Below are 72,089 nucleotides of genomic sequence, written 5' to 3' on the forward strand. Positions count from 1 at the left end.
GGTCGGCTACCGCTTCGAACTCTTAACCTGCACCGATGTCGCCACCACGCTTGCTGCCAACTCAATCAACTCCAGGAACAGTGGGAAATTCAGCATAGTCAGAACCTTTGGCGTCAGCAACACCCCAGGGCACACCACCAATAGCAACTGCAATCTTGGATCCGGGTCAAAATCGCTACTCACTTACAGAATGGAAGACTTCGAAGACGAGGTACTACAGGAGGTTTTCACAACGATGAGAAGGGAGAGATGGAATGCGGTGGGATCCAGGGTTTGTGGAATTACACAAATAGCCACAAACGGTGTACTAACTGCTGTTTAACAGTAAGAATAAAATTAACGGCAAAAACAACATTTTCTGTTAAAACAAGAAATTTCGTTTCCTACACACTTTTTATATATAGAAGATATTAATATATATATTAGTAATACACTAATACTATTAGTCTATAGGTATATAGTAAATTAGTAATAGTTATTAACTTATTTACTATAACTAATAATACACTAGTACTAATACTATAACTAATAACTATATATAATAATAGTATTACTATATCTTTTCAAACCCCACTCATTTATTAATACTCTATGTCATACTATATTAAATAATAGTAAAATACTCTTATTACTAATGCTCTATGTAGTTATATTAAATACTATATTATTAATATTCTATGTAGTTATAGTGATTTAATACTAACAGATTACATTTTTTTTTTTTGATAAGCAATAGCAACTTCATTGATTAATTAGATAATTACAGACATTTATCAAGCCAAAGAGCTTGAGAAAGAAAGTCTGGAATACAATCTCCCCACATCTCAATATTTTCAACCTTCCACACATAACGGGCAAGACAATGTGCTGCCACATTACTCTCCCTATAAACATGAGTATAAGAGCAAGAAGCAAAATAAGTTTGAAGGTGTAGAACTTCAGCAAATAGAGAACCAGAAGCCAAATCCAACATGTCATTCTTCTGCAAGAAATCAATAAGTAAAAGACAATTCGACTCCACAATTAAATTTTGAATTCCCATGCCAAGACAAAGCTGCATGCCCCGAAACACAGCCAACAATTCAATAGTTTCAAGCTGATCGACTTCCTGTGCAGCCAAACTAGCAGCCATAACTACCTTACCTACAACATCTCTTAGAATAGCCCCAATCCCAGCCTTACGAATATCACTGAAGAGAGCACCATCAGTATTAAGCTTTAAATACTCAGTTGGAGGAGGAGACCATTGTAAACACTGTTGCGCCTTTAAACGAGATTGAACCTCCTCAAGATGCCCAAAGCATGCTCAGCAACCTGCGGTGGTGGCAACTCAATTAGCTCAAATTCCTTTTTATTTCGTCTATACCAAAAACTCCAAAGCAGTGAGCAAAATGTGGCCATTTTGTCAAACTCCTTTCTCTAACATAACTGTAGAAGTGCATCAAAGATATAAGCATAAGCATTTATGTTTAACCCAGGCATCAGCTGCTGCCAGCACCCTCGGAGTAGAGCACAATTGAGAATGGCATGATTCAAGTCTTCAACTGGAAAATCACAAAAACTACATTTACTATCCAATAGCACCTGTTTCTGCAAGAGTTTATGCTTTGCAGGTAGAACATCTTTACAAGCTCGCCAAATAAAAATTTTAAGTTTGTTTGGGACATGCAGATTCCATATAGTTTTCCAAACCAGGTTTTGACCACCCATCTCGGAAGCCTATGCTACCACACCCCTCTTTTGCTCTTGAATAAATCTATAGCAGCCTTTAACTGAAAACAGGCCATTTCTTTCAAAATCCCATATCCATTTGTCAGTTGTACCCTCAGGTCCTATCATCACCTTACAAATATCCAAGATCACATTTGGATTGAAGAGAGATCTAAGCATGTCCAGATTCCAACCTCTAAGTGAGTTGTCAAATAACAAGTCAACCCGGGCCTCCCTAGTTGCCTCAGTGACAGCATATCCCTCTATTGCTAGAGATTGATGTTGAGGAATCCACCTATCAGTCCATAAAAGAGCTGTTTTCCCATCCCCAATCCTCCATCGACACCCCTCCTTTAACCACCTTTTAGCTTCCCAGATACCTCTCCACGAGTAGGAAGGGCAGTGGCCCAAACCAGCATCAAAGAAACTAGTAGTTGAGAAATACCTTGCCTTGAGTAATTACATATTACATATTAAGTTAACTATACTAATACTATTATAAATTTATACAAATATGATATATTATAATTTTTACCATAACTCTTATAATATATTAATATATTGATATATACTAATACTATATATTATAGTTAATAGTTATACATTAAAGAATATAATAATACATTGATACTAAATATATATAGTTATATACTTATAATGATTTAGTTATTATAAATTTATGATTAGTATAACTATATAATAGTATTAGTATTAGACTATTAGTAATTTAGTATAACTATATTATATTAGTAATATTAGTTATGTTGAATCAGTCCGTTAGTATAACTATTTTCTACATTATTAGTATTAATAATATTAGTATTAGTAAACTATTTAATGTGTATTATTTAATTAATTCATTAAGAAAGCACTAATTAAAATTATATTGATGATGTTAATTGTTACTTTATTACTAACTTAGAGAGTTAGAGTATATATATCAATTGACATTTTTTTTTTTTTTTTATATCGAAGGGAATATGTTTAATATTTATGTAATTATATTGTGATATTAATTTAATATATATATATATATATAACTAATAGTATACTATTATATAAAAGATGGGTTGCCAACAAAACCTAGTGAGAGAAGCTCCTCCTTCTCTCTAGAAGAAAAAAGGAGTAAACCGTTCGGGGAGGGGGGGGGGGGAGTCGAAGCTTCCCCCTCCCTCCAATCCCTCCAATCCCTTTGTTAGTTTTTTCTGCTTTTTTCTGCTAGTTTCCGTTCATCAATAAGCGTCGGTTGGCGGTGATCATGGTGACCTGAAAGTTCTCAATACATGGTCAAGGATGTTGGAGCCGTCTACCTTTTTTCTCATTCGGACGTGATGAAGGCAGTTTATACGATGAAGCTCCTGGGCTTTGACGTTGTAGGGATACTGGAGCCTTCTATCATTGTTACCTCACTCGGACGTGATGAAGATGTCTTTATACGATGGAGTGGAGGGCTTGGACGTTGTTGTTTGGCTGTGAATGCGTTTTGTTTTCAAAGAGGGACCATCATGGAAATCCACGTAGCTGGGCGTGGTGGTGAAGGGAAGGGTCTCAATGCGAGTAGAGCCAAGGTTTTATCTGCTCAGCAGCTACGGTATGCATGTAGATTTAGGGTGTTTCCCGCGGGGTTTAGTGGCTCTGTTTTATCCATGGAAAACAGAGATGGTTTTCGGGAGGCTCGCTGGATTGCATGGGAGTTTTCAAGGAGCTTTCTGAGGTAAAGCCAGGCGGTACTCATGGAGGAGATCCTTGTGGAAGGTGGTCGGAATGGGGGGTGACGCAGCTGGTTTCGTTTTGCTGTTTTCAGTGTTTCTTTATTTAGTTTTCTGTTTCTGAGTTCTTTTCTGTTTAGTTTTCGTTTTGCTGTTTTCAGTGTTTCTTTTGTATTTGTTTCTTTGTATTAGTTAGTACTGTATTTGCTTTTATTTCATAGTATGGAAAATAAGGTCCTCAACAGCAGTGGGCAGGAGGGAAGAGTGCCACCCACCGCGGCGTTCAGGATGGCCTAGCCTGCTGTAGCAGTGTTTTCAGCGGGAGATGAAAACGTGGTGGGTGCTGCTCAGATGCTTGCTGTTAGTAGCTGCTCAAAGCAGAGCTGCTCAGCAGCTTGCGATTCGATGCTTGCTATACGTAGTTGCTCAGAAGTTTGTTGTGAGTAGCTGCTGTATGTAGCTGCGCAAATGGTTGACAGTGGGGCAAAACGTGTTTTGCTCAGAGTATGCGAAGGTGCGCTGTCGGGGCATACGGGTGTCATGTGCTGTTAGTGCCGTAGTCATACGTACAGTGTAGTGGAAGGATATTGAAAAATTGCTCAGAGTATGCTGTAGTCGTACTTACGTGCCGTACAACACGTGGTGGGTGCTTGCTGTTGTGGGGGCCATTAGTGTTTTTACCCGAGTGAGGTAATGAGCTGCTTGATCGGACATAATCCAGGGTAAGAGTTGATCGAGAGTGGCGGGCGATGTTATGGCTGGTGATCGTATGATCGGTCTCTATAGTAGCGGCTGTTTGTCCATGCGTGAGCTGGGTGCTCGTGCCGTTCTGGGCTCGTGTAGCTGATGCCTGTGGTAGGTGTCCTGTCGGGGTTCAGGCCGGTGCTTGGGGTTTTGTTTTATGTGTTGCTTTACATTGTAGTTTACTTTTTAGTTATTAGTATCGTGGTATTGGGCTATTGGACTTGGTGTCCATAGTAACAGCGTGCTGTACTCCATCTCCCTGGGAGGATGGAGGGGGTCTTTCCTCTTTGTTAATACAGAGCGCTATCTTCTCTCGCTCAGGAGAGATTCAGAAGTTAAGACAATGTCCGTTACTATATGTGCGGGGATGCTTCAGAGCAGATGCGTAGGTTGGCTTATAGTCTGGTTTTCCTGTATTGATAAGTCACACTTGTAACTTCGGTTTATTGATGAATTCAATGATCTATTTTCAAAAAAAAAAAAAATAGTATACTATTATATATATATATTATTAATACACTAATACTAATACTATTAATCTATTAGTATATAGTAAATTAGTAATAGTTATTAACTTATTTATTATAATTAATAATACACTAGTACTAATACTATAACTAATAACTAGATGTAATAACTAATAACTAATAATATGTAACAATACTAGTACTAATAGATAATAACTAATAACTAGTATTACTAATTTACTATATCTCTTCAAATTAAATAAGAGTAATACTCTTAGTCTCTTATAATCTTATTACTAATACTAGCATATTAGATATTAAGTTAACTAATACTAATAGTCTAATACTCTTATAATCCTATTACTAATATAGTAATACTAGCATATTAGACTTTTTTTTTTTTTTTAATCAACAAAAGGAACTTGTTTTATTCATCAAAAACACCAATTACATCAAAGCATCATGCCTAATGACTTGAGAAACAAACTCTAGAAAAGAGTGCCACCAAATTACAAGATCATCTATATGCCATGAATGTTTAGCCAAACAATAAGCCACAGCATTGGTCATCCGACTTTTGGTCCGATTTAGTCCGGTCTTGACCGAAATGGCCGGTCTAGCCTGTTTTGCCGGTCCGGACCGGCCGATACTCCTCCTACGTTCGGTAGTGAAAAACGGTTTGTACGCAAAAGTTAATGTCCTATATATAGACAATATTAACATCGTTTTCCTTTAGCGAGAGGCTGAATTTGATTTATAATGTTTTTACTTTACTAAACTGACCGTACATGTCCAGAAACCCATAAACAGTAGTACTTTTTATATGCCTTTTATCTCTCAATTAGTAAACTAGCTAGCAGTAACCATACCTGATATACAGAGATACATGATCAAAGTACTAGAATTACGTACCCAGATTATTGATGTTTGGGTAGCAAACAAGCTGGAATACTACTCGTGTTCGATCGGTTAAAAGAAAGGGTTTTACTGCATCATACAGCCGCTAGCTTCTAGCTAAATAAAAATACCCAGTCTTTTTCCGGCACCGGGGACTCTGCTTGGGATTCCTCGATTTCTGGTGATCCAATGCAGTTCCTTGTTTAACAACATCAAGCATTCCAGCTTTCTGGCGAATCTTTGTGATCGGAAGTGTCTACATGATGCAGTAATATTGGTGGTACATATATAGTACTACTGGTCGTATTGTTCACCGTACATTAATACGTACATGAGCATCAACTATTTAGTATTTTATCTATAAAAAGTGACTTGTATAAATTTATAGAACATGTAAATTCTATATTATATGCAGTTTCAAGACCAACTTTGCATGCATGGTCCAATAAATATACCAAAAAGTTGTTCAGAGCTAGCTCAGATATATATATACCCAAAGATCTGATCAAGTAGTACTAGTAATTATATATAATATATCGCCCTTTGAAAAAAAAAAAAATATATATATATATATATATGGACCTTAGACAATAACAATTATTTATCATTCCTATAGGACTTAATTTATTGATTAATATACCGTTTGAATGGTAAGTTGAGATAAAAGTTGAAAGTTGAATAAGATATTTTTAGAATGTTATCTTTTAATATTATTATTGTTTTGAAATTTGAAAATATTGGATTATTTATTATATTTTGTATGAAAATTTAAAAAAATTATAATAATCAGAAGAGATGAGATAAAACATTTCTTATATCCCAATTGGACCTAAGCTGTACGTCATGTATGCATTAAAGAAACGCAGCGCATACTATTCAATGTATTCATGTACGTATATACATAAGTACGACATGTAACCAAATTACCAAAAATAGATATGTATTAAACAAAAAATTGTACCATCACAAAAATTAGAATACTCAATAATGCCATCCGGCCATGAATATTAGAATTAAACGCGTACATGCATGATATACTAACAAAACATGAGTGCTAAAAACAAACGGACATGACAAAAATAAGATACCAACAAACATATATGCTACACCAAACACAAAAGAGCTAGCTAGCTAGATCTCTTTGGTCGTTGGTCTTCTGCCAAAAAAAATTAAAGAGCATATACGGGTACTTACAATTGTATTTAAAACCTTGTATTAAAACATATATAAAACCTTGTATATAAATATATATATCATGAGGGTATACAACTTTCATCGATTTCAAATTAAACATTAGATTATACCATATGCATGATTAACCACTTTCAGTACTATATATACATATATCATGCTTTAACTTCCCCAGTAATTACGACTATATATATTTATATAATACACTCTCATTCTACTTGTACCACATACATTATGTTGATGCGATATTATTTATCAACTATTATATCAATCTTTTTTAAAATTTTGAAGTAAAAAAATTAATAATTTAATAGATAATGTCATTGTAGAGGTAAAAATTGACTAGAACTAGATGACTAAATGATAAGATTTATCTTATCATTATTTGATTAAATTTGGATGAATATAAAATAAGAGATAACTTTATCTTCAACAAATTGAGTTTATCTAAGAAGTTTATAAGGTGATTTAGATACATCAGTTACATGAATTTCGAATCCATAAGAGTCTGCAATTATCAAGACCCGAAACTGAACACAGATAAGAAATTACAGTGAAGAGTTATCGCGAAATGTGAGCAACCTGTCAGGAAACGTTCTGGCAACTATCCCTACCCATCAGCAAAATCCTAGTTGAACTCTTTCCAGACTTTCTATTTGACGGGATTCGGTTTTGTATTTCAGTGAGGAGTTTGAGCCACGAATTTTAGAAAATATATTCTGAGCATTTATGAGAGAAAATTCACTTGAGAATTTTCTTTTCATCTCTTCTTGAGTGTGATCATGCTTTGAGTGTGAATGAAAATTGATTGGATTTCAGCATCTGGAGTTTCAGAAGGGAAGTCAATATTTAAAGATCCCTAGAAGTTCTGGCTGCAATTGCGGTAGAAAACAAACGAGTCATTTGTCTAGGCAAGTAAGAGAGTCGAATTGCAAAGATTTTATAATTGATGATTGCTTATAATTGTTCTTCAAATAATAAGGTTGACTTTCTTGAGTTTGGTTGCCTCGTAGGGTTTTACCTTTTAAAAATTCTTTAAAAGGTTTCTCTTTGTAACCAATCATTAGATTTTACAAAGTTGATTATTTATTCTAAGGACGCTGCTATGTCTACAGAAAAATGCCACTGAAGGTGGCCACCGAAAAGGCAAAATAATTTTTTTTTCATTTTTTATATTTATTTTTTAATATATTTCAATATTTTTTAAAAATAAATAAAAATCACAACATCATTTAAAAATACTTTCTTAATCACTAATTAAAAAAAATATATTAAAAAAATTAAAAAGTACAATCAGTGGTATGGCCACCTTCTATGGATAAAATATTATTTTTATTTTAAAACATTTAATTCATTTCATAATTTTAAATTAAATTAATTGTTTCATAATATAAACAACAAATATAAATGTAAATAATTATACAAAATAAATCTAGAATACCTGATATTCTGGAGAGGTAAAAAGATCACAACACTTTCTCCAGTCGTCTAATTTCATCTGCTGAAAAGGGGACTGTGCAGCCTCTTCAAACGTCTCAAATTTCTTGAAATGGTCGTGACATCGTCCCTTGTGACGTCGGAATAGTGTAGCAATTAATTCGTTCACAGTTCTCAAATCCTCGCTACAACCAAAGTTGAGGTCAAATTCATCCTAATTATAAATTAATTACATTAAAAATATGATAAACTAATGTAGGTGAAAAAAATGATATAATAAGTAAACTCACCAGCACACGACTCCGAATGTATTCCTTAATCTCATTTGGCACATCTCTCCAGGAGCGCACATAAAATGGAGCGTAAACTCGAACTATTGTTCCAATATAGGAGGAAAGCGCTGCTGCACTATCATTCACTCCTCCAGTGGAATTATCAGGAATTGTAATTTTCAGTTTACCATGTCTTCGATTTTTCTCAAGTGAGATGCCGCGTGTATAGCCACGACTGCGACGAGTTAATTGTTCATCAACTAATAGATGATAGTATAATTTATAATTACTATTTTAAATTACTGATAATACTTATATTTTATATGTTATTATATAGCATAAAATAACAATTTGTAAACTTATTTATTTCCTATTTAATATAATATATAGTAAATTAGATTATAATTATTAGTTATACTATATATTCATAACATTTAATTGTTATCAGCTATTATATAATTATTACTATTATTGCCAAAATTCTTATAATTATTATTTTAACTTCATAAGTAATTATTATTATAATTACTTATCTATTTCTTATTATTCCTTCTTTAATACTATTTATAATTACTTGATAATTATTATTAGGGATTGATACTAATAACTCTATACAATATATTATTAGATAAAATATTTGTTATTATTGAGCTATTAGATTTTTAGGAATTATTATTTTATAATTATAATTTTTAATAATTGTTAATATATAATATAGATACTTATATGTTATTGATAATTTTACTAATACGAATTTTAATTCTTACTATATAATTATGCCTTATAATTGACACTTAGTAATATAAAATATTTATTATATTAGTTATTTAACTAATTATATAGATAATAGTTGTAAATAATATTATAACTTATAATTATGGTAACTATTCAAATATACTATATATATTGCATATAGTCCTCCAATTAGTGAATAATATCTACTATGCACAACAAATAATCACACTATTTATTTATTTCGAAATTTTTATATATATTCTTTAATTACAACATATTACTAAAACATACACTAAAACATACACAAAAATTCACAAATAATTATTATTCAACACTATACAATATACTAAAACATTAATATCTACTATGCACAACAAATAATCACACTATTTATTTATTTCAAAATTGTTATATATATTCTTTAATTACAACATATTACTAAAACTACAACTAAAACATACACAAAAATTCACAAATAATTATTATTCAACACCATACAATATACTAAAACATTATCACATTAAGAATAAACATATAAAAAGTTTACAATTTTTCTTTTTAATTCATCCAAACCACACAATCCGTATCACAAATTAAATCCACAATAAAAATGTAACTAAATAGAGTTTAGTATATACCTTGTGCTCAAAATAAATTCCTCTTCAAAAATAAAAAATTCTCAACAATTCACAACAAATGATCCTTCAAAAAATACACAATATTAGTTAGTTAAATATATATTAAAAAAAAACATTGACAACTATTATGTAAATTACAAACAAAATAGAGAAAAAAATAATTTACCTTAATACTTATAATTCCTTTGCAAACTCTGTCTCACACTAACTCTCTCTCACTCTCTCATTCTCTCCCTCTCTCTAAAACTCTCTCTCCAAATTCACGCACGGCAAAAAGCAGAAATGACTCTGTTTTCCCTTGCGTGAAACTTTTATATTCTGCTTCTTGTACAGTTAACGTTCGGACGCTCATTAATGAACGTTCGAACGTTAATTTACCCACCGAACATTCACTTTGTAACGTTCGAACTTATAATTATCCCGCCTACCATTTATATAGTACGTTCGAACTTAACTTGATAATGTTCGAACGTTATACTTAAGGTTCGAACTTACTGTTAATTTTTGGTTTAAGCGGAAAAATTCCCTCCGAATTTATTATTACGTCCGAACGTTATTAAAGAAAGTTCGAACGTAAATTTGATTATTTTATTTTTACATAAATGAAGTTAGTATAATATATAAATAATTTAAATATTAAATTATAATATTAGTTAATATTATATTAACTAATAATATAAAATATATTATTATATTATAACTATATTTTATATTATAGTTATAATAAGTATATATGTAATATACTATATAGTACTAATTGTATATTATACTAGTATAATAGTAGATATTATACTATATCTAATAACTATATTAAAGTAACAAAGTTATTAGATAATATAGTATAAGTATTATATAGTATATAAATCTATATATAATAACTATATAATATAGTTAACGTTTAAATTATAGTATATATTATAGATATAATATGCTACTAGTATATTATATAGTATAACTACAACTCGTATAATAATATAGTATATATACTACAAATATATACTATATTTGTGTATACAATTAGTGTATATATATATATATCCAACAATATATATATGGACTATAGTAGTATATTAAAGTCATATACTACTATAGTCTATATGTAACTATGATATATATATTATACTAACCTATTATATATATAATTATATTAAGACATATATATTATTTAGAAAATTAATATTTATAATAACTTTATGTTAATATATAAAGTTACTATATATATTATAGTTAATAGTATAAAGTTATTATACTATTGTTAATATTAGACTATATTATATACTATATTATATAATAACTATATTATATAATATACTTATTATATAGATACAATAGTATATTAACTATAGTGTAATATATAGTATACTATACTATATACTTGATATATATAGTATACTATATATATATTATTCACTATAATAATATAGTTTAACATAAATAAGATAAAAATTATAATTATATATAATTATATATACTACTTTATATTAATAACAGTATATAGTATACACTATATACACTATTAACACTATATATTATATAATATACATATATTATACGTAAATAATATTATATAGTAATATATAGATAATATAATTATATAATATATATAATATAATATATAGTGTAAAAACATTTGAATGTTATAATTAAAAAGTTCGGACGTTCTGATTAACGTCCAAACTTATACGTTATACATTCGCATGTTAACATAATGTCCGAACGTACAAGTTATATGTTCGCACGTATGATTCTAAGTCTGAACGTAATCTATATAACGTTCACATGTAGATGAAACGTCCGAACGTTAATTAATTAACGTTCGGACGTTAACTGTATATAAAGCCAGGCCCGACGGTTTCCAAGCCATAACTTATACGAAAACTCAAACTCTCTCTTCCTCTTCGCCACGCACGCCGCCGCAACCGTCGCCATCCGCCACCGCAACCTTCACTAAAAGGTAATGTGCCCTCTCCCTCTTCTATTTCCTTGCTTTTAATCGGTGGGTTTCAAAAATTCGAAACCCACCGTAGGCCAGTTATAACACTTGCATTTCCGGCCACCATTCGCAGTAAATTGATAAAATAGGAATGTAGAAACATTTCCCTCTCTAAGTAGATGCTTATTTTGGTTGTTTGTGGCTTCGAAACATGCGTTTCGAAGCTTTCGGTAATGGCTGAGTCGACTCAGCGATTCCGTGTCGTAACGTTCGAACGTCACGACACAACATGTGACCTTTATTATTCTTTACATTCGCACGTTATATTGTAACGTGCGAACGTATTATTTTTACGTGCGAATATATTTATCCAACGCTTTAACAGAACGTTGGATAAAACGTTCGAACGTAAACCGTCGGTCTTCTTCGGCTAGTAAGAACGTCCGAACGTATGACGGTTCAAATTCATTACGTCTGAACGTTTATATAATACGTTCGGACGTAATGAACTCATTCGGAAGTTTTTATCGAACGTTAAAACTTCCGAACGTATCATCTTTGTAAATTTGCACGTGACAGTTTTAATTTTAACGTGCAAACATACTTTCAATAACGTTCGAATGTTTCCTATTAAAATATTTTTATATTGTTTCTTTTTATTATTATTATTATTTTAGATATTGAAAAAGTGAAATTATTTAAAAATTTTACTGGCAAAATTATGTAAATTTATAAGGATGATATTTTAATTTTCTGTATAATCCATATATGTCATAATACGTATGTATATGTGATTCTAATCATTTTTTTTTAAATATTATAACTTATATATTTTTTTTAATTTTCAGGATATGGCTCAGTATATGATGACAAGGAAGTGAGGGAGGGATGGAGGCAATCCAGACATTGCTTAACTGGGGGCACGAACTGTTATGGGGGAACGAGAAATCCTCATTAATGAGTTTGATGAGCTCAGCTGGGAGCAGAAGACGCTGAGAGACGTCTTCGTCACCAGAGGCTGGGGCCCCATATGCACATTGAGGGGAAAGATTTACCCCACAATGGTTCGAGAGTTTTACATTGGAATGACCACCATGTCTAACGATGCATCATCCCATACTCTCAATGTACGGGGTGTACAGTTTCAGTTCTCGGGATGTTCTCGCCGACTTACTTCAGATTCCGCGTATACTACCTAAGTCGACAGCTCCTCAGGCTGGTGACATAGCAGCTGCATTTTCCCCGGGCATATTCGAGGCAGATCCAGCCGCTTCTGCTTCATCTTTGGGCCTTGTTGAGTTTATGCCCAGTCATGAAGAAGATCGACCCGAGGGCGATCCTACTGCCGCTGAGGTTGGTGACGATGAGCGGGACCAGGATTTCTACATCCTCACTGGCACGGACCGCACGAAGCTCGATAGGCTGAACTCCTTCAGCCAGAATCAGCTGCTGCCTTTCTTTCACATGTTGCACATTTTTGTTACGACAAATGTAGACACGGTGGCACATAAGAGCACATTCAGTCGGGCTCGTGCACAGTTCCTGATTTGCTTGGCACGTGGTGAGCCCATTGACTTACCCCTTGTTATATTTGAGCGGATCCGTTACGAGGCCAGCATCGTTACCACGGATAATCTCCTGTACGGAATCATCATTAGCTGCTCATTACTAGCCCGGGGAGTGCCACTCCAGGCGGAGGAGATGGTGATAAACCAGATGAGCCCCATCGACATAACCACACACCGCCGGAGCATTGGATAGGGGAGAGGCTCAGCTCGGCGTCAGTTTGGTCCTACGCCAGATCTTGTTCCCCCGACTGAGTCTGGGGCCGATGTTGCTCGCCCGTTGGCGAGTACTAGTCAGCAGCCGGGAGTTACATCTGCTGGAGATGTGCGACCTGCTTGGGTTGATGCAATGATGACAGATATGAAGGCGCATATAGACCGACAGATCGATAGGATTGCACATATAGATCAGGCTATCGCATATCATGCACATCATGTAAATGTGCTAAACAATAAGGTTGAGACATTGACTGAGGAGTTTCGATCTTTTATAAACCAGCAGTTCTGAAAGTGATTTGTAAAAATTTATTATATTTTATTTTTTATTTTCAACATATGTAATGGACACAAATATTTAATGTATGTATTGTGTAGCTTAATTTCTACTCTTATTTTTTTTTAATATAATGTTACTCAACCTTACTATTAAAAAAATATATATTATGGTTAATTTATGTAATTTAACATATAACGTTCGAACTTTATCACATTAACGTTCGAACATTGGCGCTAATATATTAACGTTCGCACGTAATTAGTTAAAACGTTCGAACGTTTGCGCCAAATTTTTTACATTCGCACGTAAATATACATAACATTCAAACGTTACTGTGACATGCGAACGTATTATGTGAAACGTCCGAACGTTTTGAAATTCTTACCCAACATTTAGTGACAGTTCTCACAAATCGTCACAGTAAATACATTTTAGTCACAGTTTGGAAACCGTCACTATTTATAATCTGTCACTAAAAGCCATATTTGTTGTAATGTATAATTAACTTCATACATCGAATAAATTAAAGCTTTAATGCTTTATTTGTTTTTTTTAAAAAAAAAATCTACCGATGATTGTATTAGGATTTACCACGTGATTAATTTAATTTCGAGTGCTGTTGAATTTTCCAATTTATAATTACTAGCTGCAGATGGCCCTCACGATGCGTGAAAGTAGTTTATGATATTTAATGAAAACAATACATACAATTTCTTTAAAATTAATTAATTTGTCTTAAATATGCTTTTAATTATTTAAAGATATATACCACGATCAATATCGCCAAAACTCAAGAAAAATTAATTAGATTGAGAAACCCATGATCTTTGTGAAATATTCCTTTTTTTTTTTGTAATAAATATATATATATATATATATATATATAGATAGTACTAAAGTGATGAGATTATAATTCATATTTCTAATTCTATACTATTTCTCAAGTCCATTTTACTCTTTAAAAGACATGATGTGTTGTGAAAATTAAGAAACTATATTATTATTTGACGTTGTTCAATAATTTTCATTTTAAATAAAAAGTAGAAATTTAATTAGATATATTTGATTTAAAGTACTATTTATATATATATAAATTTTTTAAAGTTTGATTTAATTATAAAGCAATGGAAATATTTTTCATTTAATGAAGTCATAACAAAATAGCGGATAACATGATGATAAAATTACTTGATGCTTGAAATTTATTACAACGGATATCATGTTGATACTTGATGTTAGGGCTGTAAATTTAAATTGCTTAACCGACCCGGCCTGAAAATTCCGAAGCAACAGACCCGGAATGAAACGGGTAAGAAACGGAAGCCTTCTATTTGAGTTCTGAAATTATTCGGCTAATTCGGTTAATACCCGATAACCGAATTTAAAGACCAACATTTTAGTCATTTACTGGACTCTCTTCCTTCCAGCAGACACCCAGTCCTCTCCCTCATGATTCTACTCTCTCGATTCTCAGTCTATACTCAGCCCCCTCACTCAATTTTGGCCATACATGGACCCTAACCTGTTTGCTATGGAAAAGGAAGTGTATCTCTGTTCTCTTTGCAAGGTGCAGAATTCGTCAAATCCATGGCATTTATGGATGATTATGCTCAAGAATGTCAGTAAAATCATAATTCGCAAAAATTTTCCATGTTTTGGTGAAGGATGTATTAATCAGCCACTTGTATACCATAAGTACTCAAGATTGGTTTCATCTAGGGACCAAATAGCGTCTTTAATGGGAGGATTTTATGGAATGTTTGACCTTGATCTTGATCTGGGTGAAAGTATAGGGAAGAACTCCTACTTCATTGGATTTTCCCGCAAATATTAACATCTTCAAAGTATCCTTGGCTTATGTTGTATCTACGTGCAGATGCAACTGAAGGATTTAATGGTGGTTATCACTATGGTAGTCGTGGAATCATAAGAAAGGTTTCTTCCTTCGCTTTACTTCTTCCTCGCAAGCAATAAAAATTTGTAGCGAATATAGTATATAAGATTTTGTATACATAGTCGGGTAATCGGGTAATTTCCGAAGAAAATCGGCTTTCGGTTAATAAGTTAATTTGACCGGTTCGGAAATGTCTAGTTCGGAAGTCTATGTGTTCGGGTCGGGTCGGAAGTCCACTTTTCGGTCCGAGTCGGGTCGGGTGAACAATCCTACTTGATGTTGATCATTAGAGAGTGTCGATGATCTACATCTTAAGCACACTTCAGAAAATTGCAAAGAAAAGAATAGTATTATATCTATACGTTCACTTGCACACCTCTCATATTTAGAATCAATCAATGCATGCGCACATGTCGCATCCCATCATTCATTCTTTTTAAAATTTATACACAACACAGAAATATCCAAAAGATGCACAGATCATCAGGATGTACTCCAAATAACATATTTTAAAGAGAAGAATGAACTTTTCTTTCCAAGAAATCGAAACTCGCTTTCAATGAATGTTAATTAACAATGCACTAAAGGGCAGCATTATTTATCTGCAACTTGACCCTATTTTTTTCCTTGTTTTGACTTCGCCTGAACCTCACTCCCCCGGACCCCATACATGCTTTTAGAGAGCACAATACTCCTTTTTTTTTTTTTTATGGGTATTAGAGCTTACTTTGAATAAACTAATGTAAAAGTCATCTTTATCCCAGCCTCGATTACTCAAGAATAGAGGGGAAGCAATATGCATATTTGACTAATATATATATTGTAAACTCGGCAAAGAAATCTACCAAAGCTTGCCCCTTTACTGTACTTCTAGGTACGTACTCAACGTCGAACTCGCTGAGTTATACTAACCATGCAACCAATCTACTTGAGAGTTGTCTAGTTTCTATAGTATTCTCCCGAGGGGGTGTTCTGTTAACACCTTTATGGGATGAGCTTGAAAATATGGTCATAATCTCCTGGCGATTGTAACAAATGCAAATGCTAGCAATTCCATTTGCGGATATCTAGTTTCAGTGCCTTTCAATGCACGACTTGTGTGCTATACTGGTGCTTGCATTACTTTTTCTTCTTTAACTAGGATAGCGGAAATAGTGTTGGGGAATTCCACCAAGTATACGTACAAGTTGTCTCCCTGATTAGACTACTTCAATAGTGGTGGGTTAGACAAATACTGTTTCAATTCTTGGAAACCTAGATCACATTCCCCGTTCCACGGATATACCTTGCATAGGATCCTAAAGAAGGGAAGGCATTTATCCATAAACCTTGAAACGAACCTGTTCAAAGCTGTTATTCTAACTACCAATTGTTGAGGGGTCATTGATGTTCTAGGTTTGCTTCATATTCAAGACAGCGTCAATCTTCTCTGGGTTCACCTATTCACCTAGATAACCCTCTTGGAGATGATAAAGCCCACAAATTTTTCAGAATCCACACCAAAAATACACGTTGCCGAATTTAGTTTCATTTTATACTTGCAATGCACATTAAAAGATTCTCGTAGGTCAACCAAGTGATGGGTGGGTTCTTTTGCTTTTTACCAGCAAGTCATTGACGTATATCTCTATAGTCTTTCTGATATGTTGTTTAAACATTCGATCGACTAACCTTTGGTAAGTTGCCTTAGCATTTTTCAACCCGAAGGGCATTACTCGATAGCAGTAATGACCTCTGTCAGTAATAAATGCCGTCTTTTCTTCATCCGATTTGTTCATGCGGATCTGATTATATCCTGAATAAACATACATAAAACTCAACACTAGGTGTCCCACCATGGCGTCTGCGATTTCTATTCATGGCAACGGGAAGCTATCCTGGAGAGGCTTTATTTAAGTCTATAAAATCGACACACATTCTCCACTTTTCATTTACTTTTTTCATCAACATCACGTTGGAAAGCCACTCTAGATAGTATGTTTCCCTTATAAATCTTGCTGCTAAAAGGTGATCAATCCCCTCGGCTGTGGATGTGCACTTCTCTATGATGAAAGTTATTCTCTTTTGGCATATCTTATTTGCTGTTGGACCAACACATAGCCTATGTTCCAGGACGACATTGTCAATTCCTGGCATATCTTCGTGATTCCAAGCGAACACATCTATGTAATCAATCAGTAGTTGTTTTAATGCCTCTCTATATTCAGGTGGGAGTCTTGTTCCCACACGAGTGGTGGCGCTTGGATGATCTGGGCGTAGTGTCACCAACTCCAGAGGCTCATTTGATTCTTCTTGCATTAGATTGTTCTCATCCCTAGCCTCCATGTCTTGGCCAGCTACAACTAATGGTGGAGGTGGCAGCTTAAAACTCGAGTTTTTCATGATACATACTCTCGACACCCCTGCCATGAGTTCTTGCACATAGCACCTCTCAGACCTCGCCGACGCAACCTCTATTGGAAACTTCATTTACAAGTGGTAGTTAGAAGTGACAACTTTCAAATTATCCAAAGTTGGGTGTCCCAATATGGCATTGTAGGATGACAAGGCTTTAACCACCAAGAAGTCTGTCATTGTTGTAACCATGTTGGCCCCCTGACCGACCATGACTAGTAATGCGATGGCACCCATTAGTTGAACAACCTCACCGAAAAATCCCTTTAGAGGGGTTGGTGATGGGCATAGCCTATTAGGGCTAATGCCCATTTTGGCAAAGGCATTCCAGAATAAGATGTCAGTTGAGCTCCCATTGTCAATTAAGATCCCCCTTGTGGTTCATCATGTAGTTTCTTCTTTTCTAGCTCTTCGGCATTGATTCCTCAGGCACTTTGTGCATCTTCTCCTGTCTGTTCATTGTTGACTAGTAGTGTAGCAACATTCTGTCGCTTTAGTTCTTCATTCTCCTTCCACAGCTGTTCCACCAGAGTCATTGCCTTTTTTAGCTTTTCTTCAACATCCGTTAGCCTTGCTTCCATCTCTGTCATGTTCATCTCTTAGTCTCAAGTTACCTATGATATCGTGGTAGTTGGCATGTGAAAGTCACATTGAAATTTGTAAATATCCCACAAACAACACCACTGTTAAGGACATGTTTCACACTACAAATAGTACGGATAACCTGTAATGAAATGAGAGGGTGGCACGGGGTACCCAGTGGAATTTTGATGTTTAAGTTAGAGAAAGTGGTCTCTATATAAATATATAAAACAATATAGTAAATGTGTTACCTTCAGGTGTTATTTACGAAAACGTGGTAAAGATCATAACGACTAATTTCAAAAATTTATCTTGAAAACTCTCCATATAAATTAGAGTGATAACCTTCCTGATCAGTCAGAGATGTTTACTATTCTCATGATCTATAACACCTATTAATAAAAGCAATCATTTGGCTCATAGTTAAGCACCTGACGCCTCAAACTTGGCCCCTTTGATACATGGGATTATTCCTTCAAGGCCCTTTATATCCCTTCGAGGCCAAATATATACGATACAAATAAACTTTGCAGTTCATTGAAAAAGTCATGAAATTTGCATGGACATTGTCAAGCTGCTTATATAATTTTCCCGATATTCAAATTGAAACTCAACAACAATATATAATAGTACTATAATTAATATATATTTTCACAAGTTGGTGATTACTTAAATCTTTGTAGTATATATTAATGTTCTTAATTTGTTTTCTTCATCCTTTTCGTCATGATTGGTCTTTCAATATTACATGCAGCAATAAGTGATAAACATGTCTGTTCAAGGTGCATGACATGTTTGTACTCACAGCCAAGGATCAAGATCACTAACCATATGTAATACATGAATATTCATGCATGCATGTGGCTACGCCATATATAAATGGATTTCATATATTAATCGTGGAGAACAATACTAACCTCGCCTCTAAAATTAGAAAATTCTTTTCTAGAGAGTTTAGTTTATATAGTAATTAGTTTTGTGAATTAAATTGTTATTGCAATGAAAATTTGATGAAATTTATAGCATATTATATATACAATTCTAGAAAACTTATAGCCATGCATACAATTATTTTTACAACTCTATTTTAAATGGAGGACATTTTGTAGAATAATGATGCTTTTGTAACTATTTTATACAATATTTTAAAAAATACCCTCACTAAAATCACGTTTTAAAATTTAAAAAAAAAAATAGTAATCTATCTTCATTGATCATCTCATAAATTTGATTATCACATCATAATAGATAAGTAAAAATAAAGAAGATTGGTATAGGAAATCAAAAACTGAATACTGTTTAAAAAAAAAAGTAAAACTTATTATTAAAAAATTATTATTTTATATGAATCTAAGATTTATCTATTTTAAAAAAAAAAAATATACGAAACTTACACATCTTTAAATTATAAATATTATTTTTTAAAAAATTATTACTTTTAATAAAATCTACTTTTTAAAAATAAAATAAAAATTACCTAAACAAAACTCGACTATCTCGAGTAGTTAGCGTTACTTTGTCATAAAAATATGCAGCAAATTAATACCGAGTCCAAACCTACCAATCCCGGCCCCCAGCATGCAGTACAAGAAGTCAACAGCATTAATGCTTACTTCATCTATGAAAGAATAAAACGCCCGCATGCTGGACGTACGTACAGAAGAAAACAAACTCCAGATTACAAACTGAATTCAAGGCAAAAACGACTCAGATCATCATGATGAAGAGTGAAATCATTTCCAGAACCTGCATCAAACCCTCTTCACCCACTCCTCCCGATCTCAGAACCTTCAAACTCTCTCTTCTTGACCAGCTCTCTCCCGCCATCCACGGCAACATGACCTTCTTCTTCCCTTCGGCCGTCTTCGACGTCGCCGTCGCTGACCCAGATTCTGAATTCGCACGTAAATCCCAACTCCTCCAGAAATCCATTTCCGAAACACTCACCCGTTTTTACCCTCTCGCTGGGAGCCTCGTAGACGCTGCAACCATCGACTGCAACGACGATGGCGGTTTCTTCGTCGAGGCACGATGCAGTAGCCCGCTTTCGGACTTCCTTAGCAAACCCAACTGGGAGACGCTAGACCTTTTACTCCCCACTATGGATCCCGAAACCATGGAATTGTACGTCCAAGGGTTCCATGTGGCTTGTGAAGTTCACCATGTTCACCTGCGGTGGCACCGCTGTTAGTGTTTCCCTCACCCACAAGATCGCCGACATCGCTGGGCTTCTCACGCTCTTAAAGAGCTGGATCGAGGCCTGTCGTGGCTCGACCGAACCGGTCGTCCCAGATTTTATTGGAGCTTCAATCTTGGCACCTAGAGAGATTCCGGGCATGTCGGGATCGCTGAACATTGCCGGCGAGAAGTTCATAGCCAGGAGGTTCATGTTCAGTGCTCCCAAGATCGTGGAGCTGAAAGAAAAAGTTACAAGCATGATTGGGCGGGAAAAATACTATCCATCGCGGGTGGAGGTGGTACTAGCGCTTCTCTGGAAATCTGCAGTATCCGTCATCAAATCAAAAACCGGGACATTCAAGCCAACCGCGTTGTTCCAAGCGGTGAACCTCCCGGCCCAGAATGGAACCGCCTTTGCCGGAAACAGCGTTCGGGAATTTCGTGTGGCCGTTCTGGGTGATCGCAGAGGAAGAGAGCGACATGGAAATACACCAGCTGGCGGAAGGCATGTGGAAGAGCAAGAACGAATTTCTCAACAACAAGGCGAACAAGTTCAAAGGCGAGGGAGGTTTCCCAGCGATAATAGAGGCTCTGAAGGAGAGGGGAGAGATCTTCAAGAATAGGAAGGATCTGGTAATGTACAAATGCTCGAGATGGTGCAAGTTTCCATTGTTCGAAACCGATTTCGGGTGGGGGAAACCGGCATGGATGACAAGTGTGAAGAAGCTGGTGAGTAACACCATTTCTTTAATGGACACGAGCTCCGGTGGAGTTGAAGCTCTGGTTACCCTGGATGAGGAAGAGATGACCCTATTTGAACGCCATGAGGAGCTCCTGGAATTCGCTTCCGTGAACCCCAGCATTGTTGATTAATTGATTTCACTGCAGCTTGAATTTTAGGTTTATTTCCAGGGTCTTCAGCAATAAGGAATTAAGTATTTGTTTTGGTCTTTGGTGTGGATTTAATTAATTTATAATTACCAATAAGATTAATAATCTTTCTTTTTATCCGAGCAGGGAAGAACAGAAAGGAAAATTAGTACTGTTTAATTATGGAAATTTGAAGTTTTATTTTGTGTCACAGGATGAATTGTTTCATCACTGATCGATGATGATGATGATGATTATCTCTAGATGTCGGGAAAATAAAAACATTATTTGACATCTTAATCTAGATTGTCCAATTTTGACACATGAGACTTGTTAATTATTTGAGTATTTAACCTGTCAAGTACTCTAGGTAATGGTTAAGATGAAGACAGAACATCATAAAAAAATATAGAAATGCTAAACCCACCGAATGTAGGTCTTGAATTTGTGTCCCAAATCTTTTTTTAACTTAGTGATTAAAAACTTATCTTTTAGTAATATTGTGAATTTTTTTATTTTAAAAAAATATTTAAGAATATAAAAAAATGAATAAAAATAATAATAAAAAAATTAAAATATATATATAAACTTATTCGGTCTAGTCCAATCTAGTTTTAGAAAAAAAAAAAACCGAACCGATTTTGACTTGTTTTAAGAAAAATAAAACTTGTACCAGACTTAACCAAACTCGATACTAGACAAAATTCGGTTCGATCCACTTCGATCTAGTTTACTGGTTCATCGATTTGTTTTACACCCCCAATCTACTGCATGCAATTATTTTGACTGACAAATCATGTGCTAGCCTCACATGAGTCAAAATATGTACGCATGAACGATTTAAGTAGATATTCGATCATCCCGATTTTCATTTGTCAGTTTTCCAAAGTCATTATTTTGACTTGGTATATTTAACTAGGATTTAATGGTGGAGACACTACAACATAATGGAGTTTTCCCGACGACTATAAATTGCCAGAAAAAATATAAAAATCCCTACTATATATATATGCCAGCAATTATAAACTCTCCGGACGTTCACCGGTACTATTCCTCCACTTCAGATATACCACGGCTGAAACAAAAAATCATTGCGAAAACTTCACTATTTGGCAACGATTAATAAATTGCTGCCACACCATTTACCAGCGATTTATTATTCGCTGCCGAATGACTTAACGGTTTTCAAATCCTATGGTAGCGATTGAAAAATCACTGCCAAATCATATGGCAGCGGTTGAAACATCATTGCCATAGGACTTCATGGCTTCTAAATCCTATGGCAGCGATTCAAAAATCGCTGGAAAATAATTTAGTAGCGTTTTTAAAATTGCTGTCATATCAATTCACGATTTCGAAATCAATTTCCATCGATTAAGAAACTGCTGCCAAATCATATAGTAGCAATTTTGTAATCATTGCCATAGGACTTCATGGTTTCAAAATCATATGGCAGCGCTATATGATTTGGCAGCAGTTTCATAATCACTAGCAAAGGTTTTTGTGTATATTAAATCATTTTCCAGCAATTATAAAATCGCTGGCAAATGCTTTTGCAACACTTTTCTAATGTGAAAAATGTTAGGATTCCGTGGTTTTTTAAAACTATTGACGGCGATTAAAAAATTACTGGATAAACCTGAAAATCGAATTTTATATAACCTAGTAACTCAGTATTCTTAATGGGTTACTAGGTCTCATTTATACTTCCTCCATTCATCCAAATGTACCTGATTGACATGATCAACTAATTTTCCATACATCAACAAAAATATCCTTAACCATTCTATTCAATTCAATAAATTCTCAATGCGTCAATTCAACCAAAATCATATATCTTTTTACACTGGGTGGTGCATTATACGAATCATATCAATTACAAATTGTTCATCCAATTATATAATAGATAAATATCACTAGTATAAAGTTATTTGAAGACTCTACTCTCACTAAAACCAACAGCTACCAAGTAAAACATCTCATATTAGAGTGGGACTTTTCACCAACAGTTGCACCCACAGTTCTACATATCACTTTTATCAAGAAAGGTGGCGAACACTAAGATAGCAAACTGACGTTGTTGCTGTTAGCCCAAGCTAAACCTAGCCATATCACCCTGCCAAATCAATTACTCTTCTGATCTTTTGCATGAATCAGAACATCCATATTGTTCGATGCCTAATGTAAATGTGAAATAGTTTCAACCATTACTAAAGCTAATGAGTTATTTTACAATGACATCAAATATAAAGGTTTTTATTTTTTATTTTTAAAATGAACCACAAACATGTGGGAATCATGGAAACACACAAGATGCATGTAGTCGATGGACTTGAAATGACCAGCCCCCCTAATGGTAGAAACATGAGAATATTTACCTGAGGATTTGTCATCGATGGATAGATATGTCTAGCCCCCCCTGATGCAAGTAAAACCACCTTTGAAATAAACCTTATCAATTGAAAATTCAAAAAATCAAAGGTTAAAGAAATTAACAAGACATTTTTTTTTAGCAAAGCACCACCCCACTTAGTTTAAGAAAATATAAATGGAGTTTGCTTTGTCACCTCTAGTGTTTCAGTATTCAAAGTGTCGACACCAAGACACTTTGGTTTCAAGCTAGCTTGCAATATCAGCTTTAGAAGCACGTGCCAGCAACTTCAAGAGCTAAGTGAAGACAAGCAACTCTACTGCCAATAATCATTTAAAATCAAATTATTTTCAAGTGCCATCTCTCAAGCACGATGAAGTAACAGTTCCAAGTGGCTTCCAATACTCATTAAATGGAGATAGGGATAATTTACCTATTTGGGTTTCACAGAACCTTGACACTCTACATGACCTGTAAGATTGGGAAAAAGATCCTAGAGAATTAGGATACAAGTATGAGAAAAACATGTTCATTGACATATAAAGAAGGCAAACAGTCTCAGTGCTACCATGATCAATCGTTTTTATGGGCTGAAGATCAAATAATATTTTTGGCAATATGTGATACACAGGACTTTCAAGTATCCACGTTATTGTACCACACAAACTAGAGTCAAAATTGTTCTCCCATGGTATAACATTGTCCTAGGAAATGTAATTGTGTACTATTTATAGTCATATCGGGCCCTTGGGGTGCCAAATCAACTTCTTAAAAATCGTACTATTTATAAACATTTGATTGTGATTATATACAAAACAAAATTGTATATAACCAGCCATATTAGATGATCGATATTTCTGTATGTATCTCTTGAATGTTGCACTAGAAACCCACGAAATTCTTCCAACTCCTTATCCCTTGCATAGTGCCACACCAAAACGCATACCCACTGCCAGCACTTCTCCTCAATTCTTTGGAGTTTGTTAGCTTCTAAGATTCCTTGCATCTTTTGCATTTCAATACCTTGTGAGAATACGTGACAACAAACAACTTGACTACAAGGAAAACAAATGGACCTAACTTCTAGAGTACACAAAACAGCCACAATATCCAGCATCAACAATTTTTTTTTCTTTCTTTTTTCTTTCTTTTTTTTTTTTTTTTTTACCTCTAGCGGCTTCCTGTCATCTAGACCCCTCTAATTTTATACACCTACTTCCTTTAGTATTTTTACAAGGTTTAGAAAGCTAAAACCAATGCGATAATGTACATTTACCCTATGTATGAGTGGGCTACAATTTTAGATGCTGAAACTTGTTAATCGTGAACAAGACATGTCCAATAGAAAGAAAATCTGGTCTAACTCAAATTTCTATGAAAAATCAATATCGACCATTTTTTTTATCAACCTAGCAAAATATATTGGTTGCACAACAACAGAGAAAAGGAAGACCGGAAAGTTTTCCATCTATAGGCTTTTACCATATGCCTGTAATTCTTTCTTTCCTTTTTCCTTTTTTTTTTCTTTTTACAAGTGCCATATGCCCGAATATGCTTTCAATAGCATCCAAACTTTACAATTTCCAAGCAAACATGACATATGCGAAACTAACTTATTATCTTGGTTTTGTATGACATTCAGCATACAACACAAAACATCCTTCATATTACAAGTCTCAAAAAAACCACTAATTAGAGATCTGAATTGCTTCTTCAAGCATAAAGTACTTAACCATACTAAAAGTAGTTAATTTTATAAGAAAAGTGTGACCCTTACTTAGATTTGGAGTAGCCCAGCCAACAAGAGCAGAAAGAACAATCATCACCTACAAAACAAAGTAGGTTTCCACCTCATTGGGGCTTTAATAGTCTTATCAAAGAGGAGGTCTAAAACCATAAAAACAAAGTTCTACCCATGCACAATAGCCACTTACAATCAACGATTGTGAGGCAACCTAACATGACTTCCAATATTGTGTTTAGCATCTGCAAGGATATTAAAACAACCAGAGACAATTGAGGAAATGAGAAGACCTTGACTCATCATCCATGTCTCACCAATCAAGCAGGGGATAACACATGGATTTTAAATATTGAGATAAATAGAAAATATGCCCAACTTTTTTTGACAGTATCTAATCATGATGAGCATATTAAATAAATTTCATAAACAACACACTCTAACTTCTTATTCTACTGGGTCAAAAAAAAAAAAAAAAAGCTGAAGTTAAAAAAAAATAAACCTCTCTAATGCACAAATGGTTGATCTCTGTTGAATATCATTAACTTCAATATGGGAAAACCGGTGGCAAAAATAAACATATAAATGAACACTTCCCTTCTTGTACATCATTTTGAATTTCAAGTTATTTGATCTTGTAATGCCTTGTTGTGGCACCTTAATTTGGTAAGGTTTTCCACAATAGTCATTTTCGATAATTTCAAATCTTTTGAGTGACTCGGTAAGTGTTTTATTATCTTTTTGAAGCTTTTCCAAACTGAAGAACATGGTTTTCAATAAAATAAAATAAAAAAACAAAAAGCTGATGCAGTAATCCCAGGGGTGCACAGAAATGACAGCAAGGAGTTTACCTACTTTCAGCATCTGATTTCTCCTGCCGAGTTTCTTCTTATATAACAGAAGTACTGGCTACTTTTCTGATTTCTCTTGCATGGTTACAATCAAATGTACCTACAGGCTGCACACATTAAAAATATATTCAGATAATTTTTAATCTCTTGCATAGTTACTCAAGCACTTTTAAAAGTAGTTTTGTCTAGAAATGTTTGATAATAATGCAAAAATTAATTTATCTTAACAAATTATGTCTTTTTCATAATGGTGATTTTTTAAAATTGCAATAACAGATCTCTCAGATTGTCCATTCATAAAATGCGGTGCAAGGTTCTTTGTCTTCAACTAATAATGGCATATGTGATATGTAATAACACAATATAACAATCTCCAAATAAAATACAAACACAACCAACTAGAAAATCAGAAGATGCATACAAACTTCAGCCACAATACTTGCAGTTAAGTCCACCTTAGCAACTTTACTTGGATTCACTAATTTGTAAACACCAAACTTCAAATGATGTCTAGTTAAGTCCACTTCCGCAACTATACCTGCACAAGCTAATACACACTTAACAAAAAAAAAAAAAGGCAAGATATTTTTTAGTCCCTTGCATTATGTCTCAAATATTTTTAATTTTGCAATTCTGTGAAGTGATGTTTGATAATAATTCAAAATTGGTTTTGCTTGAACAAAATATGCTTTGTCATAATGGTGAGCAGTTATAAATTACCTTAACAAAATTATCATCCAACAAAGATTACAAAATCCACCAGAATACAAAAGTAAGTAGTCAAGAGTTTAGATTACATATTATCAAATAAAAAATGCTTTTACCTATGGTAAGAGAACCTAAGTTGCAAATGAAACATTCTTCTATTGACAAAAAAGAAAAGTAGCTAGTACTTCTGTTATATAAGATAATAAACCAGCAACTTAAAATTTAAAAATAAATGTTTGATATAAGACCAAAAGAAATGAGATCTAGAAACATAAAGGTATCAGTTGTTCACTAAAAATCCAATTACAGAAATACCATTCCAGCTTATCTGATTCCTTTGCAACTCTCTCCTCCAAAGAAGGTTCAGGTTTTTTAAAGTCTGAAATGGAAGATTTAACTCCTCCTTGCTTTTCATCTCAACCTCTAAGAAAATAGAAATGAGTCTCATTACAAAACAATGAAATAGATGAACAACTCAAAAATGCAAATATATTTTATTGCACAAGATCATGGCGTCCATCAAATGAAGGGGATCTTTATCGTTTAAAATGAAATTCTTTCTTTTTGACTCAAATGGTCATGTTTAATTGTAAAAAATTATCGTCATTCTCTCCAAGTCCATTGTCACTATACACAAAAGGTTCATTATAACCAAACTAGTTCCAACAAAACTAAGTAACTTTATTCAGATTTTCATGCAACTAACACTGCTTATCAGTTGTTCAATTGTAATGTTACACAAAATCTATAGTTTGATAGTACCACAAAATATGAAGCATGCAGTGAGTATTGTGATGCTTTATTTGACATATTATCCTTATGTTCAAGTGTGGATGCACACACAAGGACAAGCACAACCAACTTTGAAAAATAACTTTTGGTTTTTCCCCATTTACCCTGGATAAACATACAACCAAACCAGTATCCATGCACTTTTTCCAATAGATTCCATCACACTTTGAAGCTTTTCCAAACTAAAGAACATGGTTTTCTTCATTTTGTTGGAACCATATGATGCAAAGTGTCAGCCTCTTAATATGCTTAGTCATTTGTTCTAATTTCCCCTACCAAATATAGCAACAAAACACCATCACTTCAAAGCTCAAAAGTTGAAACACACAAACTTATAAAGTCTAAAACAAGTTTAAAATTCAGTGGACAGAAATCATACCTTAAAAGTCAAAATGGCAATTCCTTGAACTTTACATTCAACAATGCCTCAACTTCTTCCTTTGTCAACTCTACAGTTCCACACTAGATAACGTTACAACTGTAATATAGGATAAGGTTCAGGTATGGAGTGTAAAGATATGCTCAAAAACTTTTCAAATTCAGGCCACCCAAAACATTATTCATCTCCCCAGGGTTGAGATAGATATATTTATATAGATATAGTAATATATATATATATATATATATATATATATTGCCCAGTTGTCATATTGTCTAACAAAAAACCACCCAATCCAGTACAAAAAACCTAGGACCCCCCTCCCCCCTTATTGGTCAGGGGAATCGTTACACTAAGTCTATCGATATGACTCAACGAATGAAAGATGATCCTTAAAGAAAGCCTGAAGCATTCTGTCAGTCTAAATCTGATGCTCCCTAAGAGCCCGCATCTCTTATGTTGTTCAAAGTCTTTCTTGTGTCTTTCAATCTCAGACAGGTAGCATTGCATCTTAAGTTGGTCATGTTGTCTACTTGACTTGGGGATGACCATCTCCCCGAGTCCTTGCGCATATCCAGGTCGATGGCCAAGGACCTCCCTAAAGACAGTCGCTACTGACTCATCATTACGTTGTTCTGATTCTAGGCCATCCAACCTACCTGTCATCTTCTTCTGCACATCCACAAAACAATGATTATTAACAATCTATATATCTGCAAGGTATAGCATTTATTATTATTAGAAAGAAACATAGACGCAAATGGACTCTTGTGTACTACTCACGTAAGTATCTTCTGTAGCATCTGTCACAAATTTATTCTTCTTCTTCGACCAACGCGTCTCTTTATAGAAGTCAGCCAAATTTCCATTCTCAGCGTGCTACATGTGTGAGCAACACTTATAAGAATATTTCTTACAAGTCAGAAAAGTTTATTATGGTTGAAATGCGCATTTTAAGTGTTCAACATCATTTAAATCAACCACTACCCAACTGTGTGGTAACAATATCACAAAAATGCAAAGGAAAATGGATTCATATGCAGAGGATCCACATTTTTTTTGAAATATGGGTTCATAATGCAATCGACGTCTATTGAAATGAACAGAAATTGGGAGGCATTCTCATATCTTTTGCTCAAGTATCAGACGAATGATTTACGTCCTGATGTGTGATTAATTGCCTGCTTCTTTCGGTTCTTCCGGTTTTAAAATGAAATTTTCTGCCATGCACAGTCAATGTTAACTATGTTGAACAACCAGATTTTCTCTTTAGACATATTAATGGAAGAATTTATTAATTAATTTGAGAATGAGCATATATACCTTAAAGACATCGTTGCCCCACCTGCCACACAACTTGACCCATACAAGTGGGTCCACCAAGCTTGTTCCACTACCTAACGCCTCTTCATGGCTTTCAAAGGATTGGTAAATCTTGTGCAAGTCATGATGGAAGGAGTTAAAGCGCTTACGAAGTGCCTTTGTCACCGTCAATTGGTGGTTTTCTCATTCCCAGTCGAACACGAAATCAGACTACAATTCAGAGCAAACTAGTATTAATGTGATGGTTCTTAAACATAAACCACTTCAAACTCATCAATTGACTAGGAATATCCCAATAACTTACCCGAACACAGTCAATGAGCTTCTCTTTCATGGTTTACGGGACATCAGTCCATCATGCATAACTCATGTCACAATATTGTTTAACAATCCATGATACTCGTGTCGTGAACATAGAAGTGTGTTCACAACACGAGGCAGTCTCACCATCGTTTATCTTTAAAAGCACTCTCCCATGCTTTCTTACCTTCTTAAACTCAATGCATCTACAGGGCCCACGAGTTCATTTTCTCTGTTACTGCGTTACTTCAAGCTCTGTGGGGGCGTCCACAACTGTATTTCAAAACTCACTAGATTAGTGTAAGTAATTATAAGAAACATTACACTTACAAACACATATAAATAGGTCAATGCATTCAATATATATCGAAAAAGTCAATATACCAGTTTGTGGTATACTGGCATCGTCCAATCTTGCGTCTTCTCTAGGAGTTGATTGTTCGCGCACTGGTGAGACTTTTAGAATAGGTGCTGGTGTGGGAATTGGATTGGTGGATGGTGGGGGACTTGGGGGCTGTGTGGAGTCAGCTGAGGATGATTGATTACACTCCTCAAGGCTGTGATATGAGGAGATTTTTGCTCCCCTTGGTCGATTGTGGCGAGCCGAGTATGGTACATGGTGCCTAGCACGAATACCTCAAAGCCTCCCTTCATCTCTAGAATTGGGTCCCGCTAGGTCACCTGCATATGTATGAGTTAATATCATTGTAATAAACGTTAGGTCTATTCCTAAAAATAATATGAAAGTTACTGACCAGGGTTCAAAATAAGATCAATTATCTACCAATTTCAATTACTTCTTAGTAGACGTTATGAGCAAGATATTTACAAAGGCCATTAACTTATCGATCTAAATTATATACCTTGATAATTAATAGTGTTCCTCATGTCGCCAGCTTGAAGATGGGATTGCATGATAAATTGGTCTCATAGGAGAAAGCAATTCCTACCCAAACTTGTCTGTGCAACGAAGCCTTAATGCAACGTAGTATTGTTTTCCTCTCACCTGAGCAAGAATAATATGACACATGTGACGCCCCTAACTCCCACGTACGGACACGTGGAAATCGAGGCGTCGGGATAATGACAACACTGGTCACACATACCATCGTCAAGTGCCAATTGTGTCTACACGCAACAAGTGTACAATAAAACCACACAGCGGATAATAAAAGTCTTATAACTAAGTACCAGAATTTTTTATTTAAATACAAACTCGTTTAAATCACACATAATAAAATATTACAAGTCTCAAACATTGTTTCAAAACCAAATTACAAGACATAAAAACTAGTACAGATAATCTTTAACATAAACAACTCCAAATCAATACTCTGGCAAAACTGCCTCCTCGTGTTCAACCTCCTCCTCCTCCTCTACCTCTACATCAAAATTTACGATACCCAAAATGATGCCACAGGTAAGTAATAATCCAAACTACATAAGATAAAAATATATTACACTCAACAATATGCATGAAAATATGATGAATGCACATGTCCCAAAATCTACATTTTTGCACGCACGCCAAAAGTCTCATTTGGCCTAAAAAATAATTCATTTAAAACTCACGCCAAAAGTCTCATTTGGCCCAAAATCCAATTTCAAAACAATATCCAATTTATCCAAATGCACCATGACCACCCCTAGGGGTCATCCGCACACCCTGACTCCCTTCATCACACCACTGGTAACGACCATGCGTATGACTTTGTAACGAGCGATGCCCAGTTCCCCGCCCAGCGCGTACGTCGCCAAGCATTCTCTAACCCCAGTCAGCAGAGGGGCCACAGAGTCGGTATGAGAGCGTTACCATCCCGCCCGCTCCTGTTGTCGACCAGCGACAACCCAGGAGATGTCACTCAGTATATTATGCTCCAGAGTGATCAAGAGAGTTCCACCGAGATAATGCCATATCTCGGCTTAGGGTCGTGATACACACGTATCCAAAAATTCATTTACACATGAAAACCTAGTTTTCATAATTTAACGCATGTATATGTATGTCATTATGCGAAAAATCTAATTTTTCCCTTTCATACATGAAAATGCATGCTCCATGCAATGCACACCTCAAGACACAATTTATCCAACAAATCTCAATATCAACAACAAACAAACAACTCCGTCCTCAAATCCATCCGACCCCCGACTCCTCGAACTCAGTCCGGAATAATCAACCAGTCAATGAATTTATTGTAAAAGTAATAATATATTTAAATCTAAAATGAAGTTTGGAAAATACTTACAGTGCTATAAAATAATTTTTGAAGGATCAAGGGGCTGCAAACGGCTAAGAAAAAACAACGTAACGGTGTAAAAACATTGTGGTCGTGGGTTGTAAAATACCCGCTTTTGAATGAGGACAAACCAAGACTTGAAATTGATAGGGAATGACTTAGAGGTGTTTATGAAGTTAGTGAAAGTGAGGGTTGGCCGTGGGTGGCAGTGGAAGTGAAAAACGGCCAAAACAGAATTGAGCTCGTGGGGGCTGCTCTGGCAACGGATCAGAGCTGAAAATGAGTGGTTTAGAACGGCAAGACGTCAGTGATGAAGCTGTGAAGAGATGGTGGCCGGAGGTAGAACGACGGCGGTGAAATGGCCCAAAATCCGTGCGGCTTTGAGGAGCGCATGACGGTTAACAGTGGGTCAGATGGAGGTGAAATTTGGTGGGGATGTTCACCGGTCAGAGGGGAAGAAATCTGAATGGGTGGTGTAGTACACGGCGACGGTTCTGGGTGGCTGAAGGCAAACGGCGAAAATGGAGGGGGGGAGAGAGAGACTCTGTGCGCGCGGGAGGAAAAGAGAAGAAAAAAGAAAGAAAAAGAGAAAAGAAAGAGAAAGGAGAAAAAGAAAAGATGGGGAAAAAATGAGATTCAGTCCTCACCTCTAGAGTCCAAAACCTGATCTGACGAAAACAACTTTAAAAGTTATAAAACGAATAAAATAATTTAAACATCACATCTAGCTAAAATATAATAAATAACTAGTAAATACTAACAACAAAATTTTAAATCTAAAAACAAATTAAAATAAATTAAACAGCAATTTAAAGTCAAAACAATAATTAATATTAAGAAAACTCTACAAAATAATTTTCACAGCTAAATAAGTTCAATTAAAATACAATAATTTAAAATAAAATAACCAAGATTTTAATTAAATTAAAATATTCCTTCAGTGAAAATACATGTAAAAATGGGGTATCACATCCTCCTCCCTTAAAATAAATTTCGTCTTCGAAATTTGCAAGATCAAACACTAACTTTAAAGCAAGCCACAAGATTCCACTGAGACCAAGTTTTAGAAACATACCGCCATTTACTCAAACAAATATGGGTACTACTCTCTCATGTCTGCTTCTCTCTCCCAAGAAAAATCTTGAGCTAACGGATCTCCCATGCCACCTTTACCAGAGGTATCGTCTTGGATCTCAACTTTTGCTCTTTTGCAATCCATAATATGTGTCGGGACAACCTCATAAGTAAGATCTGGTTGTAGCTGAATACGCTCTGGGTCGACAAAACGCAGCTCTTATTGTCCAAAACTCTTCTTCAATGACGATACATGGAAGACATCGTGAATTTTCCCAAAATATTCTGGCAATCCAACTCTATAAGCGACGGGTCCTAACTTCTCCAAAATCTGAAAAGGGCTAACATATCTAGGATCTAGTTTCCTCCTTTACCAAAACACTTAACTCCTTTCATGGGAGAGATTTTGAGATAAACTCAATCACCTTCCTCAGAAGATAATTCTCTCCTCCTTATATCTGCATAGCTTTTCTAACAACTCTGAGCTGTCGCCATTTTATCTCTTATAATCCGAACTTGACTTTGCATTTCCTGAATTATTTCGGGCGCAATTATCTTATTCTCCCCAACTTCATCCCAATACAATGGCGATCTACACTTCCTCCCTTAAATAGCTTTATAAGGAGCCATCTGGATGGACGCATTGAAGCTATTATTATAAACGAATTCTATAAGTGGCAAGTGATTTTCCCAACTTCCTTGAAATTCCATAACACATGCTCGCAGCATATCTTCAAGGGTCCGAATCGTGCACTCTGATTGACCGTTCGTCTGAGGGTGATATGCAGTACTAAACTTCAACTTGTATCCAAAGCTGCCTGCAAACTTCTCCAAAAATGAGATGTGAACCTTGGGTCTCGATCCAATACAATACTCTTGGGTATCCCGTGCAATCGCACTATCTCTTTTACGTACAAGCGAGTCAACTTTCTCAATGAATCAGTATTATTAACAGGCAAGAACTGAGCACTCTTAGTCAACAGGTCAACAATCACCCAAACCGAGTTATTTCCACTAGGAGTCCTCGGTAAGCTCACTACAAAATCCATAGTAATGTTATCCCATTTCCACTCACGAATAGGGAGGGGTTGGAGCATACCAGCGGATCTTTGATGTTCAGCCTTAACTTGACGACATGTGTCACATCTCTCAATATACAAGACAATATCATTCTTTATCCCTTCCCACCAATAAGTTTTCTCCAAATCTCGATACATCTTCGTACTACCAGGATGAACTAAATAGGGGGTCGCATGAATTTTTGCCAAAATTCGCTCATTGAATTTTGAATCTTTGGGGATTACTCTACGATCTTGGAACCGAATAATTCCATCCTTATCCATACTATAATGCAATGGTCCTCTAGATTTTTTGACTCTTTTTCTAATATCTAACAGCTTCGGGTCCTTCTTTTGATGAGTCATCAATTCCTCAAAATCAACTACTCGAATATCAAGAATTGAAGATAACACTTTCTCTTGTTGTGAACTTTCGATAAGAAGTCTTCTCATCCCGCAAAATAGTGAATCCAATTCTGACGATTCAGCTTCATCTCCCAAGTGCGACTTCCGACTCAAAGCATCTGTAACTATATTTGCTTTCCCTGGATGATACTTGATCTCGCACTGGTAATCACTGATTAATTCTAACCATTGTCTCTGCCTCACGTTGAGATTCTTCTGAGAAAATAAGTACTTCAAACTCTTATGATTGGTGTAGACTTCACAAACTTCTCCATACAAATAGTGCCGCTAGATCTTAAGAGCAAACACGGTCGCTGCCAATTCTAAATCATGCGTCGGATAATTCTTCTCATGATCTTTCAGCTAACGAGATGCATAAGCAACAACCTGCCCCTCCTACATAAGAACACATCCCAATCCAAATTTAGACGCATCGCTGAAAACTAAAAATAGCTTGTGCGATTTTGGAAGTGCTAACACCGGTGTAGTTGTCAATCTCTTTTTCAATTCTTGGAAACTTCTCTCACACTTGTCTAGCCAAATAAATTTTGCATTCTTTCTAGTCAAAGCAGTGAGAGGTCTGGATAAGCGAGAAAATGCCCCCACAAATCTTCAATAATATCCGGCAAGTCCCAAGAAACTCCAAATCTCACGCACGGTCGATAGATCCTGCCATGAAAAAATAGCTTCTACTTGCTAGGATCAACAGCCACACCGTCTCGGGAAATTACATGTCCAAGAAATTTGACTTCTTCCAACCAAAATTCACATGTGCTGAGCTTTGCATACAACTGGTGTTCTCTTAACTTCTCAAGTACTAAACGAAGATGATAAACATGCTTTTCAAAATCTCGAGAATAAATTAAAATATCATCAATGAAAACTACCACAAAGGAATCCAAATAAGATCAAAATACCCGATTCATCAAATCCATAAAAGCTGCAGGGGCATTAGCTAACCCAAAAGGCATCACCTTAAACTCATAATGCCCATATCTAGATCTAAAAGCAGTATTGGGTATATCCCTATCTCTTATCTATAACTGGTAGTATCCTGATCTCAAATCAATCTTTGAGAAGATAGCTGCTCCTTGAAGCTAATCAAACAAATCGTCGATCCGTGGGAGATGATACTTATTCTTGATGATTACCTTATTCAGTTCTCGATAATCAATGCACATTTGGAGAGTACCATCTTTCTTTTTAACAAATAACACTGGCGCACCTCATGGCGAAGTACTTGGCTGAATAAACCCCTTATCTATCAATTCTTGCAATTGAACTTTCAACTCTTTTAACTCAGCTGGTTCCATACGGTAAGGGGCTTTATGCACAAGAGCTGCTCCAGGTTCCAAGTCAATAGCAAACTCCAACTTGCAAACAGGGGGTAACCTAGGCAAATCATCCACAAACATGTCAGGAAATTCTTCCACAACTGGGATATCTACTAAAGACTTCTTCTCAGACGACTGAGATGCACCTAAATCAAACAAAGTGCAAGCATAAAAATCATACAAACGGATTCTTCCTGAACCAATCACATTTACCAATGAAATCCAAAAACAAAGAAGAAACCAAATCACACCAAATATCAAATTCAAAATTAAATTAGATCCATACTTGTAATCACTCCAGTATCGTGGGTCGCTGGTGCCTCGTCATCAACCTCTCCAGGTGTAACAGCATATACCCGAGCCTGCACTACTTGCCTCTAATTAGTTCTTCCACCAAGTCGACCTCCACGGCTTCCTTGAACTCTAATAGGGCACTCGCGAGCAAAATGCCCCACTTGGCCACAGCGGTAACACTGGGTTCCACCACTTTGCCAACGCTCACCCTCATGGGCTCTATTACACCTCCCGCAAACTGGCACTCGACCTCCCATACGCACTCCTAAGGCTGCCTGTGGTTGAGTCCCAATCTGCTGGGCAAACTTCTAAGGTGAACCAGAACTACTTCCTTCGCCAGCAAAACTCCGCCTCTTTTATCCTAGAGGGGAGCCCACGCTCAAATTAATCTCTCGCTCTGCAAGAGTGGCCAAATCAACTAAATCCTAAAAAGTTGTAATCCGGTGGCAGACTACTATTCTACGTATATCAGGTTGCAGACTGTCCTGGAAACACTCGGCCTGCATCTCCTCCATAGCAATCAGATGAGTAGCAAATCGCCCAAGCTCTATAAATCTCCAGGCTTACTGTTCCACGATCATGCTTCATTGGACCAAGCTTGTAAATTCTCTTACATTTTGCCGCCTCACAGAAGCGGGAAAGAAACGATCATTAAATTCTTTCTTCAAGTGCTGCCAGGACATTTCGGCAAAGGACCCCAATTCTGACCCTAACATTTTCCTTTTTGTCTCCCACCATTCAAAAGCAGTACCTTGTAATAAATAACTTGCATAAATCACTTGTTGCACCTCAGTGCAACCACAGACTTCAAATATCTTTTATAAATCTTTAATCCACTTTTCAGCCCGAAGCGAATCCTCTTCTCCTGTGAAAGATGGGGTTCTATGTGCTAAAAAACGCTCATAGGTGCATCCAGCTTGCACCGCTCTACTTCACTCCCCTTGCTTCGGCCTAAAATTTTGCTGCAGAAATTCAGTCATTCGATTTAACGCTCGAGCTATCGCGTAACTTCCATTGCCTCTCAACAAATCATCCCGAGGCTCTTCAGTAAGCCTTCTTGGTCTTACCATCTTCCTAGCATAACACAACATTTGACCTCATTTAATATTAGATAAAATAAACAACATGAAACCAAAACAAAATAACAATAAAATAAAATAAAATAGCATACAATAACATAACTAAATAAATAAATTAAAATCTAGCTAACTCAAATAAATTCAAATTAAATGAAACAATTCAAATAGCAAACTTTAAATAAAATAAATTTCAAATCACAACTTTAAAAACATTCTGGTACTGCACCTACGGGACATGTGATTTTACCCAAAGCCAAACCTCTCTGATACCACCTGTGACGCCACCAACTCTCACATACGGACACGTGAAAAATAAGGCGTCGGGATGATGACAACACGGGTCACACATCCCATCGCCAAGTGCCAATTGTGTCTACATGTAACAAGTGTACAATAAAACCACACAGCGGATAATAAAAGTCTTATAACTAAGTACCAGAATTTTTTGTTTAAATAAAAACTCATTTAAATCACACATAATAAAATATTACAAGTCTTAATATTGTTTCAAAACCAAATTGCAAGACATAAAAACCAGTAGAGATCATCTTTAACATAAACAACTCCAAGTCAATACTCTGGTGGAGCCGCCTCCTCAGGTTCAGCCTATTCCTTCTCAACCTCTGCATCAAAATCTATGGTACCCAAAATGGTACTGCATGTAAGTAATAATCCAAATGTCATAAGATAAAAATATATTACACTCAACAATATGCATGAAAATATGCTGAATGCACATGTCCCAAAATCCACATTTTTGCACGCACGCCAAAAGTCTCATTTGGCCCGAAATCTAATTTCAAAACAATATCCAATTTATCCGAATGCACTATGACCTCCCCTAGGGGTCATCCGCATACCTTGGCTCCCTTTGTCACACCACGGGTAACGACCATGCATATGACTTCGTAATAAGCAATGCTCAGTTTCGTGCCCAGCACGTACGTAGCCAAGCATCCTCTAACCCCCGCCAGCAGAGGGCCCACGGAGTCGATACGAGAGCGTTACCATCCTGTCCGCTCCCATTGTTGCCCAGCGACAACCTAGGGGACGTCACTCAATATATTACGCTCCAGAGTGACCAGAAGAGCTCCACCGAGATAATGCCCTGTCTCAGCTTGGGGTCGTAATACACACGCACCCAAAAATCCCTTTACACATGAAAATCCAGTTTTCATAATTTAACGCATGTACATGTATGCCATTATGCAAAAAATCCAATTTTTCCCTTTTAAACATGAACATGCATGATCTATGCAACGCACACCTCAAGACACAATTGATCCAACAAATCTCAATATCAACAACAAACAAACAACTCCGTCCTCAAATCCATCCGATCCTCGACTCCTCGAACTCAGTCTGGAATAACCAACCAATCAATGAATTTATTGTAAAAGCAATAATATATTTAAATCTAAAATGAAGTTTAAAAAATACTTACAGTGCTATAAAATAATTTTCGAACGATCAAGGGGCTGCAAACGACAAAGAAAAAGCAACGTAACAGTGTAAAAACACTATGGTCGTGAGTTGTAAAATATCCACTTTTGAATGGGGACAAACCAAAACTTGAAATTGATAGGGAATGGCTCAGAAGTGTTTATAAAGCTAGTGGGGGTGAGGGTTGGTCGTGGGTGGCGGAGGAAATGGCGGTGGAAGTGAAAAACGGCCAAAACAGAGTTGAGCTCATGGGGCTACTCCGGCAATGGATCGGAGCTGAAAATGGGTGGTTCAAGACTGCAATAGGTCAGTGATGAAGCTGTGAAAAGATGGTGGTCGGAGGTAGAACGACGGTGGCCAAATGGCCCAAAAGTCGTGCGACTTGGAGGAGCTCGACAATAATTATACCTCAATTTAAACTCAAATTAAAATAAATTATACCTCAATTTAAACTCAAAACAATAATTAATATTAAGAAAGCTCTACAAAATAATTTTCACAGCTAAATAAGTTCAATTAAAATACAATAATTTAAAATAAAAGAACCAATATTTTAATTAAATTAAAATACTCATTCAGTGAAAATATACGTAAAAATGGGGTATCACAATACACATCATACGTCAAACAAATTTAGGGCAAATAAGAATATAAAAACATACAAGTGATCTTCTACATATTAGTTTAGTTCTAGATTTCAAAAATTATACTTAATGGTTTTAATAAATAAATCAAAAAATTATTTTCAAACTTAATGGTTTTAATCTGTTGTACCAACCTTGATGCAAAGAAGTGTCTGGCTTGTAATTATAAATCTGACACATACTCTACGTCTGTGGGTAGGTCCTCCTCATCTGAATATTCTCCCTCACTATACGTATCTTCAGTACTAGAATTAATCATGTCATCATCAATAAAGTCGGATGAATCTATGCATTGACCATCCACATGCATGACTTCTTGTGCATCAATATGGCTAGGCGGTATATCAAGCTAATCTAATGGAGTTGACTCTAGATCTACATTATCACACTGCACTGGTTCATAATAATATGATCACTCATTTTCTGGATTGGCCTCATTAGTACTTGATTCGCCATCATTAATATCTTCTAGAATCCTCGACATGGACGGAATGTTGTATACATTCCTATTTGTATAGTTCTGTACAACACCCTAATTCCCTTTCGCCCTTAAATCTCTTATGTAGAAACATTGGTTAGTATGACACGCCAACACAAACGGTTCATCCTTATACCAAGTCCTGTTCATGTTGACACTAATCATATGGTCATCCATCCACACCTCTCGTTTTCGATCACCAACGTCAAACCAATCACATTCAAATAGGTACACTTGACGCCACTCCATGTAGCATAACTCTATGATATTTTTAAGACAACCGTAAAAGTCTGCGTTATTTGTGACCTCATCCCCGATTACCAACACCCCATAATTTTGTGTACGCCGGCGAAGTTCACGATCCTTCATATGAAACATTTTTCCATTTATTATGCAAGCATCATATGATGATGCAACCCAACGGTCAGGCCCGCAAGCTAACGCATATAGATCAGCAGACACATCAAGTGGATTCTTGGTACGATGTTCCTGGATCTATACCAAAATTGTTGAAAATTTACAACATATATTTCCATAATTGCAAAAAATGTCAAATAAATCTATAATATGTCAACATAGATAATTTTGGAGGAGAACTTACACAATGTTTAAACCAAGTTGGAAACTCAGTTTGATGCGTGCGATCGATGCAGTTTGGGTGTTACACCAAACATTTCTCATAGTGTTCCCTACATTTGGAGCACATGATTGCAAAGCAAAATATTTGGCATTATGGGTATGCATATATAAAAACTTGTTAAGTTTGAATGGAAGTAGATTTTGCAGTAAACTTGTTAATGCTTACTGTATATAGGGTCCAATCTCCAGACAATTGTTGAGCACATACCAGATGGATGCCTTAAAGAGTTTATGTTCTACTTTCACATTGGAAGCTATACCCAAGGGATAAACTTTCTGGTTAAAAATTTTGAATCCATCTATAGTTTCCTCTTCGTCAACATCAATGTTGCGGTCCGCTCGATTGAATTTCGTCTCAATATCTTGGAGGTATATGGAGTAAAATGTCAAGTATTCAATGTGAATGTAGGCATTGGCTATTGAACCTTTTGGTTGGGCTTTATTCTTAACATACTGCTTGAAATTGCCTAGATATCTATCAAATGGGTACATTCACCTATATTGTATTGGACCCCCAAGTATAGTCTCACAGGGCAAATGGACAGCTAGATGGACCATGACATCAAAAAATGAGAGAGGGAATATCATTTCCAATTTGCATAGAATGGTGACGATATCAGTTTGGAGCTGGGATAGGCGATTCACATCCAGTGTTCAAGCGCACAACTCTTTGAAGAAAGTGCTAGGTTCAGTCAAAGCCGAGCCAATGTCACTTCTTAAAAACCCCCTGCAGCAATTGGGAGTAGTCTTTGAATGAAAACATGACAGTCGTGGCTTTCCAACCCAATGATTTTGCAATCACGTGTAGAAACACAATTCAAGATATTGGAAGAGAACCTGTCTGGAAATTTGATATCGGCTAGCCACTCACATAACTTCTTCCTTTCATCTCCATATAATGTGTACAATGCTTGCGGCATTGTTACATGATCACCTTCATGCCTCAAATGTAATTCTTTTCTATAACCTAATATCTTCAGGTCACGCTTTGAATTGATATTATCTTTAGTTTTTCCTGAACTATTCATTAAAGTGAATAAAATGTTTTCGGCAATATTCTTCTCAATATGCATAACATCTAAATTATGCAGAAGTCGAAGTGTTGACCAATAAGGAACGGGAAGAATATGCTACATTTTTTCCAATTCAACTCTTCAGCAGTACGTTTTCTCTTCCTACGAGATTTGCCAAACATCACATCCCAATCATCTGCAATGAGTTAGAATATCATATCCTCCTATATCCCTTGGTGGCATGCGATGATCTTCTTTACTGTTGAACAACCATTTCCTCTTTCTCCACATGTGATCTGCCTGTAAGAAACATCGGTGTCCCATATAACAATGTTTTCAATCATATTTCAACCAATTAGAGTTCGTCTCAGCATTACAAGACGGACAAGCTAATTTTTCCTTTGTTGACAAACTAGAGAGATTCCCGTAGGTAGGAAAGTCATTGATTGTTCACAACAATACAGCATACAACCTAAACGTCTCTTTACTTGAGGCATCATATGTAGGTACCCTATATTCCCAAAGTTCAAGCAACTCATCGAGCAACGGCTGCAAGTAAACATCGATCTCATTCCCTGGTGACCTTGGGCCTGGAATAATCAGAGATGTTATAAAAAATTGGTCTTTCATGTATGACCATGGCGGCAAGTTATATGGGACAAGGACCACAAGCCAAATGCTATGAGGTATAGCCAAGTTGTTGAAGGGAGTAAAGCTATCACTTGCTAGTCCAAGCCTAGCATTGCGAGGATCCGCAGCGAACCAACTATGATGTTCATCAAATTTCTTTCAAAACTCCGAGTCAGCCGAATGTCTAATACTAGTATCTTCTATTGCCCGTTGCTCTTTATGCAATCTCATATCATCTGCTATATTTGCAAACATAAAGAGACGCTGCAATCTTGATTTTAACGGAAAATGGCGCAACACTTTTTGAGGTATGACGCATGATCCGTGTGTATTTGGCATCCACCTCGAAACCTTACATACAGGGTATTCATTAAGAGTGGCATTTTCCTTCTAGAATAAGATGCAGTCATTGGGGCACGCATGGATTTTATGGTAATTGAAACCCAAACCACGCTCCAAAGACCTTGACTCCTCATATGATTGTGGTAAGAGCGCATCAGGAAAGGAAGATAGCAACAAATCAATGAGCATGTCAAATGACCTAATTGACCATCCACCTATTGATTTGATGTGTAATAACTTCACAATGAATGACAACTTTATAAATTTTGTACACCCGTCAAAAAGAGAACGTCGGGCATCCTCCACCAGCTTGTCAAAAGTAGTTGCTTGTGAATCTTCAAGAATTTGTGGCCTATTTGGCGCAGTAGTGTTGTCTTGTGGCACATCAACAAAGGTGTCTGCCCGGATGTCATTCAACATATGCTGCATGTCATCGATGTAATCATCTTCGGGTACAACCTCGTTCGAGATATCATCATCATTGACGTACAATGTTGTCTCCTCCACCCCATGAAATATCCATTGGGTATAATTTGGATTGATCCCTTTGATAAACAAATGGGTTTCCACCTCAAATATAGGCAGCCACAGATTGTTAAGGCATGTACAGCATGGACAGTGAATGCGATCCCGTTCACTTGCATGGTTTTGTGCGACTTATGACCATTCACCTCATGCAATTGAATGACGGGTATAGTACATGTTATTTGTGGTGGAGGAAGTGTAGAGTTCATCCTTATAGGTCTAGCAAGTGTATCGAATTGGATTTAGGTCATACGAGAAAGGTGGGTATGTTACAAGAAGTTTCTATGATTCCACTTTGAGTTAGTGGAATGAGTGAGGTTATGCGTAGTTGCACATTAGACATCAAGTATAGGAGAAGCCTCACACCCGATGGTACTACAATCTTAATTGAGTGATTAAATTTAGTTACCAATTGGATCCATAAACTGACCCTAGTGTGGTAATTGGGAATGGAGAATAAATGTTTAACTTGAAGAGTATTTATTTTCGGGGATAGCTGGTATACCAAAGGAGGTTTCTAGTCATGTATGGTTCATGGATAATTGGCTGCGTAAACATAGATGTACTAGATGAAGATCATCAGGCAATTGAAAAGTTAAAAATCTAAATAGATTGTTTATGACATTATGTGAGTGTTTATGGTGGAAAATTGGTATCGGATATGTCGTCATCTGCATTAAGGTGATAGAAAGTCAGAGATGACACTAGATAACGTAGTCTCTAATTGTCTATATAGTAATTTATGAAAAGCAAAATAAAAGCCCCTATACAGTAAATTGTTGTTGGCCTATACTAAGCAATGGTCCAAACCATTATCTCCACACATTGTACGGCTATAATAGATAATAAAGCATTAAAAAACGACAATTCAGAGCAAGGAAATGAATTAAGATAATTCATCACATGTCAATACTAGATAAGTAATGGTGGATTGGTGGATTGTGATAGTTATATTAACTATCTCTGGCAATTGCATGTCCACCACCCAACTCGATACACACACACACACATATGGAGGGGGATCGAACTCAGGACCTCACTTATGGAGGTTGGGTCTCATGGCATCTGAGCTACATGCTCTTGGCTACTTACTCCTTTTGAAAAAAGTATAACTCACTATTAAAAAATTATTATTTTATATGAATATCATATTTATCCACTTTTTCAAAAAGAATGTATGAAACTTACATATAGGGATGTAAAAAAAACCGATAAACCGGTAAATCGAACCAAACCGGTGGGATCAGTCTACTCCCGAGTTTAGTTCAGTTTGGTACCGGTTTTATTTGTCTTAAAACTGATCAAAATCGATCTGATTCTAATTTTTCTTTTTCTAAAATCAGATTGGACTAGACCGGACAGGACTGAACTGGTTTATATAGATATATTTTTTTTTTTAAGTTTTTATATTGTATATAATATATAACTATATATAAAATAGTTTTGTATTATATGATAAATTACTAATTAATATAATATTAAATTTAAAATCTTATATCATTTTGTTTATTGTATTAATAGTTATACTAATATTATATAGTGCATATTAGTTATACTAATACTATATCACCATATATTATAATATACTATTTTATATCATTATATTTTATATTATAATATATCATTATAATCTATAATACAATTATAATATATATTATAATATACTACAACATATTATCACTATAGTATTATGTACTATATAATATATTATATTATATATATTATATAATATATAATATAATTCATTAAAACTAAAAAATCGGTAAAATCTGAGTATCGGCTTAGAAGAGTAATCGGTATGTAAACGGTTTTAAAAAATGTAAAATCGGTGCATACTAGTTCGGTCCTAAATTTTATTCAAAATTAGACCGAACTGGACCAATTACCCCTACTTACATATCTTTTTTTTTTTTTTTTTTGAATAAAGAGACAACTTCTCATTAAATCAGAAACATTTGTAACAGATGACTCTAAGACTACAGACCAGCCTAGAGTACCATGATTACTTCATTTCCTTAGTCACTACAGACATGATACAATCTCGACAAAGTTCAATGTCATAAGTATCAACCATGCTCTCCATTTCAGCTTGAGCCAACTGGTGAGCAGCCTCATTAGAGCCACGTAGGACATGTGAGCTGCTCCAGATGGTACACGAGTTCAGAACCTCCCTTGCATCACGAACTAGACACCCTCCCATACTCCAGTCAGGACCATGTTTCTGAAGCAAGTCCACCACCTGCTTAGAGTCACCTTCCAAGCACACCTTGTTTAGGCCTAGTTCCTTGATGAAAATTGCTGCCAATAGTACTCCATATGCCTCTGCATCAAAAGGTCTCTCTCGAAATGGTTTCTGGGCACGAAGGGCACCTACTACTTGGCCTGTATGTTCACGGATTAAGACTCCTATGCCAATCCTTCCTTCCCCTGACCTAACAGCTACATCCCAGTTGACTTTGAAGTGGTCCTCCTCTGGCTTTGTCCACTTTTGGGGCTTAGTTTGAGTCTTTACACTGTCCTTTCCTGCATCTTGGAAGCACTCCTTATAGAGGTTGTGGTTTGCTAATGCCTGTTGGAAGACTCTGGTGGGATGCTAGAAGGCTCTACCATGGAGTATGTCATTCCTCCTGCTCCAAATACCCCTTAGAATGACAGCCACTTCCTTGAGTTCCCTGGTGTCTAGGGCCTTTACTAACTGGGACCATACATCAAAGAACAGGTTACTTTGGTATGACATTTTCTGAATTTTCCTACAACTCTGGTTCAACGCATTCTGAGAAGCTACACAGTTCCATAATGAATGACCCGATGTCTCAGGGGCTTGCTTGCAGATAAAGCATAGGTTGTCTTCTACCACTTTCCTCCTTTTTAGATTAGCCAACGTGGGTAGAGCCTCACTGCATGCCCTCCAAATGAACATCTTAACTGCTGGAATTGTTTTAACTTTAGCCTACCCAGGACAAAAGCACTTTGATTGAGTGAGATGAGGTTGGGGAGGATGGTCTTAAGCCTGTTAGCAATGGTCTTTGAGATGACTTTATAAAGCACATTGCACAGGCTGATGGGTCTGAAATCTGGGATTCTTTTGGGGTTCTTGACTTTGGGAATTAGAGAGATTAAAGTGTCATTGACATCAGTGCAGGAGCCACCATGGTTTAGGACTTGAAGAGCATATTGGCATACCTCCTCACCTACCACTCCCCAATGTTTTTGGTAGAAGGAAGCTGGAAACCCATTGGGGCCTGGTGAGCCTAAAGGGTTCATTTGAGACACTGATGTATAAATCTCCTCTCGGGTGAAAAGGAGCAGAAGCCAATTTTCCATCTCAGTAGAGAGTTTAGTGTCCAGAGCATTCAGACAAGCCTCATAATTAGAAGGGGAGGAGGTGGTAAAAAGAGAAGAGAAGTAACCTGTAAAAGCACCACCAATGTCTTCTTGCTTAGTCAGAATGCTGCCTTGTGGATCCTCTAGGTTGATTATAGAATTAGCCTTCCTTCTATGACTGGCCTGCAGGTGAAAGAAGGTAGTGTTTCTGTCCCCCACTTTCATCTAGTGTTGTTTTGCCCTTTGCCTCCATTTCATCTCCTCTATAGCCAATGAAAGTTCTACATCCTTTTGCAATCCTTGCATTTCTGTTATGTGATTCCCTATGCCCGTCTCTTGAAGGTGCCTTATCCTCCTCACTGCTTGGTTGATGTCTTTTTGTTTCATCATTTTTTCTGTTTGGTTCCATGGTGAGAGGTTTCTTTGACAAGCATTCAGTCTTTGTCTCACTGTTTTAGCCCCTTCTAGTCCCAAGCTAGCTCCCTTCCATGAGTACTCCACCACTTTCTTGCAATCTTCTTTAAGGTCCCAAGCCACCTCATATATGAAGCACCTTGCCTAGTGTCTGTTTATTTTGGCTGAATTCTGTAAGATGATGTTGAGTGGGGAATGATCAGACTGAATGGCTGCTAGAGCAGTGCAGGTGGCACTGCTGAAAAGCTCGTGCCATTCCTTGTTGGCCAAAGCCCTATCTATTCTTTCTTTGGTAAAGTATCTACCCCTTCTATTGTTAGACCAGGTAAAGTGATGGCCCTGATGATGGATGTCACGAAGATCACAAACCTCCACTACCTTTCTGAACTCTTCAATCTGTTTATATGGTCTACTGCCAGCCCCTTGCTTCTCACCTTGGTGTAGAATTTCATTAAAATCTCCAGCACATAACCATGCCATGGGTGATGGGGGTTTTAATATTTCTAGTAGCTGCCAACTGTTTTTCCTCTTTGCTGTTTCAGGGTGTCCATAGAACCCAGTAAACTGTCACGTGGGTTCATTAACCCCCCCCCTTAACTAAGGCACTAATATGCCACTGAGTATAGCTCACAACATTGACAGACCAATCAACCTTCCACAGCAGGGCAATCCCACCACTAGACCCACACTATCCATTGCAAGGCATCCATCAAACTTCAAAATTCTTCTAATCTTCTCAAGCTTTTGTTTACCACTTTTAGTCTCCACTAGGAAAACTAGGGAGGGGCACTTTTCCTTAGTTAGCTTACTAAGGATTCTAACTAACCGAGGGTTCCCAAGCCCTCGGCAGTTCCACACCAAGATGCTCATTGGTGTTGGCAGGGCTGGGTAATAGCCTCTGCCAACTGGTTATCACTGCCATTGTTGCTCTTAGTTTCTTCCTTTTGTCTTCATCCCTCACTAATTCCCCTCCTCCCCTCTTGCAATCTCCTTTGGTATTTATTTTCTGTGTTATATTAGTTATGTCACCCAGTGTAACATCCCCATCGAGATCCTCTTGGGGTGCTACTCCTCGAGCCAGTCTTTTCCAAGTCCTGGTCCTTGGACCCTCTTGCAAGGTGGTGATATGTTTGCCTAACTTAGTATTTAGAGCCCTTCTATTAATCAACCATTCACTATTTTCATTACCCACTTGGAAACCTGGAGGCTTGTCTAGTTCAGTTAGTAGACCTCCCTCAGCTAAGGGGCCCTTAACTAGTTCAAACTTCACACTCACAAAGCTAACAGGTTTTTTGGAGCTTTTGTTCTTTTCCAACATAGAGAACTCGTAGTTTCTAGCTAAAGGCTTTTGGTTTTGTACTTGAGAAAGTGCTTCTAAATTGTTACCTGTCACCTTTTGAGTAGGAGGGGACATCTCTGCTGCCATTTGACTTTTTTCTACTTTGAGACCACCAATCACTTTTCCCGCTGAAATCTCTTCCTGCTTTCTAGCTGGCTTCTCCTGTTGGTCAGTATGGCCTCCTGGTATGGGCCTTCTGTCTCCACTGTCACTGTCTTGCCCCTGATCTCCCCAGTGGTTGTTGCTGCCGTGATTGCCACCGTTATCATCCTCTCTACCACCCCTCTTAGAACCACCATATTTACGAAAGTTGAATACTTTTGAGTGCACTGGTGGAGCTCTTAGCCATGCACCAAACTGTAATGGAGTCTATTCTGCGTCTTGATTCTCATACCTTAGCTTATTGCAGTTTTTCCCTTTGTGGTTGAGGATGCCACAATGAAAGCAAAAGTTCTGGAGTCTTTCGTACTTAAAGGAGATCCAGTGCTCTTTCTCCTCGAAAAGCATCCATTTACCCCTGAGCAGAGGTTTATGCATGTCCACTACCACCCTCACCCTTAAGCACCTCCCCCATCCACGTCCATCCAATTCTGTTTCCACTGGGATGACATGGCCTATAGAGGCTGCAAACTGTGATCCTACTTCCTCATTCATGTTGGCCAGAGGCAGGTTGTGAAGTTGGACCCAAAATGGCTCGTATCTAAACTGTGTTTTGTTAATGGAGACAGTGTCATCTACCTCTTGTAGAGAGAGCAGGTATCTATCAAAAAACCACGGTCTGCCCCCAGGAACCTTGTCTTTGTCTTCCAGTTTTTGGAACTCTATGATGAAGCTTTGGTCCCCTATCTCAATGAATCTAATCCAGCCGTCTAATCTCCACACCTGAGACATGGTGGTCCTGAAAGCCTCACTGTTAACAATCCTTTCCACCATTGCTCTGCCCACAATACAATGCTCGCCCATTCTATCTTCCTTCTTTGAGCCTTCTGGATTCACGTGAAACGGGATACTTTTCTCTGTTGTTAACTGCAATCTTTCCCACCTCTTCAATAAATCCTCAGCCTCCATCGCTCTGTCAATTGCTACTAACTATCCTTATACCAACCTCACAAAGGTGAGACCGAAAGCCTTAGCAAATTAAGGCACTAAAGCCTCACTCTAGCTCACTCGAGAGAGAAGGCAATCTTCCGAGCTGAGACCTACTTACATATCTTAAAATTATAAATATCATTTCTTATAAATCTATTTTTTTTTTTAATGAAATCTACTTTTTAAAATAAAATAAAAATTACCTACACGAAACTCGACTATCTCGATTAGTTAGCGTTACTCTGTTATAAAAATATTCAGCAAATTAATACCGAGTCCAAACCTACCAATCCCGGCCCCCAGCATGCAGTACAACAAGTCAACAGCATTAATGCTTAATTCATCTAAATAAGACGCATGCTGGAAGTACGTACAGAAGAAAACAAACTCCAAATTACAAACTGATTCCAAGGCAAAAATGACTCAGATCATCATGATGAAGAGTGAAATCATTTCCAGAACCTGCATCAAACCCTCTTCACCCACTCCTCCCGACCTCAGAACCTTCAAACTCTCTCTTCTTGACCAGCTCTCTCCCGCCATCCATGGCAACATGACCTTCTTCTTCCCTTCGGCCGTCTTCGACGTCGCCGTCGCTGACCCAGATTCTGAATTCGCACGTAAATCCCAACTCCTCCAGAAATCCATGTCCGAAACACTCACCCGTTTTTACCCTCTCGCTGGGAGCCTCGTAGACGCTGCAACCATCGACTGTAACGACGATGGCGGTTTCTTCGTCGAGGCACGATGCAGTAGCCCGCTTTCGGACTTCCTTAGAAAGCCCAACTGGGAGACGCTCGACCTTTTACTCCCCACTACGGATCCCGAAACCATGGAATTGTCCAAGGGTTCCATGTGGCTCATGAAGTTCACCATGTTCACCTGCGGTGGCACCGCTGTTAGTGTTTCCCTCACCCACAAGATCGCCGACATGGCTGGGCTTCTCACGCTCTTAAGGAGCTGGACCGAGGCCTGTCGTGGCTCGACCCAACCGGTCTTCCCAGATTTTATTGGAGCTTCAATCTTGCCACCTAGAGAGATTCCGGGAATGTCGGGATCGCTGGACATCGCCGGCGAGAAGTTCATAGCCAGGAGGTTCGTGTTCAGTGCTCCCAAGATCGTGGAGCTGAAAGAAAAAGTTACAAGCATGATTGGGCAAGAAAAATACTATCCATCGCGGGTGGAGGTGGTACTAGCACTTCTCTGGAAATCTGCAGTATCCGTCGTCAAATCAAAAACCGGGACATTCAAGCCAACCGCGTTGTTCCAAGCGGTGAACCTCCGGCCCAGAATGGAACCGCCTTTGCCGGAAACAGCGTTCGGGAACTTCGTGTGGCCGTTCTGGGTGATCGCAGAGGAAGAGAGCGACATGGAAATACACCAGCTGGCGAAAGACATGTGGAAGAGCAAGAATTTATTTCTCAACAACAAGGCGAACAAGTTCAAAGGCGAGGGAGGTTTCCCAGCGATAATAGAGGCTCTGAAGGAGAGGGGAGAGATCTTCAAGAATAGGAAGGATCTGGTCATGTACAAATGCTCGAGTTGGTGCAAGTTTCCACTGTTCGAAACCGATTTCGGGTGGGGGAAACCGGCATGGATGACGAGTGTGAACAAGCTGGTGAGTAACACCATTTCTTTAATGGACACGAGCTCCGGTGGAGTTGAAGCTCTGGTTACCCTGGATGAGGAAGAGATGGCCCTATTCGAACGCCATGAGGAGCTCCTGGAATTCGCTTCCGTGAACCCCAGCATTGTTGATTAATTGATTTCACTGCGGCTTGAATTTTAGGTTTATTTCCAGGGTGTTCAGCAATAAGAAATTAAGTATTTTTTTTTTTTTTTTTTTTTGGTTTTTGGTATGGATTTAATCAATCTATAATTACCAATAAGATTAATAATCATTCTTTTTATCCGCGCAGGGAAGAACAGAAAGGAAAATTAGTACTGTTTAATTATGGAAATTTGAAGTTTTATTTTGTGTCACAAGATGAATTGTTTCAGCACTGATGATGATGATCATGATTATCTCCATATGTCGGGAATATAAAAACATTATTTGACATCTCAATCTAGATTGTCCAATTTTGACACATGAGACTTTGTTAATTATTTGAGTATTTAACGTGTCAAGTACTCTAGCAAATAGTTACGACGAAAATAAAACATCATAAAAATAAAATACAGAAATGCTAAACCCACCGAATGTGGGTCATCAATTTGTGTCCCAAATCTTTACTTTTTAAACTTAGTGATTAAAAAATATCTTTTAGTAATATTGTGAATTTGTTTATTTCTAAAAAAATATTTAAGAATATAAAACAAATGAATAAAAATAATAATAATAGAATTAAAATATATATGTAAACCAATTCCACTTTAGTTTTAGAAAAAGAAAAATAAGAACTAAATCGATTTTGACTTGTTTTAAGAAAAATAAAATCGATGCTAGACTGAATCAAACTCGATACCAGACAAAATTCTATTTGATCCACTTTGGTCTAGTTTACTGGTTTATTAATTTTTTTTACACCCATAATTTACTGCATGCAATTATTTGGATTGATAGACACTACAAGAAAAACGGCAATTTATAGCGGCGAAAAGACTATTAGCAACTAAAATTAGTTGCTAATAGTCTTTTCGCCGCTATAAATTGACCGCAAAAAGCCGTTTTTCTTGTAGTGAGATATCGTGCTGACATGGCATGGGTCAAAATATGTACGTACGAATGATTCGAGTAGACATTCAACCATCCCGATTTTCTTTTGTCAGTTTTCAGAAGTCATTATTCTGATTTGGTATATTTAACTAGGATTTAACAGTGGAGAATGTGAATGTGTGTGCTCGCATGTGTATATAAAATAGGGAATGGCCTGGGGGCTAATGACATGGTGTATGCTCTTGATATAATGGTTTAAATAAAAAAAAAATTAGTAATTTATTTAATTTAAAAAAAATACAAGGTTAAATAAAGGATAAAAATCAAGTTTAAAAAAAATCTAAATTTCAGAAAAGTATGATCATGGATATGCATTCATATTGAATTATCTATTTACTCTTTATATAATAATAAAATATTATTAATTTAATATTTTTTTTAATTTTTATTTTTATCACATTTTATAGTTATACTAATTGAAATATTTATAATAATTATATTCTAATTAAATTAATAATTAATATTATATATTGAGTGTTTTAAGTATTTTATTAGTTAAATTTACTTAAAGTTGAATTTTACAAAAAGAATGCTCTAAAGCATTTATGTTCTAAAAACTAACGTCATTTTAATTTTTTTATTTAAAAAATTTGAAACTAAAAGAAAGGAAAATTAGTATACTATCGTAACAAAAAGGAAAAAAAGGGGTAAAAAAAGGAAAAAAAAAACAAAAAAAAACTTAAAAAAGAGACATCAATTCATATGCGCCGTGAGGCCATTAAGGGCCTTTTGGTAAAATAGGTTCCTTCATTAAATTTTAAAATGGAGTTACACGTCAAATGATCAATAGTTTTAAGGGTCTTTTGGTAAAATGAGACTTAACGGAAAAATAAGAATAGTTACTATTTACAATTAGATATATAGCCACTTATTATAATTAAATATATACATCTGACAACCTGGTTTTGGGAAGTGGTCTCATCTCATCTCATCTCATCTCATAATTACAATTTTCTTAAATTTTCACGTAAAATATAATAAATAATTCAATATTTTTAAATCCTAATTCAACTTTTTCAAATTTCAAAACAATAATAATAATATTTTATTTAACTTTTATCTTTCATCTAAAACCATTTCATCTTATCTAATCTTATCTCTGAATCCAAACCAAGACTTTAATCTATATATAATATCATGATGAAGTAGGTATGGATCATATTTAATTAATATTTTATTTGTAAATGAAAGTTGGTAGGCGGTACTTTTTCTTCACTATATTTCATTTAAAATAAAATAATGAAAATCTCCGCAAGGAGTATAAGAGACTTAACATAAGCTTGCACATTTTAAATTATTCTATTCAGAAATTATTATTTTTAAATTCCTTTATTAATTTTTAATGCTAGAAAAGTTTGTATAGTACTCAGAGTCAGAACTGTTACGATTTCAATATATGATCTTCATTGTATCTTGTCCAAGTTGCTTATCTACAATTATTGGCAAGAATTGGAAATCGTATAGGTGAATCCACCAAACCACAGGTTTTAAATTCCTTGATACGCATGCAAAACCACATACAGCTAATGACTAAAATATTAGATGAAGAATATTAACTTAATGATCGACTAAAATATTATGATCTCATAAGATCAAAATTGCTATATACAGCTAGCTAGCTATATACAGTACCAAAAATACTTGGTATGCGGCTCGATCGATCACCTACCCTCACTACAACAAAAATAGGTTTTAGTGACAGATGAAACTGTCACAAGAAATGCAAAAAACTTTACAAAATATATTTGGTGACGGTTTCTGACCGTCACCACAACTGTCACGTAATGTGCGTCACGGATTATATTTGGTGACAGTTTACTGTACAAGCGTCACTAAAAATATTTTTAGTGACGGTTGGAGATGTGCCGTTTGAAATAACGTTCGAACGTATTATTTTCTGTGACGGTTAGAATCTGTCACAGAATATAACGTTCGAACGTAAAATTATACGTTCGAACGTAAAAAAGACGAGCTGACATCCGAATGAGAAAAGGTAACGTTTGTTGATTATAGTTCGGACGTATAATGTAAACGTTCGAACGTTTATACGTGCGAACGTTACGTTCGAATCTCAAATCCAACGAAATGAAATAATGTCCGAATGCTTGTAACATGACGTTCGGACGTTAATTAGAATGTTAAGAGAGTAGAGTTTGAACGTAAAATGTACGTTCGGATGTTTGGAACGTTAAATTTTTTTGACATTCGAACGTTTTTTTAAATTGGCTTTAAACGTTCGAACGTTTTGTTACTATTTTGTATGGTTACGTTCGAACGTATTTTCGAATGTTTAATACTGTTGAAACGTATTTTTTTTACATTCGAACGTACATATCAGAAATGCTAAACTCATCCACTTAATAAACAAACCAATTGTTTCACATTACAGTACATATTTCAGAACCAATATTGTTTGAAACTGTTTTCAAATTAGATGTTAAAAACGTAATACAGAAATAAAATTCATTTCTTTTTCTTTCCTCGCCCAGCACGATTATGTTGCCATGACATAACAGGCTCCATTTGCATCATCATCTCCCGTTGCACTTGCTCTTGGACCTCACTACGGATTCTTTCCTCATGTTCTCTTTGTTGGTCCTGCAAACGCGTCTCTAAATGAGACTGTCGCTCTAAGAGAGACTCCAACTCTTGCTGTCTAGACCTCATATACTCATTCTCGCGTCGTGCAGCTTCTAAATCTTTGGTAAGATTATTAATTTGTAATGTCGATGAGGTTGAGGAAGATGAACCGGAATGCTTGAAAGATCGTCCCAAACCTCTTGCCATACTAGAGTTGGGCCCAAGCACCTGTGAAAAAATGTCCAAGTCACTAGGAGAGGAATCCCCAGAAGCTGACTGCATCTCCATCATTTTTCCCTGCAGTTTGAAAGATCAAAACACACAATAAGTAACATATTAAAAGAAATACAAATAAAAAAATAATTTAATCACATGTTACATAATTTATTCAACAAAAGGAACACCGCTTACATAATTAATTGCAGCTGCAGGATCCATCCACTCACTATGCTCAATAGTGTGAGCAGCAGCATAGACATGAATGAGGAAAAAGTTTTCAGGATTATCACGTTTCTAAGAAAACGACATTAGCAATTTGAAAAAGACAATATTAGTACTTATATAAAAGAATAATAAGAAAAAATATGAATTATTGCGTTTATTAATTACCATCTTTTTAGCAAGATGATGGAATGATCTTGAACCAGCACGATAGTGAATAGTCAGAGCAGATCTATTATTTGCATTTGTAGAACTTAAGTGCTACAAAAATAATTCTCACCGTTAATTGTAATATATGTACATACATATAATATAAACAACAAATATAAATGTAAATAATTATAGAAAATAAATCTAAAATACCTGATATTTTGGAGAGGCAAAAAGATCACAACACTTTATCCAGTCGTCTAATTTCATCTGCTGGAAAGCAGACTGTGCAGCCTCTTCAAACGTCTCAAATTTCTTGAAATGGTCGTGACATCGTCCCTTGTGACGACGGAATAGTGTAGCCATTAACTCATTCACAGTTCTCAAATCCTCGCTACGACCAAAGTCGAGGTCAAATTCATCCTAATTATAAATTAATTACGTTAAAAATATAATAAACTAGTGTAGGTGAAAAAAATGATATAATAAGTAAACTCACCAGCACACGACTCCGAATGTGTTCCTTAATCTCATTCGGCACATCTCTCCAGGAGCACACATAAAATGGAGCGTAAGCTCGAATTACTGTGCCAATATAGGAGGAAAGCGCTGCTGCACTATCATTCACTCCTCCAGTGGAATTATCAGGAATTGTGATTTTCAATTTACCATGCCTTCGATTTTTCTCAAGTGAGATGCCGCGTGTATAGCCACGACCGCGACGAGCCAATTGTTCATCAACTAATAGATGATAGTATAATTTTGAAGGTTATATATATTATTTATTGAAACAAACATCTTCAAGTATATATACTATTAACGTAAACATTCCTTACCGGTAGGTGTCGACTGTGCATCGTTCTCTGTAATGTTAACTTCATCTTCAGGAACAGACTCCTCAGGTGGGGAGTCCTCAATGGGTTCAGGACTTGGACTCGGTGGAGGAGGCACATTTCTCCTTTGTCTTTTTGGCGGCATACTTAGAAATGATTATATATAACAAAAAAATATTATTAGAATAAATTTATATTTATTATAAAATTCTATAATGGCTGTATATGAATAAACTTTTTAGTACTTTTAGTCTTCATCTTCGGATGTATTTTCCATGTTTGTTTCAGAATCTCTCTGTATAACATCTTCGTCATCATCATCAAGCTCTTGTTCGTCATCCTTATCCACTTCCCCCCCGGATTCTTGTTCGTCTTCTTCTTCTGACTCTTCTTCTGTACTTTTCTCACTTTCTTCAAATGAGTGATAATTTAATGAAGACGGGTCGAGATGGATGAGTGGGACGTCATCTCTACATAAGGGGAGCAACTCGAGTGCACCGAGGTCAACAAATAAGTTAATACCCCCTCCTCCATCTTCCTGGTAGGCCTCTACATTTAGAGTGTCATCTTCATCTCCACTATTATCGTAATCTGCACTCGTTCCTACTTCATATATATTTCGAGGGACAAATTTTTGTACAACTCGCCAAGTTATCTCTCCACTATCTTCATCAGCACTTTTCATTGGATCAATCAAGTAATAGATTTGAGTAGCTTGACAAGCCAGTACGAATGGATCATCTTCGTACCATTTAGATGCAGTATTGACACTCGTAAAATGATTATCCCTATATATCGAATCCCGACCACCGCCTAGATCCCACCAATCACATTTGAAGACATATGTTATAGACCCACCCAGATATTTCAATCCGATAATATCACGAATGACACCATAATAATCAATATCATCTGTTCCATGACTCCCCTCGACCAAGACACCACAGTTTTGAGTTTTTCTATTACGTTCACGGTCCAGAGTATGGAATCTATAACCTCGAACTGTGCATGCAGTGTATCAAAGTGCTCTGTTTGATGGACCACGGGCCAATGCATTCAATTCAAAAGAGACTGATCCGGGATCACGAGCACATTGTTCCAATATCTAACAATTTAAATAATGTCATTTATTAAATATTAGTTAGAGTTAAAACTTTCATCATGTAACATATAGTATAGAGTTTAGTTCATACACGTTGTTCAAACCATCCAGAAAATTCTGACTCGTGTCTTGCCACTATATCCTCGACACCTTCCATCTTAAGTTTGTCCATGTGCTCACTGTATAGTATATATTATCATATTATTTTACATAATAATAGTTAAAGTTGTATATAATCTTTAGAATTATTTAAACCTTGTACAACGACATACCTGAGATAGTGATCAATCTCCTGACAATTATTTAGTACGTACCACCGAACTTTACCCAACTCTGTATCAAGTAAATCGTAACCCGTTTGTGCACCCAAAGGTCGTACATTCTGAGAAAACACTGATAGCTCACGAGAAGGCGGAGCAGCAAGATCAGCATTTCGTTCTTGACGAATAAATCGTGTCTCAACACCACGAAGATATAAAGAGCAAAATGTTAACCATTCATCGTGTATATAGGCCTCTGCTATTGAACCCTCAGCTCTGGCTTTATTCCCAACAGTGCGCTTCAGTCAACCTAAATATCTTTCAACTGGATACATCCAACGGAACTGTATTGGTCCACCCAACATGATATCCTAGGGTAAATGTATTGCTAAATGGACCATGACATCAAAAAATGACGGTGGAAATATTTGCTCAAATTTACATAGTATAGTAGCAATGTCTTCTTCCAGTTTCTGCAGCATATCTCGCTTCACTACCCGAGCACACAAATCCTTAAAAAATATACACAGTTCAGTTATGACAACACGTACAGCAGATGTTAGCTTCCCACGAATTCCCACCGGTAATAACTTCTGTAAAAATACGTGACAGTCATGACTTTTCAATCCACCAATTTTCCAATCATCATGACTTACGCATCTACTGATATTTGAAGCATAACCATCTGGCAACTTCACACATTGCAACCATTTGCAGAAGTCCATCCTCTCCTCCCTTATCATTGTAAAACATGCATGCGGCATGACCACCCTCTCACCATCCACTCGTAAATGCAAATTATGTTTAATTCTCATTCTCTCAAGATCTTTCCTTGTCTTAATTGTATCTTTCGTCTTTTTATTGATGCTCATCAATGTACCTAGTATATTATCACAAATATTCTTCTCAATATGCATTACATCCAAACTATGTCGCAACATGCAGGACGACCAATACGGCAACTTAAAAAAAATACTACGCTTTGTCCAATTCAATTCTGCTACGCCTCGTTTTCTCTTGTTCTTTCCCCGACCTTTGCCAAAATTGTTCGCTGCCACATGTACCAATTGTTCCAGGATCTCTTCTCCAGACAACTCATTTGGCACAATTCTATCTTCTACGCATCCATCAAACTTAGCAGATTCTGTTCTCCATGCATGATTAGTTGGTAGATAACGTCGATGACCCATGAAACACAACTTTTGAGAATATTTTAACCACTCACTAGTAGTTTCTTTATTACACGTCGGACACGCTAACTTTCCTTTAGTACTCCAGCCAGAAAGATTCCCATATGCCGGAAAGTCATTTATCGTCCACATTACCGCAGCATGCATCTGAAAAGTTGTTGATGTGGATGCATCATAAGTTCTGAAGCCTGCTTCCCATAACTCTTTCAACTCTTCAATCAACGGCTGCAAATATACGTCAATGTCATTCCCAGGTGATCTCGGGCCGGGGATAAGCAAAGTTAACAAAAAGTTAGGCGCCTTCATGCACCTCCATGGTGGAAGATTGTACGGAATCAACACTACAGGCCAAGTGCTATAACTTGTACTCATATTTCCAAAAGTGTTGAATCCATCAGTTGTGAGTCCGAGACGCACGTTCCTTGCTTCTATCCCAAACTCTGGATATTGATTATCGAAAGATTGCCACGCAAGTGAATCAGCAGGGTGCCTCATAAATCCATCATTTTGAACTCTTTTTTCTTTGTGCCACTTCATATCGTGAGCTATTTTCTTACACATGTATAATCTTTGCAACCGGGGTTTCAATGGGAAATATCGCAATACTTTAATCGGAACGCTTTTCTTATCCTTCCACCTCGACTCTCTGCATACATGACATGCTTGTTTCTCCTCGTTCTCATTCCAAAATAAAACACAATCATTCTTGCACGCATGTATGGACTTGTACTCAAATCCTAATCCATTTCTCAACTGTTTCGCTTCATAAAAGTTATTCGGCAATTCAGACCCTTCGGGAAGCATTTCGTTAAATAAGTCTAATACCATGTTAATTGCTTTGGTTGACATTCCACACAATGATTTTATGTGAAGCAACCGCACAATAAACGACATTTTAGAATGTTTTGTACAACCTGGATAAAGCTCACGCTTTGCATCTTTCCACATTTCTGGAAAATTATTTGAATCATTCCATCGCCCACTTGAGCCATTGTCGTCAACCTCATCCATAAACATCCCAGCTCCAATGTCACTCAACATCTCCTCCATCTCATCTCGCTCATAATCATCATCCACGTTGTGCAAATTTTCCCGCTGACTGAATAAGTCATCCGCTGATTCAGCATACGGCTCACCATGCAGTACCCATCGAGTATAGTCCAAATCCATACCATTCACAAATATATGACTTTCAGCTTCATCCAATCCTATCGCACACAAATTTTTACAACCTCGACATGGACACTTAATGTAACCACGACTATCAGCAAACGCCTTTGCAAAATCAATGAAGGCCCTTACTCCACGCGCATAGGGTATGTAATCTTTTCCAAGTCTATCGCGTAAACGCATCCAACTTTTATCCATCTCTAAAAATATCTAATTTTTTAGTAATTAAGGTAAAGTTAAATACACATGCATGTCATGATACATCATGTTCAAAGTACTCTTTCTCAAGGTAGTTGGTCCTATCCCATTCGAGATTATATTCTCCATATTGCACAAGTCCCGTCACTCTACTACTTTGAACGTTAGTAAAAATTTCGGCAACACTTCCCCATAGTTCTCCAAGTATACATGTTCACATATAGAGATTATGACCCTAAGAACAGTATACCCGAAGAACAAATGAGGAAGACACCGAAATTTCATACTAAACATTCAAAGTAGGAATAACGTTTATGTGCAATACAGATAATATAATCTCAAACTGTCCACACTAGACAATTCAGAAATTAATGTATACCTAAATGTACACTAATTTCCAAACGGATCTAAGGTTATTTATGCAATATTATACAATATCTAACAAAAAAGTCTACAAATAAATTAGCGCACATTGTTTGAATTATCCCGATGTACTAATAATATTTATATTATTAATGATTGATAACACTTAGAAATTATTTGTAGACTTATATAATTCCTAATTTATTATATTATATGTCATTTATCAGCTATATAATATATAACACTACTATAAAATATCTTATAATTACTATTATAAGTTACTGATAACACTTATATTTTATCTGTTATTATATAGCATAAAATAACAATTTTTACTTATTTATCTCGTATTTAATATAATATATAGTAAATTAGAACGTATTTTCTAGTTATACTATATATTGATAACACTTAATTGTTATCGGTTATTATATAATTATTACTATTATTGCCAAAATTATTATAATTATTATAATAATTTTTATTATTAAATAAGTAATTATTATTATAATTACTTATCTATTTCTTATTAATCATTTTTTAATACTATACATTACATGATAATTATTATGATGGATTAATACTAATATACTCTATACTATATATTATTAGATAAAATATTTAGGATTATTGAGCTATTAGATAAATAAGTATTATTATTTTATAATACTTATTTATATTATCATTTTAGTAATACGATTTTTTATATATACTATATAGTTATGCCTTATTATTGACACTTAGTAATATATGATAATTTATTATATTAGTTATTTAACTAATTATATATATAATAGTTATAATTGTAATATTATAATTTATAATCTTCATCATCCAATAAATTATATTTTAAAATTTTTATTCTTACACAAATAATCACACTATTTATTTATTAAAAAAATTGTTATATATATTCTTTTATAACAACAAATTACTAAAATAGACACATAAACTAACAAATAATTATTATTAAAAAACATACACTATACTAAAACATTATCACATTAAGAATAAACATATTCAATAACAATAATTTTTCTTTTTAATTCATCCAAACAACACAAACTTAATCACAAATTATATCCACAATAAAATGTAACAATAGAGTTTAGTATATATACCTTGTGCTTTAAATAAATTCTTCTTCAAAAATCATAACTTCTCAACAATTCACAACAAATGATCCTTCAAAAAATACACAATACTAGTTAGTTAAATATATATATGAAATAAAACATTGATAATTATCATGTATATTACAAATAAAAAATGAGAAAAACCATTTACCTTATTGCTTAAAAAAATACCTTTGCAACCTCCCTCTCATTATAACCCTCAACTTCTTCTCTTCCTCTCTCTAAAACTCTCTGTCTCTCCCCACTGCTTTCCACTTCCCAGCTCCATCTCTCTAAAACTCTCTCTGTCTCTCACTCTAACACGCACGGAGGAAAGCAGAAATGAATCTGCTTTCCCGTGCGTGAAAGTTTTATTTTCTGCTTGTTATGCGATTAACGTTCGGACGTTCATTAATGAATGTCCGAACGTTTCATTTTACGTGCGAACGTTTACGCATTAACGTTCGAACGTAAAATTATCCTGCCCAATAATTATACAGTACGTTCGCACGTATTGTTGTCCATCCTACGTATTCGTCAGTAACGTTCGAATGTTTATATAGTACGTTAGAACGTACTGTGCAAATTTGGTTTAAGCGGGAAATTTTCCTCCGAATTTATTATAATGTCCGAACGTTTCTCATTAAGGTTCGAACGTTAATATTATTATTTACATATTATATATTTAGTATATTCCTCATAATATACTTATTAATTAAATTATAAATTATACAATATTAATTAATATATAATTTGTACCAATTATAATATATATAACATAAGTATTATATAACAACGTACTATATATATTATAACTTTATATAAACTAATAATATAAAATATATATTATATTATAACTATAATATATAATAAGTATATTATATATTATAGTTATAACAAGTATATTATAATATATTATATAGGAAAAATTGTATATTATCCTAGTATAGTATACTTTAATATAGTATATCTAATAACTATATTAAAGTAATATAGTTATTAGATAATGTAGTATAAATATTATATAATATATTATCTATATTATAGTCTATAATATAGTATAAGTATTATATAGTATGTTATCTATATATAATAACTATATAATATCGTATAATATATTATATAGTAAATATATTATAGATATAATATAGTACTAGTACTATGTTATATATACTACTTGTATATAATATAGTATATATACTACAAATATAGTGTAATATATAGTATACTATACATATACTTTATATATATATATATATCATACTATACATATACTTTATATGTATATACTATATATATTATATACTATATAATTACTATATAATATACTTTAGTTATTATATAGATACTATAGTATATTAACTATAGTATTGGATATAGTTATAACTATATAATACTACTATATAATATATACTATATATATTAACATATTAAATAGTATTAAATATATATATTAATATTATTACAATAATATATACAATAATATTATATAAGTATACACTAGATATAATATAATATATTAGTATATATAATATAATATATAATAACATACGAATATATATTATATCTATATATAGTATATAATACGTATATAATATACGTATATAATATAGTATACTATATTACTATATACTATATAATATAGGTTTCAATAATACGTATATAACATTATATATGTATTAAAACTACATACTATATAACACTATATAGTATACACTATATAGTATATAGTGTAATATACTATATACTATATAGTATAACACTATATAGTATATAGTATACACTATATACACGTATAACAGTATATAGTATACGCTATATACACTATTAACACTATATACTATATAATATACGTATATTATATGTATATAATATTATACATTAGTATATAGTATATAGTATACACTATATACACGTATAACAGTATATAGTATACGCTATATACACTATTAACACTACATACTATATAATATATGTATATTATACGTATATAATATTATACATTATATAATATATAATATTATATATTATATATCATATTATATAGTAATATATAGGTAATATAATATATATTATATAATATATATAATATAATATATAGTGTAAAAACGTTCGAATATTATAACCAAAATGTTCGGACGTTTTGGTTGACGTCCGAACATATACTATAGTACGTTCACATGTTAACACAACGTCCGAACGTACAAGTTATACGTTCGCACGTATGCTTTTACGTCCGAACGTAATCTGCATAACGTTCGCAAGTGCAGTTAACGTCTGAACGTTAATTAATTAACGTTCGGACGTTAACTGTATATAAGGCCAGGCACGACGGTTTCCAGACCATAACTTGTACGAAACCGGTTATAAAACACAAACTCTCTCATCCTCTCCGCCACGCACGTCGCCGCAACCGTCGCTATCCGCCACCGCAACCGTCCCTAAAAGGTAATGTGCCCTCTCCCTCTTCTATTTCCTTGCTTTTAATCGGTGGGTTTCAAAAATTCGAAACCCACCGTAGCCCGGTTATAAAACTTGCATTTCCGGCCACCATTCGCAGTAAAATGATAGAATAGGACCGTAGAAACATTCCCCATCTTTTGAAATGCATATTTTGGTTGTTTGTGGCTTCGAAACATGCGTTTCGAATGTTTCGAAGCTTTCGGTAATGGCTGAGTCGACTCAGCGTTTCTGTGTCCTAACGTTCGGACGTCACGACACAACGTTCGAACGTGTGACCTTTTGTATTCTTTAAGTTCGCACGTTATATTGTAACGTGCGAACATATTAGTTTTACGTCCAAACGTTTTTATCCAACGCTTTAACGTAACGTTGGATAAAATGTTCGAACGTAAACCGTTGGTATTCTTCGGCTAGTAAGAACGTCCGAACGTATGACGGTTCAAATTCATTACGTCCGAACGTTTAGTAATACGTTCGGACGTAATGAACTTATTCGCACGTTTTTATCGAACGTTGGAATGAAACGTTCGATAAAAACGTCCAAACGTATCATCTTTGTAAATTCGCACCTATTTTAACGTGCGAACGTACATTGTATTAACGTTTGAACGTTTCCTATAAAAACATTTTTATATTGTTTCTTTTAGGTATTATTATTTTATATATTGAAAAAGTGAAATTATTTAAAAGTTTTACTGGCAAAATTATGTAAATTTATAAGGATGATATTTTAATTTTTAGTATAATCCATATATGTCATAATACGTATGTATCTGTGATTATAATCATTTTTTTAAAATGTTATAACTTATATATTTTTTTTTATTTTCAGGATATGGCTCAGTATATGACGACAAGGAAGCGAGGGAGGGATGGAGGCAATTTGGACATCGCTCGACTGGGGGCACGAACTGTTATGGAGGAACGAGAAATCCTCATTAATGAGTTTGATGAGCTCAGCTAGGAGCAAAAGACGCTGAGAGACGTCTTCGTCACTAGAGGCTGGGGCCCCATATGCACATTGAGGGGAAAGATTTACCCCACAATGGTTTGAGAGTTTTACATTGGGATGGCCACCATGCCTAACGATGCATCATCCCATACTCTCAGTGTATGCGGTGTACAGTTTCAGTTCTCGGCAGATGTTCTCGCCGACTTGCTCCAGATTCCGCGTTTACTACCTGAGTCAACAGCTGCTCAGGCTGATGACATAGCAGCTGCATTTTCCCCGGGCATATTCGAGGCAGATCCAGCCGCTTTTGCTTCATCTTCGGGCCCTGTTGAGTTTATGCCCAGTCATGAAGAAGATCGACCCGAGGGCGATCCTATTGCTGCTGAGGTTGGTGACGATGAGCGGGACCAAGATTTCTACATCCTCACTAGCACGGACCGCACAAAGCTCGATAGGCCGAACTCCTTCAGCCAGAATCAGCTGCTGCCTTTCTTTCGCATGTTGCACATTTTTGTTGCAACAAATGTAGACCCGGTGGCACATAAGAGCACATTCAGTCGGGCTCGTGCACAGTTCCTGATTGGCTTGGCACGTGGTGAGCCCATTGACTTGCCCGTTGTTATATTTGAGCGGAGTCATCATCAGCCGCTTATTACTAGCCCGGGGAGTGCCACTCCAGGCGGAGGAGATGGTTATAAACCAGATGAGCCCTATCGACATAACCACACACCGCCGGAGCATTAGACAGGGGAGAGGCTCAGCTCGGCGTCAGTCTGGTCCTACGCCAGATCTTGTTCCCCCGACTGAGTCTGGGGCCGATGTTGCTCGCCTGTCGGCGAGTACTAGTCAGTAGCCGAGAGTTACATCTGCTGGGGATGTGCGACCTGCTTGGGTTGATACAATGATGACAGATATGAAGGCGCATATAGACCGACAGATCGATAGACAGATTGCACATATAGATCAGGCTGTCGCACATCTTGCACATCATGTAGATGTGTTAAACAATAAGGTTGAGACATTGACTGAGGAGTTTCGATCTTTTGTAAACCAGCAGTTCTGAAAGTGATTTGTAAAAATTTATCATTCGAATGTTTTTTATTTTCGACATATGTAATGGACACAAATATTTAATGTATGTATTGTGTAGCTTAATTTCTACTCTTAATTTTTTTTTAATATAACGTTACTCAACCTTACTATTAAAAAAATATATATTATGGTTAATTTATGTAATTTAACATATAACGTTCGAACTTTATCACATTAACGTTCGAGCATTGGCGCTAATATATTCACGTTCGCACGTAATTATGTAAAACGTTCGAACGTTCGCGCTAATTTTTTTTACGTTCACACGTAAATATACATAACATTCGAACGTTACTTTGACGTGCGAACGTATTATGTTAAACGTCCGAACGTTTTGAAATTCTTGCCCAACATTTAGTGACAATTCTCACAAACCGTCACAGTAAATACGTTTTAGTCACAGTTTGAAAACTGTCACTATTTATAATCTGTCACTAAAAATCATATTTGTTGTAGTGCCTTGACGGAATCTATTCTTCAAATTATATTCTTCATTGTATCTTTTGTTAGATATATATTTAATGTATGACTTTAGATTCCTAATAACATGCATGAGATGGTCCAATCCAATGTCTAGAATATTAATGGTTGATACGTGTCAGAAAGGTAGTTTCTTGTTTTTACTCATATTTTGATGGGAAGTGGAGTGGTGTTTAGTAAAGAATTGATAGTTACTAAAAATAAAAAACGTACCATTTCCACCATTTTGAGTGTGTGTGACTTTTCACTTTAGAGAAACTAATGCTCAAGAGAGAATATATTCCTGATAAATTTTACATTTTATCTTATCAAGATTTAATTCAAAAAATTGTTATGAATTTCCATATGTTTTTTATTATTGTGAAAGAATTTTGTCATATACAAGCGAATTCGTATACTAATCTGTATATCAATACTTTTAAGTTTATTTCTAAGGTGTTCAGTAATAAGAAATTAAGTTTTTTTTTTTTTGGTACGGACTTAATTAATTTATAATTACCAATAAGATTAATAATCTTTCTCTTTAATTATGGAAATTTGAAGTTTTATTTTGTGTCACAAGATGAATGATTATCATGATTATCTCCAGATGTCGGGAATATAAAAACATTATTTGACATCTCAATCTAGATTGTCCAATTTTGACACATGAGACTTTGTCCAATTATGATGTTCTGTCTTTGTCGTAACTATTAGCTAGAGTACTTGACACGTTAAATACTCAAATTATAATTAACAAAGTCTCATGTACTAGGAGAAAACAATGGAATTAAAACCTGCGGTTTCGTGATATGCACGTACGATTTCCAATTCTTGCCAATAATTGTAGATAAGCAACTTGGACAAGATACAATGAAGATCAGATATCGAAATCGTAACAGTTCTGAGTACTATACAATATGTACACTTTTCTAGCATTAAAAATTAATAAAGGAATTTAAAAAATAATAATTTCTGGATAGAATAATTTAAAATGTGCAAGTTGGTAAGTCTCTTTTACTCCTTGCGGAGATTTTCATTATTTTATTTTAAATGAAATATAGTGAAGAAAAAGTACCCCTACCAACTTTCATTTATAAATGAAATATTAATTAAATATGATCCATACCTACTTCATCATGATATTATATATAGATTAAAGTCTTAATTTGGATTCAGAGATAAGATTAAATGATATGAAATAGTTTTAAATGAAAGATAAAAGTTAAATAAAATATTATTATTATTGTTTTGAAATTTGAAAAATTTGAATTAAGATTTAAAAATATTGAATTATTTATTATATTTTACGTGAAAATTTGATAAAATTGTAATTATGAGACAAGATAAAATGAAATCACTTCTCAAAACCAGGTTGTCAGATGGGTGTATATATATATTATCTATTCTATTATAATAAATGGCTATCTAATTGTGAATAGTAACTTTTTTTCTTTCTTTTAACTTTTCATATTTTTTTGTTAAGTCTTATTTTACCAAAAGACCCTTAACACTCTTGACCATTTAACGTGCAGCTCTCTTATAAAATCTAATGAATAATCATGTTTTACCAAAAGGTTTTAATAGCCTCACGGTGCACAAGAATTTATGTCTCTTTTTCATGTCCTTTTTGTTATAACAATGTACTCATTTTCCTTTCTTTTTGTTTCAATTTTTTTAAATAAAAAAATTAAAATGACTTTACTCTTTAAAACAAAAACTCTTTAAAGCATTCTCATTGTAAAATTTAACTTTAAATAACTTTAACTAATGAAATATTTAAAACACTCAATATATAATATTAATTATTAATTTAATTATTATTAATATTTTAATTAATAGAACTATAAAATGTGATAAAATTAAAAATTAAAAAAATAATAAATTAATAATATTTTATTATTATAGATGATCCAATATGAATAGAGATCATACTTTGCTGAAATTTAGATTTTTTATTTTTTATTTTTTATTTTTTTATCCTTTCTTTAACCAGCTTGTATTTTAATCTTTTTCTAGATAAATAAGGTATTGACTTTTTCATTTTTTTTTATTTAAATTATTATGTCATATGCATCCCAAAGGGTTAGCCATGGGCCGTTCCCTGGTGTATTTATATATATACACACTTCATTCTCCATCATTAAATCCTAGTTAAATATAATAAGTCGGAATAATGACTTCTAAAAACTGACAAAAGAAAATCGGGATGATCGAATGTCTACTTGAATCATTCGTATGTATGTATTTTGACCCATGCCAGGTCAACACATGATCTATCAGTCAAAATAATTGCATGCAGTAGATTAGGGGTCAAAACAATCAATGAACAGGTAAATCGGACTCGACAAATTCGGATTTGGTCCGGTTTTCAGTTTAGTTCGTTCTGATACCAGTTTTATTTTTTAAAAAACAGGTTAAAATCGGTTAGATTTCAATTTTTTTTTTCTAAAACCAGACTGGTTCATATATATATATATATATATATTAATTTTTTATATTGTATATAATTTTTATATATAATATATAATTATACATAAAATAGTTTTGTGTTATATGATAAATTACTAATTAATATAATATTAAATTTTAAAATTTTATATCACTATAGTTTATTGTATTAAAAGTACTTATACTAATATTATATAGTGCATATTAATAGTTATATCAATACTATATCACTATATGTCATAATATAGTACTATAATATATCACTATAGTCTATAATACAATTATAATATATATTATAATATAATACAATATATTATCACTATAGTACTATTATATACTATAATATATTATATTATATATATTATATAATCTAGTATATTAAAACCTAAAAATCAGACCGAATCAGATCAAAAACCTATAAAATGAAATATACCAGTTTAGAGAGTAATTGGTGTATAATCATTTTTGGCAAATCCTTCTATGAAACGAAGGAAGGCTAATTAAGTAATGCTATTCGTTTCACCTACTTGAATTCATGCTAATTAATTAATTACTGATCTTATTTAATATAATATAATATGAAGAAATTAGGGAAATTGACCCCATCCATGCATGCTTGATAAAGAAACATCATGATATTATTCGCATGCAAGATCATGATCAATTAATTAAAGAATATATATTAGGCCTAGTTTGTTTCTGCAGATGAAATGAATTGAGATGAAAGTTTTTCAAAAGTTAAATAAAATATTATATTTCAAATAACCATTACATGTATATATATAACCTAAGATTAACACCTATATGTATGTATGTATGTATGTATGTATGTATCAAAAACTCTATATACAATTATTTTTATCTACTTCATAATCACTCCATTAATATGATTGGATGTATCATTTCTTTAAATATAAAATAATTATTTTAGCCAATCACATTAATAGAGTCACAAAAAATACATAAAAATAAATGTACATGATGATCATGCATTTATATTGATTGATAGTGTTAGTTATTAATCTTTTGACATTTGAAAACATGCATGCATTATTCTTGATTAATATGATGAGATGAGTTAAGATTAAAGTTGAAAATTGAATAAAATATTATTAAAATATATTATTTTTTATGTATTGAGATTTGAAAAAGTTGAATTATTTATTTTATTTTGTGTTAGAATTTGAGAAAATTATAATTATGAGATGAGATAAAATGAAAAGTTTTGTGAAAATGAATGAGGTTATAAGTTTGTTAGTTAATGCGGCTAAGGCCTGATCAAGAAAGTTCATCATGCTGCATGATATAAAAATTGTTCTTGGCATCATAGCTATATATAATTGATTATTGTACTGTGAACAATCTTAAGGCCGGCTAGACAAAGCTGTGATCGATCTGCAAGTCGTCGTCATGTTATATCAATTATCAATATATATATATATATATATACACACACGTTTAGATAAAAAAGACGAGAATATATGTACATGAGTGACGGCTTGCTGACTCGTAAAGAAATTTATGACCTTAAGAATATAATTAATTAAAGACGTGAACGCCATGAAAAGACAAAAAGAAAAGGAATAAAAGGTTGAAAAAAGACGCCGTTTGTTTAACAAAACTTAAACTATCTGATCTCAATTTATTATTATAATTTTTTTAAATATTTATATAAAATATAATAAATAATTTAATTTTTGTAAATTTTAAAATAAAATTAATATTAAAAAATTATATAATAATAATATTTTATTTATTAATATTCAAAACATCTCAAATTATCTCATATAAATTGTATAACCAAACGATTTCTATGAGTTGAGCTAGCAAGTTGGGTACTTCCATGCATGCTCGAACGTGCGTATAATATATACGTGGGTTCCCCCTAGCATTGAAAACTTCCATTGAGAACGTATGTGCCTCTTGTAAAATATACATTCATTAATTGTGGTGCATATAGAATAAAATTAAAGAAAATTATAGTTGCAAGCATATATATTTATACACTAATATGTATACTAATTTATTATAATTGATCAAAAAGTAGATTTTATTAAAAATAATACTAATTTAAATTTTAAATATGAAAGAATAAGTATTAATATGCAGATTAGTACGCGACTTTATTTATATATAGCAAAACTCTAAAATTAATTATTCTTTTGTACATTGGCTTAACAGTACTATGGTCCCCTTAATTCGATATATATACATTGTCTAGACATTCCCACCACTAGCTACGCTCACATTTTTTTATTTTTTATTTTTTTTAATTTTCTGATTAAGGAAGTATTTTTTAAAGATATTGTAATCTTTTTTTTAAATATATATTTAAAAGTGTTAAAAAATACATATATAAAACAAAAAAACACTATGTATAACTAACGGTAAATGGGAGCAGTGGACGTAGCACCGTCCTTGTCCAGATCATGCTACCACAATTGTAGTTAATTATTACTGGCAGCCTGCACAAATATATATTATGAATAAATTAATGATAAAATTATATACATATTAAACTAGAAACCATACCAATATTATATATCTAATGAAATTTATAAAAAAGAAATATAAATTTAAAATTTAACATATCATATAAAGTTATAATATCAATTCGTCATGAGTTTATTATATATATATATATATATATGTATGTATGTATATTTATAAATTCCAGCAGAGATATGCAGCCCTCACATATTAAATCTTTATACAACAAAGTAGCCATATATATAATATATAATATTCAACTAGATAGACTCTGTAATTAAGCTGATATTTCAACATATTGCTTTGGAAGGAACGTTAAGGTCATGAGTGCTATAAAAGCTCACCTAAGTAGCCATATTATTATATCCAGGTGTAGGTTAAGAAAAATCCATAATAATGGAGTTGTTGTGGTTGATTATGTTGAGGGACCATCCCATGTGTGCCGTCCACTTCATGTGGTGTCCATACTTTATCTATATGCTCATGTGTTCATGTGGTGATGTTTCTCACATGTGCTTTC

The 72,089-nt window shown here is 34.9% G+C and overlaps 1 protein-coding gene and 2 pseudogenes across 1 annotated transcript; all 3 read left to right on the forward strand.

Moving 5' to 3' along the window:
• Positions 1-20,305: 20,305 nt before the first annotated feature.
• On the forward strand, positions 20,306-21,719 carry LOC122280567 (annotated as a pseudogene).
• A 28,228-nt stretch (positions 21,720-49,947) lies between these two features.
• Positions 49,948-51,513, forward strand: LOC122282867 (stemmadenine O-acetyltransferase-like). The gene has a single exon (XM_043094927.1). The coding sequence runs from the start codon at positions 49,960-49,962 to the stop codon at positions 51,301-51,303; it is 1,344 nt and encodes a 447-aa protein (XP_042950861.1). The 5' UTR covers positions 49,948-49,959; the 3' UTR covers positions 51,304-51,513.
• A 20,555-nt stretch (positions 51,514-72,068) lies between these two features.
• Positions 72,069-72,089, forward strand: part of LOC122282362 — a 9,244-nt pseudogene continuing 9,223 nt past the window's right edge.

The sequence above is a fragment of the Carya illinoinensis genome, chromosome 11 (assembly GCF_018687715.1).
Source record: "Carya illinoinensis cultivar Pawnee chromosome 11, C.illinoinensisPawnee_v1, whole genome shotgun sequence".
Taxonomy (NCBI): domain Eukaryota; kingdom Viridiplantae; phylum Streptophyta; class Magnoliopsida; order Fagales; family Juglandaceae; genus Carya; species Carya illinoinensis.

Coding starts and splice junctions, on each gene's coding strand:
- LOC122282867 (XM_043094927.1), top strand. CDS start 49,960: ATGACTCAGATCATCATGATGAAGAGTGAAATCATTTCCAGAACCTGC.